The sequence below is a fragment of the Sturnus vulgaris genome, chromosome Z (genome assembly GCF_052056855.1).
Source record: "Sturnus vulgaris isolate bStuVul1 chromosome Z, bStuVul1.hap1, whole genome shotgun sequence".
NCBI lineage: Eukaryota > Metazoa > Chordata > Aves > Passeriformes > Sturnidae > Sturnus > Sturnus vulgaris.
In genome coordinates, this window is record NC_142283.1 from 57,656,220 (window position 1) to 57,728,308 (window position 72,089).

Here is a 72,089-nt window from a genome sequence, read left to right on the forward strand (position 1 = left end):
TTAATTTCAAAATAATAATAATTTAGAGGGAAGGGGCTTACATTCTCCATTTTTAAAAAGGCTGCAGACTCCTGTCTTTCAAAGCAAAACAGCAACCTAAACCACTCATGACATACACTCCCCTTCCACCAATTATGTGTACACAAGGTTAAGACCCTCCAGGTCTTTCTTTTCTCCAGGAAGAACAATTGCAGCTCCAGCTCTTCTATCACAGATGCTTCTCCAGTCATGTTTCAGATCTGGAACTCTGGTAGGAAGTCAAGTTAGCTGCTTTTGTACAATCTTTATAACTTCTTTTATACCATAATACAGAGGCAGTAACTGTACCCATAATCTATTACAAATATTTCATTAGTTTAACACAGTGCCCTGGTCTGGACTTAGTAACTTAAGAGTTTTAGTTTGTGTTAGTGACAAGTCATTTGAAAGTAAGAGAGGGTCACAAAACCTTAAGTTACCTGCTTGGAGAAAGAGCATTTTGTCAGAATTGATAAACCTCAATTTATTCTTATAAAGCAAGTTCTTGATGCTTTAGTATTTGCTGGACATCAACAACATGAAGAGAATGATTTTATTTTCCTACATCTGTCTTGAAAAACTACTACATTTAGTGCTATAAATACATAACATTTTGGCTGAATAACACAATTGCACTTCAGACATTTTAATGTACCACACTGTAGGGGAATGTGTTACAGCACTTCTAGTTGGCTTGTCTAAAGCAAACTACATTCATAACTCCAAAGTTTATGTCAACTTACAGAACTGAGATAAACAGCAGAATGCATGCCATAGTATTTAGAAGAGCCTATTCTGCTGCTTCTTTAAAATAAAATCTGATGCATAAGCTAAAGAAAATTATTTTAATTGATACAAGATGTTTTAATTAATAATTTTTGATTTTTTTAAAAAGTCCCTTCTCTCAGACAGGTCATAAAATGATAGTTCCAGTGAATTGAACCACTTTAAAATGTGCTTCCTATATAGCAGAAAGGACTCAAATATTAAAAAACAAACAAAAATAATCACAAAATAAACGTTTATTACTACTTCAAAACATTTCAAAAGCAGCCAAGACAGTACTGAAAAAAGGAAAAATTAACACAGTAACAAGACTAAGGTACAATACTATGCAATAGCAATACATCTTTCATAAGATTTATAAACAGGGTATCACTAGTTTAGAAAACATCTAACACATTTGCAGAAATTAATTTAAAGTGTATCCCCATAGTAATATTTTAGAACAGTCACTTAGAAGAAGGAAGGTGAAACTTAGGTCAATTTGTTGCTAATAGTGTCAATGACATTGTAAATTATCAATTCAATTACTGACATTTACAAATGAAATGGTACAAATAAGCAGTAAGGTTGGACTTGAAAATAAGTTAAAGCGCTTTTGAAATGAGATGTATACATTTTCATGCTATGAAACAGGAGAACAGCAAACAAGAATTTTGCATTAAATTAAAATTGACCTAGAGAGAATATGGGAGAAGCAGTACAAGACAGACATTTGAACAAATACTAGATTCAAGTACAAAACCATTTACCATTTAAGTGCAAGGCTGAAGTCACAAATTAATGTTCTTTAAACTCTATTCCTAGACTCAATAAAGCTCAAAAATAATACTGCCTGCTTTCACTGTACACACATAGTTCCACAGCATGTTGTAATAACATTTGGTACAAACTTTTATAAAGTTGATGTTTTAATAATTTGTTGCTGGTGCAATAGGATCTTTAAAATCATTTAAGAGTTAGATGTTAATAAGATCATTAATAGTCCCCAAGATAAAACACTCCAGTCAATATAGTTGTCAAACATGTTCCCTTACATAAATGTCACAGAATTAATAAGGTATTAAACTACTGTTCCTACTGTGGGACAATCAGTACAGTAATACAAATTATTACTTAAAGTCAGTATTTTGATTTTGCTACTTTGAAAAAGCAGCTGGAGAAAGATTGATGCCAAGGAAGTTGTAGAAATAAAACGCATCCTTTGGTTCAAAGTACTGCTGCGATCACTGTCAGGACAGTGTCCATTTTTCAAGACTGTACTGGTTATTGGAATTGCTAATTGCACCACAATTGCCCACATGCTGTTTGTAAAAGTCTGTTCATCAGCTAATATCCCAGGCACCCCAGATTTATAGAGATACCTCTGTACTTTTAACAAGTGAATTTATGTTCAGTACTTAAAATTCACTCACTGAAATGAGATCAGAAATTTTATTGTTCTCAGTAGAAACCAAAACCATCCTAATATCACAATCTCGTACTATTTATGTATTTACCCTGCAAATGTCTCAAAAGAAAGATACTAATTGAAATAATTCCAACTTAGCCATGAAAAGTAAAAGCCAGGTGAGTGAAAATACCTACTCATGAATGTCTTCCAACCTCACCAGGAATATAAGTGATAAATATGTGTATCAAACAGCCACCTAGAAGTAATTGAAATTACTGGGGCTCATAAGTAAAATAATTCTTAACTTTTTCACAGTGGATATATTTGTATCAATTTAAGAGCTCAGAAGATTAGTTTTCAATAAATCTTGCCCTAAAAACAAAAGATGAATTGCAGTATACTGTATACACCAGTGTATTTTAGGCCACCAGTCCTCAAAAATCCCCAATTCTTGGCAATGCAATATATGTGTTTTCTAGTCACTTATTTTGTTTAAAAAAAAAAACAATCTCAGCAGTAAAAGAGAAGCCATACAGAAAATAACAAAAGGTTTTTCTTATAGGCTTCATAGAAAAAGCTTTATGAGTTTTAAAAATGCTTAAGGTTCACTTGAATATGTTTACACACAATCAGGAAAGATCTTGAATATTTATCAGTCATATTTATCAGTCAACATTTATCACTCATAATGAGTATCTGTATATACATTGATAAGATATTATAGCTACATGCAATAGTTCAAGAAACCCAGATTTAACTCAGTAATCTCATATCCCCTGAATCTGAAATTCAGGTAACACAGATTTTTTTTTCAATTGCCCTTTTTTTTCCTGTGAGTTCCTCTTAGCAGACAAAAAAGAAGCATGGTACTTCACCACCTGAAAAAAATAGTATGAATGTATCTTACATAGTTAAAATATCTTATAAATAGAGTTAAGCTGTATAAGCATAAAAATCCAAAATCCAGATTCTTACATTACCTCCATAAAGGGATAAAAGTTAAGACAGCATTGCAACTATTCAAGTGAACCTTGTACCTCTGTTTTTGAGACACTGGGAAAGACTAGTTCACACATCACACATCTTGGAAAAGGCATATGCAGGACAAAAAGTGGTGTAAATTCCTGTTCTCAGAATCATTGTTCTTCTATTTCTTTTTTACAAAAGGCGCTGCATTTATTGGAAAGAAACACACAGCAAACTAAGGCTAATTTAGGTACATGTGACAAGTTAAATACATGGTTTACCAAGAGAACCTCAGAAGGGAAACAAGCATAGGAAGTCTGGGTTTATTATTCCTGTCTGCATACAGTAAAGTTTGGTTGCTGCTTTTAAGAAAAGTCATCAGCTGGGAAGATATCATCCCAGGAATTACACTCAAGTTAGAAAACAAAAGTGGGAATCAGTAGTATTTGCAAGGTATCACCCACTAACTTCTAAAGGCATAGAAGTTTGGCAAAAAAGCATTTGCTGAAATACCTACTAATACTCACACTAATGAATATCACAACCACTGAAATGTCAGTGCTCACAGGAGTCATACCTGGAAGACACAACATTTTAATAGTTACCCCACAGCACCAGCCAAGTATTTGGAAAACACAAAGAACCACTTCCATTCAGACCAAAACAAGATCAAGAGTAGCCATATCCTTTTCCTGTAATGCAACAAGTAATCAGCTATCCACTCAACACATGCAAGAAGCTAGGAAGGAAGCTCAAACGATTCCACATGGAGGCTTCATTTCCTACACTCTGGAAAAACTTGGGCTTACCAAAATGCTTGCTTTGGAAGCTACAAATAGTTTACTGTGTAGGCATCTCTTAAATCTTTGCTCAAGAAATCTATTATCAGGAAGTGCTGTGGCAGACGCTGCACTGCATTCTGACTCAGCTGTTTCAAGTGATTCTCATGAAAGACAAGTGCTGCTCACATTGCATTGATCTACTGAGCTACACCTTCTTGTACATTTTGAGACCTAGAATGAGGAATCTTACATTCTTTTAATCTCTTAAGCCTGTGGGAAGGGAACAAGAAACAATGAGGGATTCTTCTTGTTCTGCTTTTCTCCACAGTAGAGAACACAAAGTTATTTAAAAAGAAATTATCTGACTTGATGTCCACTGACATAGAAGTGTAGAACAATTTAAGCGACCTTGACAGAGCCAGGATTTCACACTGCATTTTTCTTCCATGACTACCACCTCAAATATACAAACCATTCCCTTTGATAGCACAACTGTATTTATTCAACACGTGTCCTTTATGAAGGGAGGGGAATGACTATTTACTTTCATACTATGAATAAGTTAAATTTCTAGTGGTTAAATTTAAAATGCAAACAAACCAAAACTTGAGGAAAGGTGATGAACCCAAGAGGAAATCCAATCCAGAATTTTAAACGTGTGCTCTGTGCCAGATATGGTGCAGTTACACCCAAATGTTTTACACAAAATAGCCTTGTTATAAATAGATAAACTATCACTATTTGATTTTTAAGCAGGTTTTCCTTTTTTCTTGGGTGGACCTTTGTAGCCTTTAGCCTTTCTTCGCAAGTTTCTCCGATCTACAATGGGCACCTCAATTTCTGCTTCCTCAGAGCTGCTGTCAGCAGCCCGCTCTGCCACTGTCTGCGTGTAGTGATCCGCCTGCTCTGTAGACTCTTCTGAGGGCTCTTCCAATTGGTTCTTCTGTGCTTCCTGTCCAGAAGGCTGCTGAAAAGAAACACCCTCAAGTTCAGTCATTACCAAAGAGCTCTGACTCAAGGCAGCAGGGGCCTCCTGCAAATTGTGCCCTGCTTCCTCATTTTGATCTTCTAATGAGGAAGGTAAGTTTTCAGAAACAGGTTCTTCTGCTGCTTCAGTTACCACAGAGTTAGGCAGGCCATTGTCAGAAGGCTCTTCCTTCGACGCCAAAGCAGTTGTGTTTTCACTGGTGGTCTTTTCGGATTCTTGCTGTTCTTCAGTGACCTCCTTCTCTACTGATGTAACTTCTTCAGTCAGCATTTCTGAATCATTTTCATTTAAAACCTATGGGTGGAGGTGCCAAATCAAACGGACAATTAGTTAAAGGTAAAAGACACCAAAAAAATGCTGCCCCCAGCTAGCAACCTCAGACGATAGTTCAGCATTCAGGAGTTTTTTAATTCTATGCACATAACTTGACAGAACAGTCCTCCTTTTTGCACAAGACTATTTTGTGACCTGCATTTCATATTCAGAGTTGCTCTCTGATTTTCAAATTGCTCAAAAGAGTTGAATAATTTGAGGTATAAAAAAGCACTCTGATATTAATCTCAGGGGAAAATATTGTAAACAAATACAATTATTGTTTTGCTAGCATATAATAATCTGCTTTTGCACTATAAACAAAACACCAGTAAAACCTGTGTTCTGAAAGCAAAGGCATTTTGGCAGTAGCTAATTATTTGTACACCTCATCAGGCAAGAATTGCTACATAAAATAAGTATGTGGTTTTTCACTCTTACCAACCAGTATTTTAGTGAGAAACAGCAGTTTCATGACTGTCAAGGCAAACTGCTGCAAACATACCTTTCTTTTGGGTATCACACGCATATAGGTCCTACTTCTGCACATTGAAAAGAAACTGCACAATGAAACTATGTATTCTTATGGATTTACATCATCTGGCCTAATAATTGCTTCTCCCAATAATCTCATGCAATGTAAGGGGTCACTTTCTGTTACTTAACAAAAGAAAAAAGTCCCAGCAAGATACATATACTTTGAAGTAAAAGGTACTTCACATTTTGTTTTGGTTCTCTCACCTTTTCTGATTCAGTGTCTTCTGGAAGTTTTGCTGGAGCATCAGGGGTTAGTGGAACAAACAGTGTTACAGGTTCTTTTCCTTGATTCTCAGACAGCAATTTTAATTCGCCACTTGGAACTTCATTTACTGTCTCCCCTTCAGACATGAGTGAGGTCTTACCAGTTTCTTCTGCTACCTCACCATTAAGAGGTTCTGATGGCATTTCCTAAAAAAAAAAATCACATTTGTAAATCAAGATTATGCCTAGCTATTGTTCCCCAGCACTAATGGGAGTACATGTGATCTAAATTTGCAGCTCGATATGAGAAGCAGATAGCTCAGATATCTAGAATTGTGTACTAAGAAGGCAGAATTTAATGCAGATTTGCTAACTTAGCCAGAGTATTAATCTGTTGTTGCCACCTGCACTAAATATATAACCATAGCTTACAGTTAGGAGCTAAGACAAGACTTTTTAATGCATCTCTCATGCCTGCTGCAGTCATTCTTTGAACCTAACATGTGTAAGGTCCACTATCTCATCCATCAGTAAGAACATAAAACCCTGAGGGCACTGCTAAACACAAAGAATATTCAGAAATTTAAATTCAAATTGTTAACAAGGTGAAGAAAAAAGCTGGATTTAAAGTTGATGTTTAAATACAACAGGCAAGTTTTAAGTGGAGAACTAAAAAGAGCCAATAAAAGTCACTGAAACATTCCAGCAACAGACTTCTTAAAAAAAACTTTTTTTTTTTTTTTTTTTTTTTTTAATTAGTGCTACTGGGTCAGATCTTGACCTTATCCCAGTTCTCCAAAATTTCTTATTAGAAGAAATCAGTGAAGAAAATTAGGACAGTAACAAGCTAGAAATTCACCTTACTGAAGATTCTATAAGCTCTACTGTTCAAAATATGTACACTGAAATATTCCCCGAAACTAATTCTGTATTAGCCTTAACTTCTCAGATACACTTCTTAATGAAGCACTGGTGCAAAAAATTCAAAGAGCTGGGAGTCACGTGGAGCAAGGTAGCAAGGACCATATTTAACAGAAACTGTAGCTGTATTCTGAACTTATCTGCTTTTGTCCATCCAGCTCACCTCCATCTCACTTTGCTTCTCAGAGGGTGATACATGCATTTCTGCTTCCAGTACAGGCTGCCCCTCATTTTCAACAATTATTTCTTCATCCTTCTCAACAGTATCCAACTTAGGCACTTCTACTAAGTCTTCAGGGCTTTCAGATGCGTGGGCAAGAAGTTCTGGCCTGTAGCAGGTATTAAGAGATATCTTTTAGATTAATACATAATTTTGGTGACCTCAGCAGGGAAATTCTTTTATGAGCAATTATGCAGTGCATGCTTGCCATAGGAAATATGAATCAAGAAAACAAAATGCATCTAGAAATGGCTAACTCCTCATTAGGAAAAAAAATAGTATCAACTAGGAAAATTGCTTTGGCAATTGTAAAATTATATCTGTCTCACTTCCCTTTTATGGGAAAGAAATCTGGAATTTCGATAAGTTTGTTATTTTAAATTTAGGAAGTAGTGATGCATTTCATATTTGAAAGCTACAAAGGGTTAAGAAAAGCAGCACTCCTTTCCCCCCCCCCCCACGCCTACTGTAGAAATTATGGAATTATGAAAGCAACTATATTTGTATAATCATTGAAAATACAGATATTACAAAGACCATGACTGGAAAATAATTCAAGGCAATAAAGACATAATGGGTGAAGAAGTTGCCATCAGCTAGAGATTACATTAGCAAATAGCTAAAGATGAAGTGCTAATGCACTGCCCCACTACCGCAGGGTGGTAATGAATCATGGTTTTAAAAAGTTAGAATTTTTGCTAAGAGTAGAAGTAGTTTCCATGACCAAGATGTAAGTTAGATAGGTAAATGGTAGGTTAATAATTACTAGATGCTTAGGCTAGAGCTAATTGGTATAATTATCTGCTATTATAAATTTGCGTACAGAAGAACGTAAAATAAGTAAACTGCTAACCATGAAACACGGGGCCTTGGATCGTGCCAGAGGGTCACTGAGACCTGATGAAGACTCTCTTGACTTCATCCTTCGAGACCACTGACACATTTCGAGACCACCGACCCAAATTTAAGAGAAGAACTGCACACGCGTGAAGGACTAATGGGCTCATTTTAATATGGGATGGGGATGGGAGGTGCTGGGGTTATGCATATGTATTGTATGTAAGATCTTGGGGAATAAATAGAGGTCAAAGAACCTTGTTCGGGGCGGTCACGCCTTTTGGAGGTGACTCCCGTGCCACCCGCTGGTGAATAAACATACCACTTTGTAACTTTAATTAGTTAGAGGGTCTTTGTCCGTGATTATACCGGCTTTTTCTAATGATTCAGTAACAGTAACTCAAATATTCAGTTCTCATTTTTTAGATAAAATTTAGATGAAGTGAAACTATTACATACAAGCAAAGAAAAAAGTGCATGCAATAGATTTAGACGAGTGTACTTTGTGATCTCATAATAAAGGCAGAACAGGAGGGTTTTATCCTACATGCTAGTCTTGAGATTATGATACTCCATAGGAAAGTGCACAACAGAAGACCCGGTTTCATTTGTTGGTGTGCACAGGAAAGTACCAAGCTGATATCCTATTCTGTTGCCTTCATTTAGCTTTCTGCTTAGCTCTAGTGTAAAACACCATGTAACACATCTTCTGTAACAACAACACCTCATTGGCTTTATTTTGCAAGGCCTAAAATTTGACATTCAGATTAGTACTTTCACATACAACTAGCCAATTATTAGTAGTAGCAGCGTTTCTTAAGCTGTGGTAGCATCAAACTGTGCTGTTTAACCTGTTTGAACCAGCTTAGGGCGGTACACTGGCAGTGCTGCACAGCATCACAATACCTGTAATGCCACAGAGCAATTTAAATACAAAAAAATAGGCAGTATCTAGTTGAAGGCTTCAATTGCACAAAGATAACCCCCACAACTAATACTGTCTAAAGAAACCTCATAGAAAAAGCTTGAGTGAATTCCTCGAAAATAATCAAGTTATCTTCAGTTTGTCAAAAGAGGCTTTGGGAGTTGAAGTGAGTTTCTTTGGAAGAGAATGAGAGGGAGACATACATATGGAGCAGGGTGGGGTGGGCACAATGTGTCTATATCTACTTATAGTAGATATTCTGAATGGAAAGCCACTGCAAATTATTACTCCAAGTCCTGTCCTGTAAGAACTGTATTGGCGCACAAGTCATACTACTCTTCAATCCACATATGATGATTGCTACACAAGTTAACATAATTTAAACTGGAAATGGTTTTGGGTTCTTTTCAGGATGTTAGATCAGATATGATGCTTTAAAATATTGTCTGAGCAAAGAGCTTTCCTTTGAAGGCATGGCTGCCTATAACACTTGTTGCTAGCTGACATGCACTTTCCAGCTGAACAGTCAGATCATATTTTACTGCAATATATCAACCACAGCAAGAAGTTGGGAAGGGATACCTCCTCAAAGACCACACAGAGTATTATGGAGAGAAGTCCAGATATATTATCTCAAGGAACTGTGAATACAAGTATTTTTACCATTGTACAGATTCAGCTACAACAGGACAGTCTCAGCCTTCCTTCTTTTTCTATTATTTCTAGTATCTGCTGAGCTTTCACAGGTAATACATTTTGGTGCAATCACCCTTTAAATGATGTCTCACTTTTCTTTCTTCCTTTTTTGCATTAGGCTTTACTTTCAGTATTTTTAAAATCAAGCAAGTAAAGTAGGGAGAAAGGAAAAGAAATACCAGTTGCACACTCTGAGACACTAATGTAGTTTGTGACTGCCCAAGCAACAAAATAAGAAATCAGTAAAAATGGGCTCCTAGTACCTGCTTTTGGACACTTGAAGAACATTTTCCTCATCTCGTTGAGAAGTTTCAAGTCCAGGTTTCTGTCTATATTTATTTAGCTTCTGACGTTTTAACTGACCACTCCGTGTCCAGATGGGAACATGTGTTACATTAGGGTCTTAGGAGAATAACACCAAAAAAAAAAAAAAAAAAAAAAAAATCAAGTGAACAAATTCAGTCTGAGATCTATATATAACCTCCCCACCAAAAAAGAAAGTTTATTAAATAGAGTGCCACTAAAACAGCATTTCATTGTGGTACTGTTTTTCTGAATAGTATCTTTACCAAGACTCATAACAATTTTATCTGAATTCCTCTGAAAAGCGAGTTGAGTTTCAGTACCTTAGAGGAAAGCATGTTTTTATATCCATTTTTACAGATGAATGAAGTAAAATGAAAAGCTGTAAAATAGCCTGCACAACTATTGATCTAGAGTAATTGCAATACTGATAATCAATGTTATTTTTACCTTCAGATGTGCTTGCATGGACATCTGTTGATTCTTTATCTTTCTGAGAGTCAGCCTGTGGAGCAAAAGCAAAGCTAATGTTATTCTAAAATTTTCTGAATTAACTAAAATATCTTCTAGTCCTACCTGTGGTTGCATCTTTCTAAAGCACTATTTCACAGTAATGATCCTAAAAAAAAGCAGCTACAATAATTATTAAATTTATATCTAAGTCTTCTGTCTCAACAAATTTAATATTTTTAGAAGCTACCTTTATGTCATGGATGACTAATTTTCCTGTTTTTTACTTCTGGCCTCAAAGTAGAGGATAATACTTGAAAATTACCTGTGACTATAAAAAATATTACCCAGATTTTTTTCCTAACAGTTCTGCTTATAACAAGTGTCCACAGAATTAAATTATAGGAGCCTCTTTCTGTTTGTTTCCTGTTTCTGTATAAACCCAAAGGATTACACTGCCGTGGTTGGCAAAATTTAATTGTGAAGTCTTATTTTTATACTTGTCTACTACTCTATAGTTTTATTTTTATCATGACATCCAACAGAATATGGCAACCCATGTAAAAAATATGAAAAAACAGAACTTGGTGATTCATCAGTAATGCAGCTTACATGCACAGTCAGCACAAGAGACTGCTTAAGTCCTTGTCCCTAGAACTTTTTGTGTTACCTGTTTCTCCACACCATCCCAATACCCTAATTTTTTTCTGTAAGTTAGCTGAGGATTCAGCACTTGATACAGTAAAGTGAGTAAAAACTGTACACATTAAAGTAAAATAATACACATTGTTTTTCTTAGTTGCTAGTAATAATCTGGAACAGCAATTATCAGCATCCTGGTCCATTCTTCCAGTCTCACTTCCAATAAGGCAGAAGAAGGCTGGCAAAAAGTGTCCATGTCTATATTCTGCTATTTGAAGTAGTTTCAAGTGAGTCTTAAATACACAAAAATTTGTAAAGTAGCAACAAATCATTCTAGAAGCAAAATGCACAAACTAGGGAGCAAAATAAGTGAAAGGTGAAAATTAAAGTTGGGGAATGTTTTTTCACGGTTTGGGGGAGGGTGGGGTATTTTATTTTCTTAGGTGGTCCAACAATTTACAAGCCATCTGCACAACTGCAGATACCAATTTTAGAGCTGCCAGCACTTTTACCAAGCTATGAGGAGTGGGAACACTTAGGTATTTACTGTCTTTTCCTCTGAAATAGGCAAGAAGCAGGACTTAAGAAACAAACAAAAAAAAAGATCAAAAGAACTACTATCACTCTGCTATTTTCTCCAAGTGTATCCATACAGCTCTATAACCAAAACGTGTAAGTTTTTAGATCATTTTGCTGATATGATCATTACTGGAATCTATCTAAAACCCAGACATGAGGCTAGAGACACTGTTACAAATGAAAGACAACTAAGAGTTATTACTTCCAGTCATTGAGAGATTAAAAACATCACTACTTTCCTGCCAATTTTGCTTTGGGAAATACTGATTTTCTCAATTGGGAAAACTTGTCTTAAATTCCAAATTAAAGTTTAAACATTAATCTGAGAATATTGATTTAGCTATTATTTCCCATTTTTAATTAAAGCACTGACTTCCACAAAAGCATGGTCATTTCTGTAACAGACAGTCCTTAAAGCATGCAAATCCATGCTTATGGTACTTTGAGCTATAAATGATTGTCAAGCACATTCTGTATGGCTTCAGAATACAAATGAAATAAAGGAAGAGCTTCATAATATTTAATGACCCAAATATATTCATGACCTCATGTCCATGAGCAATTGTAATCTGGTTGCTATATCAAATACATCCAAAGAAAGCTGCAGTCTTTTTGTGTGGACAATGCATAACACTCCATGCAAGCTCAACATTAACAATTGTATTGAATTGTGACATGGATAGGTACCTGTAAAAATAGCTGGTCTAAACAGTTTAATCTCAGAGACAGCTGAAATATTCTCCTTTATGTAATCTGCTAGTAAATGGCTCAAATTGCAGACCCTGACAGCTGCAGTACAGACTCTATACAGCATTGGGAAACCCCACTTACACACAAAAATAATTAAAAAAAAAAACAAAACAAAAAAGCCAAAACCAAAAATCAAACCAAAACAAAAAAACACTAATCCATCTTAGTCATTAGCACTACATCACAGAAAAGCATTACATCCACACAGAAAGTAACATAACCATTTATCTTTTATATACATTATGGCAAATTCAGTTGTAATGATATGGGCAAGAAAAATTTCTCATAACTGTCTTTTTGTGTAACAACACAATTAACAAAAGAGGTAAGACTGTGCACCTACATTTAGCTGTGTTTCTACCTCAGTCCCTGGTCCACTTGCTTCAGGCACTGCAGACTGACGAAAATTATCCTCTGCTTGCAAACTCTTATTTTCCTTCTTTGAGGCCTCTGCTGTGAAGATTTAAAAGAGGCAACAGAGAAAGAGAAAATTATAGTACCTTTATATAACAACTGTTTGTCTTACTTTCAGCTGGGATAGAGTTACTTTTCTTCCTAGTAGTTCATACAGTGCTCTGTCTCAAATTTAGTGTGAGATAACACATTGATGACTTAGTTGTGCCAAATAGGGGTTACCCTAATTCAAGGACTTTTCACTTCCTTATCCTGAGTGAGCAGGTGCACAAGAAGCTGAGGAGCAGCCAGGACAACTGACCAAAGGAATATTCCATACCACATTGTTAAGCCTCGTATATAAACCGGGAGGGGCTAATCACTGCAACTTGCATTGTGTATCAGTTCTCTCTCGGGTTTTATTTTTCTGGTTTTGTTGTCTCCCTTCTCATTATGATTATTATGTTATGCTTCTGTTTAATGTGATTTCAATTATTAAACTGTTCCTGTCTCGATCCAGAGGTTTTACATTTTTTTCAGACTCTCCTCCCCACCCCATTAAGGGGGAAATCAAGCAGATGTGTGGCACTTATTTGCTTGTCAAGTGTGAAGGAAAGGTCTTCAAGGAAGAGATTCCATGTCATCCAGGCAAGTGGACCACCATTGAGAGAAAAGTGTCTGAGGGAGCTACTGTGCTAGACATGATTTGTTATGACCCAAAGAATGTGTAGTCACATAAAGATCTAGAAAAAGTCCAATGCACATAACCCACATGGTAGATATTTGTATATGTAGCACACCATCATCATGTGCCAGCTCATTGGCATAAATGACCTGGAGAGATGAAGAAGTACCCGCGGTGGATGAAAATCTCACTTCCTATCTGACTTGCCTTTCAATTGTGAAAAAATCTGTTCAAAAATTATGAAAGATAGCTCCAGGAGTTCCAGCAACAAAAAGAAGACAGCTTCTACTCCCCACCTGTACAAACAAGTATCAGCTAATAAGAGTATTCTTTTCCTCAAGAAAGAGGATAAAGACTACACACCATGGTTTTTAAAATCCTGTGGGACCACAGAAAGGATATGAAAAAATGAGTTGGAAAATCTACCTTCACCCTAGAGGCACAGGCATGTGAACTGCAGGAAAAACAATCACAAATGCGGATTCTTGGAAAATTGCTGCTCCAGTCTCCAGTAGGCAATTCCCCAGACAGAGTGAAATGGCTAATCTTGCTCCTGATTCTATGGTAAAGAATTATAGTCCTTTTTCACAAGAAGTGGGTGGAGATTTTTATATCCATTACTATTGGGCCCTGCCTCCCATCAATGGGAGAAGAGGATTGGTTAAGCTCACTAGAATGTGAGGATCCAGTGGCCTAGAATGTCAAACCCACAAGAGTATAAGGCTCTAACAGACATTATTGCACAGTCTGCCATAATGCCATCATGCTCTAGAGGGTAAGAACTGATTTGTTGTTCTGGAGTGGCAGAGTGATCCCAACAGCTGATTATATTGCAGACTGAGACTAGCCTGACTGGGAATGAGTGGCAAAAGCATGCCACTGTGACTGACCCAAAGACTCTGTGCATCTTTGGCACAGACTTTCAGAAGAGGATATTTCAAGGACCCAAAAGAGTATCATTGGGTTTTCACTACAGCTGCCTTGGAGACAGGGGAAATTAGGCATCTGTCTGCCCAGCATTTTCTCTCAGAGGACCCTTCTGTTGTGGGGCTGTTGAGTGACAGATAGTGCCAGTCACTACCATAATCATGCACCAGCAGAAAAGCTGCACAAACTTGATTGTCCAGGAATCTTGAAAGTGATCAAGGACTGGCCTGAAAAGATTTTGGAATATCACTAGAGGAGAAGGTGACCCATTCTGAAGACGGCTCACTGCGTAATAAATTATCAGAAAATGAGAAGAAGTATGCCTTATTTACTGATCGTTCTGCCACATTGTAGGAAAGGATCAGAGATCGAGTCTCTTACAAGTCACTGAAGGTGAATATAGTGAGATTGCAGAAGTGAAAGCCATCCAGCTGGCTTTAGACATTGCTGAATGAGAAAAATGGCTGATACTTTAGTTCTATAGTGACTCTTGTAGTGGCAAATGCCCTGTGGGGTGGTTGAAGCAATGGAAGAAGAGCAACTAGCAGCAAAAAGGTAAGGCCATCTGTGACAAGATACTGCTATCTAGGTGGAGAACCTGGCTGTCAAAGTATCTTACATGGAGTGATGCACCCAAGGAATGGGCCATAGAGGAACACCAAAACAACCTGAAAGTACGTCAGGCTGCTACGATCAAAGTGACTCAGATGGATCAATATAAGAAAAAATTATTTCTAGCTTGGTGCACCCATGACACCTCAGATAATCAAGGATGAGATGCAAACTATAGGTGGACACATGATCCAGGGATTCATCGAAGGACACAACTGCAGATTGTCCATGAATGTGAAACATGCTCTGCAATTAAACAAGCCAAGTGGTTAAAGCCTCTCCAGTGTGGAGAATGACAACTGAAATAGAAATACGGGGAGAATGGGCAGATAGACTATATCACACTCCCCCAAAACTCCATGGAAAATGTCATGTGCTTATAATGGTGAAAGCAACCACTGGAGTGGAGAGAACATAGGCTGAACCCCATGCCATCACCAGGAACAGTGGGTCTTAAGAAGGAAACTTAAAGAAAATAACAGAAATTCCAGAATGAGATAGTGGGACTAATTTCCTAAACAACATCATAGACAACTGGGCCAAAGACCACGGCATTGAGGGAATATCACACTCGCTGTCATGCACTCAGCCTCCAGAAAAATGAAATTATAACAGACTGCTACCCATTTATCCTGGAGCAGAGGGTGGCTGGACCTTTAAACATTGGCACACACATTTAGCAGAAGTCACATGTTAAGTAAACACTAGGGAATCTGACAGTCTGGCACGTCACAGTCCAAACTTATATACACGGTAGAAAGGGATAAATTTCCTGTAGTGTACATAAATATGCAGGGGGAAACAGTCTGGGTTATTCCTGCTTCGAGGAAAGGTAAAGTAATTTGTGGAACTGGGTTTGCTCAAGTACCTAGGTCCACTTATCAGGTAATGCAGGATGATGAGGAAGTCCATTGCATTCCTTATGGAGATACGATTTTGGCTGAGAATAGCCAATAAATTAAATTGCATGATGTTAATTGCCACATAAAACTTTATACTGTCTCTTTCATGGTTATATGCCTATTACTGAACTGAGTACCTCACAGCACCCATTTTCACCATTCTGAATTTAGGGATCTGAACCCAATTACCATTCAATTTCCATATCAAGGGTATTACAATAAAAATTACCCAGACCAATGAAGAATTAACTTTGTGAAACCAAACAAGTGCAGTGGTGACAGAAGGAGAACTGGCTCCAGCATGCAACAATCCAACTTCCACACCACAGAACATCATGTTTAGTATATAAACTGAGGACAGTTGGCTAGAAGGGGCTGCTTGGGAATTGGCTTAGCATCTGTCAGCAGGTAGTGAGCAACTGCACTGTGCACCACTTCTCTCTCTTGGGTTTTATTTCTGTTTTTGTCTCCCTTTTCATTATATTTATTACATTTTATCTTATTTTACTTATTAAACTGTTCTTATCTCAACCCACATATTTTACTTTTTTTTACTCTCCTTCCCATCCCACTGAGGGAGGAGAGGGTGAACAAGCAGCTGTATGGTAACTTAGTTGCCAGCTGGGGTTAAAATATGACACCATTCAAAACATGATCTCACAGGTCTCAGGACAAATAGAAATCTTTCTGCTAGTTTCTACACTGTTCACAAAAGTCACTCTTGTAGAGTATTTGTTCAACTTTGTAGTAAAGTGTCAGAAACAAAGCATCCATACCTGCAATTCTGAGATTTTCTTTTTGCACTATGGACATAATAGACTTTCTCTGGAACCAATCTCCGCCTCCCTCCACTTGCCACAAAAGGTTTTTATCCCCAGGGTACTTCTCAAGGTACTGTTTACAAGCTGAGCAAACACAAGAAAAAAACACTATATTATAGATACTATATACTCAGCTATATCTCATTTTTTAAAGTTTATCTGAAATAAAATCATTTTGCAATCTACCATCATACACAATCAACAAGAAAAAGAACAGTTTAACAAAATAAACAGTTTTGAAATATACTGAAACAATTGAAATAAACATTATTGCTTTACTCTACACATCCTTAATGAATCCTTTCTTAATATAACTTTAAATACTTTCCATTATTATCTTAAAATGCAAACAAAGATGAATGGATTTTCTTCTTTTCCCGGTACCCACTTGAGATTTTTGTGACTTCACTAGTCACTGTTCCTGACAACTATAAGACCCAAATCAGGAGGGAAGAGTTCTTAAGCAGAGGATGTAATCAAATGCTTTTTGTCATCTCATGCTGTAGTAGGCACCTGTGACAAGCACTCTCTGGGAGTGTTAACATGTTACCATTGAATGGTTAATCACTGTTCACTTCCAGAATATTTTCTGTGCTGCTGTCCTTCCATCTCTTTTTTCTCTATACCTGTATCAAACATACAGGTGAAGAGATATGCATGCTTTGACATTATTCTCTGTTAATTGCTAGAAAAACTACCATTTTTCACCTGGTTCACTACTGATGCAGTTTCAGAGTACACGATCCCCACTGTGTCATTTCTTGACTACAGAAATGAATAAATCATTGCATTCCGCTCAAGTAATTTTCCTAGTTGAAGCCTAACAAATCAGGTCTTATCAGATCTAGTGACCAACTGTGGTGCTTGGAAAAGCAGAAAATTTCTACTGGTTAAGAAGGCCAGATAAAAATGTTCATAGAAGGAACTCTGGCAAATGGCCTAAAAAGGAACATGCCTTGAGAAACAGGGCAAAATAAACGTTCTTGTCTGAACACAGTCACAAGAACATAGTTCCCAAAATCCATGTAGTTTCCTACATTACATAGTCCTCTTAGGCAGCTAATGGAAGAACCATGTGTGTTTTCCTTGTATTTTAGAACTGTGCCTTCTGATACGCAAGTTAAAGCAGAGCCTAGTATATCCTGTTGATCAGAAGTTCAGAGAAAACATGAATTAAACGACCTCGTGAGATTTAGGTGTGAGCAAGAAAAAGGTGCTACAAGGCAGATACACATTAGATCCTACACACAAACACCCCAGCCATTCTACAGGCTTGGTGGGGAAAACAGGACAGTGGTAAAACTTCACAGCAGCAGAAAGCCAACAGAGTTCAAACAATCTAGTTTTACATAGAGGATTAAAAATTGAATCAAAAACTACTTCATCTAAAACAAATCAGGATTTTTAGCCTTCATGAAAGTGCAGAAAATTTAATGAAGAACCTGAGGATGAGGCCACAAACATGGACAATACTCATTTGGACAAGTAAAGAAACCCCAAAGAAGATCAGAAGAAAAAATTAAAGAGCTTGCCTGTATACAGGAAGGATGACAGTGGATATCGTAGGCCAAGAGGCTCCTCAGTAAAGGAATCCACAAAGTCTTCCAACATGATTAGACCAGAGTCTTTCCCACGATGTTTCTTTCTAACAAACATTGTGTCTAGCACTGGCAACTTATACTTCTGATAAAGAGGATAGCTACAAACACTTCCTGAAATAATCAGAGGGAAAAAATATCATCAGTATGGATGACATAACTGACATGCTGCAGCATGTATTTTAGCATATTTAAATAAAGACTTTTATAAGTTATAAAAATTCCAAACTATATAATATTAAGTAACAGCACGTAAAATTATTAAAAAAAATTATAACTTTATGAAAAATAAATAATTTCTATTAGTCATTGATTAACTTTTCTGAGCAAGCTTCATAAGGTTGACAAGATACACCAGTAGAATAATGTAATAGGAAAAGTCTGTAGTACCAGAAAAGAATAGACAAGACAAAGAGGACAGGCTCACTTTGAAATCTCACTATACAGTTCCATATGAAAATTATAGTAAAAATGAAGCTGAAAGATGGAAGAGGAATTAGGAGAAAACAAAACTATTTAAGTACATTTTATGCTGATTATATGACTTCTCAGGACAAATATGAAGACTAATTGAGTTCTTGCTTAAAGACTGAAATGATTCCAATGTTTTAAATGAAGACAAAAAAATGCTAGGGTATTTTACGCTGAAATTCTCCCATAAACAATTTATTATTCAAAATTAAACAAGCATGGAACAGATGGTCACAACATATAGGTACTTCAGTATCAGAGGATTATCCAAAGGTAGCTATGAACTCAGTGGTGAGAAAAAGATGGCATATAATGGCTTTAAGACAGTCCATTAATAGCCAATTCATTTTCAGGGCCTTCAATGAATCTGTGAACTATGCCAAAGAATTGCCCTTTTCTCTAACAAGACCAATGAGACACAAAGATGGCTATATAACCCAGTTAGTCTTTGCAACCTTGTATTTTTTAGGACCCATGAACATACTTATTTTAGGGCCACGAAAACAATCAGAAGGCTGAAGCACCTCTTGCACGAGGAGAGGTGAAGAAAGCTGGTGTTGTTCAGCCTGGAAAAGAGAAGGATTTGGGGTGACCTAATTGTGGCCTTTCAGCACCTGAAAGGAGCCTACAAGAGCTGGAGAGGTCATGTAGTGACAGGATAGATATGGGACAGTGGCCTTAAGCCACAGTGGGGTAGATTTAGGTTGGATATTAGGAAGAAATTCTTTACTGTGAGAATGGTGAGGCTCTGGGACAGGTTGCTTAAAGAAGGTGTGAATGTCTCATCCCTGAAATGGAATGTTCAAACTGTGTTCAAACTGTGAAGCTGTGAATGCCCCATCCCACATTCATGCCAGGCTGGATGGGGTCCTGGTCTAGTGGAAGGTGTCCCTGCCCATGGCAGGGAGTTGAAACTAGATAGTCTTTAATGGTCCACTCCCACCAAAATCATATTATTTTCATTTTGCAAGCAAGGGAATCTTGAGCAGAGAGGTTGCATTACTTGGTGTGTTGGTTTGAAAGTAAAACCAGTGCGAGACTCCAAGTCAGTAATACAATTTAATAGGAGAAAAGAGAAAAATTAAAATACATGCAATAATATATAAGAAACAACCACCGACACAGTCAGAAATACAACCTGACACCCTGTCAGTCAGGGTGTTGTCAGCAGTCCCATTAAATGGTGGCTGCAGTCCTCCTGGATGACAGATGTGGTTTAGTTGAAGCAGTGCTCCTGTAGAAGGTGCAGTTTTCCTCCGAAGATCCAGCGATGATGTGGAAAAGGTCCGACTTTCCTCTGGGATCCAGTGGAAAAGTCTGCCCTCGGGTCCCAAACCCCAGTTTTTTATCTAGGTAGGAAAGGCTTGGCTCCTGCCCCTGGCTGGGGCATCTCCCAATGGGATGATGTAATCTTATCAGTCACACAATAGGACTTAATGGCCCATTAACGGAATATATCTTCTGGAGGAAGGATGGGTTGTGAAAAGATAACGATGATCATCCCCCTGATCTTATGAGATGGCACATCAGCAGAGGATATCTCCCACAGAGATAAGGATCACCACCCCTCCCACATTTCAACAGATGGTGATAGAATACACATTTTTGCATTGTACCCCAGGACATAATCCACCCCTTATTCTATTACCATCTACATCATACCCAAACCAATACCCTCTTACAGATATATAATACAAAATGAAACCTTACATACAGTTCTCACTAAAAATTAGGTCTCCTTGCAGTACACAACGGGTTTCCCCATCTTTCTGCATTACCCACCAAGTGCAACCAGGTCCTTGAGCAAAAACAATCCCACGGATTGGTTTGCCTTTGCCTGTGGTGGGATTAATCCAAACAGTCTTTCCTAAAATACCTTTCATGTGTACCACAGGGACCTTGTCCCCATCCACTGTGTGCAGGGGTTCAGAGTGGGCAGGACCAGCTCGATTGATGGACCCTCGGGTGTTAACCATCCAGGTGGCTTTGGCCAAGTTAATTTCCCAACTTCTGAAGGTTCCACCACCAAGTGCTTTCAAAGTAGTCTTAAGGAGTCCATTACACCGTTCAACTTTCCCGGCAGCTGGCGCATGGTAAAGAATATGATATATCCATTCAATGCCATGTTCTTTGGCCCACGTGTTGATAAGGCCATTCTTGAAATGGGTTCCGTTGTCTGATTCAATTCTCTCAGGGGTACCATGCCTCCAAAGGACTTGTTTTTCTAGGCCCAAGATGGTGTTCCGGGCAGTGGCATGAGGCACAGGGTAGGTCTCTAACCATCCTGTAGTTGCTTCCACCATGGTCAGTACGTAGCGTTTGCCCTGGCGGGTTTGGGGAAGGGTGATGTAGTCAATTTTCCAGGCTTCCCCATACCTGTACTTCTACCATCGTCCACCATACCACAGAGGCTTCACCCACTTGGCCTGTTTGATTGCGGCACAGGTCTCGCAGTCGTGGATGACCTGTGAGATACTGTCCATGGTAAGGTCCACCCCTCGGTCACGGGCCCATCGGTACGTTGCATCTCTCCCCTGATGACCAGAGGCATCACGGGCCCAACGAGCTAGGAATGATTCTCCCTTGTGCTGCCACTCTAGATCCACCTGTGATACTTTCATTTTGGCAGCTCGGTCCACCTGCTCGTTGTTGTGATGTTCTTCATTAGCCCAGCTTTTGGGTACATGTGCATCCACGTGTCGAACCTTTATGGTCAATTTCTCTACTCGGGCAGCAATGTCCTGCCAAATCTCAGCTGCCCATATGGGTTTCCCTCTGCGTTGCCAGTTGGCCTTTTTCCAGCGATCCAGCCATCCCCACAGAGCATTAGCTACCATCCATGAGTCAGTGTAGAGATAGAGCCTTAGCCACTTCTCTCGTTCAGCAATATCCAAAGCCAACTGGACGGCTTTTAGCTCTGCGACCTGACTTGATCCACCTTGTCCCTCGGTAGCTTGTGCAACTTGTCGTGTGGGGCTCCATACTGCAGCTTTCCATTTCCGGTTAGTGCCTACAATTCTGCAGGAACCATCAGTGAAGAGGGCATATCGTCTTTCAGTCTCTGGTAGCTCATTATATGGTGGGGCTTCCTCAGCACGTGCCACTTGCTCCTCTTCTTCTTCAGAAGACAATCCAAAAGTCTCACCTTCAGGCCAGTTTGTAATTATTTCCAGAATCCCAGGGCGATTTGGATTCCCAATACGGGCGCGCTGAGTGATGAGAGCAATCCACTTGCTCCATGTGGTGTCAGTGGTGTGATGTGTGGAAGGCACCTTTCCCTTGAACATCCACCCCAGCACTGGTAGTCGGGGTGCCAGGAGGAGTTGTGTTTCTGTGCCAATCACCTCTGAGGCAGCTTGAACTCCTTCAAAGGCGGCCAAGATCTCCTTCTCTGTGGGAGTGTAGTTGGCTTCAGATCCTTTGTAGCTTCTGCTCCAGAATCCCAGTGGTCGACCCCGAGTCTCACCAGGCACCTTCTGCCACAGGCTCCAGGACAGACCATGGTTCCTGGCTGCAGAGTAGAGCACGTTCTTCACATCTGGTCCCGTCCTGACTGGGCCAAGGGCTACTGCATGAGCAATCTCTTGCTTGATCTGGGCGAAGGCTTGCTGCTGCTCAGGGCTCCAGTGGAAATCGTTTCTCTTGCAGGTAACCAGGTAGAGAGAGCTCACAATCTGACTGTACTCAGGAATGTGCATTCTCCAAAAGCCTATGGCACCTAGGAAAGCTTGTGTTTCCTTCTTGTTGGTAGGTGGAGACATAGCGGTGATCTTATTAATTATCTCTGTTGGGATCTGATGACATCCATCTTGCCACTTGACTCCTAGAAACTGAATTTCCTGAGCCGGTCCCTTAACTTTACTTAGTTTAATGGCAAAACCAGCTTTCTGCAGAATCTGGATAATCTTCTCTCCTTTCTCAAAGACTTCCCCTGCTGTGCTGCTCCATACAATGATGTCATCAATATACTGTAGATGTTCGGGGGCCTCACCCTTCTCCAGTGCAGCCTGGATCAGCCCATGACAGATGGTAGGACTGTGCTTCCACCCCTGGGGCAGATGATTCCAGGTGTACTGCACGCCCCTCCAGGTGAAAGCAAACTGAGGCCTGCATTCTGCTGCCAGAGGAATGGAGAAAAATGCATTGGCAATATCGATAGTGGCATACCACTTTGCTGCCTTGGACTCCAGCTCGTACTGCAGTTCCAGCATGTCTGGCACAGCAGCGCTCAGTGGTGGAGTCACTTCATTCAATGCACGATAGTCTACGGTCAATCTCCATTCTCCTTCAGATTTACGCACAGGCCAGATGGGGCTGTTGAAAGGTGAGTGGGTTTTGCTGTCCACCCCTTGACTCTCCAGTTTACAGATCATTTCATGGATGGGAATCACTGAGTCTCTGTCAGTACGGTATTGCCGGCGGTGTACTGTTGTTCTGGCAATTGGTACCTGTTGCTCTTCAACTCTCAGTAGTCCCACAGCAGAGGGGTCATCTGCAAGACCAGGCAAGGTGCTCAGTTTTCTAATGTCGTCTGTCTCTACAGCAGCTATCCCAAAAGCCCAGCGATATCCTTTTGGGTCTTTGAAGTATCCATTTCTAAGATAGTCTATGCCAAGGATGCATGGGGCCTCTGGGCCAGTCACGATGGGGTGTTTCTGCCACCTGTTCCCAGTTAAACTCACTTCGGCCTCCACTACAGTCAGCTGCTGGGATCCTCCTGTTATCCCAGAAATAGAGATGGATTCTTCTCCTACATACTTTGATGGCATCAGAGTACACTGGGCACCGGTGTCAACCAAAGCCTTATGTTTTTGTGGGTCGGATGTGCCAGGCCATCGGATCCACACAGTCCAATAGATCCGATTATCCCTCTCCTCTACCTGGCTAGAGGCAGGGCTCCTCTATTCCTGATCTTGGTACACATTGCTCTCTCCCTGTAAATAGGTTCTTGAGGTTCCTTCAAGAGGATCAGTCATATCATCATTCTGATACTGTCTGGAGTTCTGTACACAAGAGACTGGAGCAGCATTGACTCTAGATGAGCTTCTTGGGGTAGGTGTCCCTCTTTTCAGCTCACGTACCCGGGCTGCTAAGGAGGAGGTGGGTTTTCCATCCCACTTCCTCATGTCTTCTCCATGCTCCTGAAGGAAAAACCAGAGGTTACCTCGTGGACTGTGTTCTCTCTCCCTGCCTGAGGAACGCCGGCTCCTAATGGCAGAAACTCTTGTTGGTTCGGGAGAGATCTGGTATTTGTTTCCCTTAAGTTCTTTTTTCAGTTTCTGATGGCCCTCTTCAGTCAAGCTTTGGACTTGCTCCACCAGCCTTGTTTCCACGGATGAGACATGGGTACGAAATGGGGCTGTGACAGTGTCCTCATAAATTCTTAGTTTATTGGCCAAGACGCCTACCATGTCCTCACCTTCCCTCCACTGCAGCGTTGCCAGGTAACGGGAATACATCTCTGGTCCGAGCCGTGCAAATCTCAACCACATTTGTGACGTGCACCGGACACAGTCTGGGCTCTTAGGAAATCTCTCATCTTCTGAGAAAATTATCTCCAGCACGGCCAATTCCCTCAGGCATTGGATACCTTGTTCTATTGTGCTTCATTTTCCTTGGTGCACCTGGAGATCTTCTTTACAAAGGTATCTGTCCTTCACACTTGTCAGCAGTCGCCGCCAGAGGCTGAGAGTTTCTTGGGTTCTCCCAATCCCCTGGTCAATGACCACATCCTGGGACAGAGATCCCAGTTGCCTGGCCTCACTTCTATCCAGAATGGTGTCATTGGCTGCAGCGTCCCAGATGTGGAGCAGCCAGGTCAAGATGGACTCATTTGTCTGGCGGGGGAATTCCCTCCGCAGGTCACGCAGCTCACCCAGGGATAGAGAGCGAGTGATGATTTCTGGCTCTGTCACTTCTGCTGGGTGCAAAGGTCCTGCCACGTCCTTGTCAGTCACTATGCGAACTGATTTGCTCTTTGATTTCTTCTTCTGAACGGGGGCAACTGCTACTGGTCTAGGCTGTTCTGGTTCAGTGATGGTTTGTGTGGAGATGCTGATGGCACTTCTGGCTTTTTTACTCCTCTGTGGCAGTCTGCGTAGACACGGACACTGTTGCTTTGCTTTTGGCTTTTTCCTCCTCTGTGGCAGTCTGCGTAGACACGGACACTGTTGCTTTGTATTTCATTCTTCTCCTCTTTGTGACATTCTGTGCAGACGTGGACGGAGTTGATTTGTTTCTTTTTCCCTCTTCCTCAAGAATAGGCTGCAGTACACCATGTAGTGTTTTGTTTCTAAGCATGTTGTAGGCTGTGCAGAGGAGACAAAGCAGAACTAACAACAATATTATGCTGTCCTTAGTATCCAGCGGGAGCTCAACATTTCCAAAAACTACTGTATCAGGCCGGAAAGATTGGAAAAAATCATTCTTTACCTCTCCCCCCAAGGGCTGGGTGTGATTGTTAAAACCCCGGATGTAACAACCTAGACTAGGACAAGCAAACAAAGTCGAGTATATATTCCGGATTATGTTCATTGCCTCAGAGGTTATCATGAAGTAGACATAACAGGCCAATAAAGCAATTTTTATACCATATCCTGGTTTACACAGGAGCATTACAGCTGGCAGATAGTTCCCCATGTGTGGAAAAATATAGAGAGCAAGATATAAAAGCCATGTAAGCATGTTGAGAATCATGGTGAAAACAAAATTGTAACACTGACTTTTCTCAGCACCCTTCGGGCCCCACATTGGGTGCCAATTAATGTGTTGGTTTGAAAGTAAAACCAGTGCGAGACTCCAAGTCAGTAATACAATTTAATAGGAGAAAAGAGAAAAATTAAAATACATGCAATAATATATAAGAAACAACCACCGACACAGTCAGAAATACAACCTGACACCCTGTCAGTCAGGGTGTTGTCAGCAGTCCCATTAAATGGTGGCTGCAGTCCTCCTGGATGACAGATGTGGTTTAGTTGAAGCAGTGCTCCTGTAGAAGGTGCAGTTTTCCTCCGAAGATCCAGCGATGATGTGGAAATGGTCTGGTTTTCCTCTGGGATCCAGTGGAAAAGTCTGCCCTTGGGTCCCAAACCCCAGTTTTTTATCTAGGTAGGAAAGGCTTGGCTCCTGCCCCTGGCTGGGGCATCTCCCAATGGGATGATGTAATCTTATCAGTCACACAATAGGACTTAATGGCCCATTAACAGAATATATCTTCTGGAGGAAGGATGGGTTGTGAATAGATAACGATGATCATCCCCCGATCTTATGAGATGGCACATCAGCAGAGGATATCTCCCACAGAGATAAGGATCACCACCCCTCCCACATTTTAACAGATGGTGATAGAATACACATTTTTGCATTGTACCCCAGGACACTTGGGTACCCTTTGGGATGTTTGAAGAGTTCCACCACTCTTCAAAACATCTGTTTGTGGAGTGGTCTTTGCCACATAGGCTACTCATTTGGAGAATACAACACACACTCAAACATGGATGAAATTTTGAAAATGTTTTGAAAGAAAACCTTTGGTTTTGCTAACTCAAGACAAGCACAGTCCAATCCAACTGTAAACAATTGTTCTAGAGAAGAACAACAAAATAGCTGTAGGGTATATAAAATTTCTTACAGTTTTAAATACATTTCATAAATGTGAAGAAATCTAAGAACTTACATTGCTAAAGCATGTAAGTATTTCAGCTAGAGATTTTAAAAGCCACTCAATTGCTTATGACTGCAGGAAAACATTAACTCAATTAGGCCTGAAAGACTTATAAAGCCTACTGATACAATATTCTTCAAACAAGCTACCTCCTCCCCTTTACCGCCCAAATCCCACAATCCTCAAATGTTCAACCTGTAGGTTTAACGGAATAGAACCCAATAGCCTCTCCTTTTTTCCACATGATCTTAGCGTAGTGGCTGCTACCATGGCAGAGAAATGGGATCTCATTTCTTTCCATTTCTTGTGTTCGATAGATAATTCTATTCAGAACATAGAGAACAACTCTCTCTCCAACAGACTTCACCTGAGGGAACACAGAAAAAACATACCAGAAGATTGGTCAGATTAGTTAATATCCATACATGAGAGACCTCGTTTACCACAGCTGCAGACAGATTTCAAGAGAAGGCTGCAAGTGCTAAAGCAGAGTGACTCTCTGAGGTTTGTTAAGGTGCTCAGAAGCCATTGCAATAGGTTAAGTACAAATCACAACCACAGAGGATATTCCATGTCTTCAGTGTCACCCTAATCCAATGCATAAAATCCGGGAGAAGGGCAATGTTATGATCTAACTCAAAACTATTTTTGTACTTAAGAAACATTCACCAAACACAATAGCAGTACGTCAGCCTCAGAATTCCCAGGCTAGCAGGTAACTGGAGCCTTAAAAAGGAGAAGTGATGAGCCTCAGGGTGGCAGGACTTGGCACACTCAATCACTTCTGATAGAGTGGCAGGCAACAGGACACGATGCAGTGAAAAAACTTGTTACAACAGTTTCTGTGGCATGAAATAAGGAGCTCAGTATCCTTTTCTCTATCCTACAGGGATCCTTTTATATGTGAAATTTGAGTTCACTACTATTCTACTTATTGTGAAGGAAGTAAGAGCCATAATATCTTCCAATGCTTAGTCTCAGCTACCTCCCTTGTAAAAGATTCAGCCTTCGTGATTTTCCTAACATTAAGAAGTATGTGGAAAGCCAAGCTACATGCCAAACTCTCTACAGAAAATATTAAAAATTGCTGAAATCAAAGACAAATGTCCATGGAACAGATTCGATGAGCAGATATAAACTATACCCCTGGAAAAAACATAGATTTCCAGTTTTGGAAAATTCATTGCTACACAGGGTTAAATAATGGTAACAAAGGTCAGTGATGAGCAATAAAGCAGATACTAGACAACTTACTTTTCCAAACCTCATGTATTGCCACTGCAAGCCACCAGCTCCAACTTGCTTCTGTCAAACACATTCCTGACAGTACTTGTTTACTGGTCTCCTGATAAGATCAATAGGTACTGCTATGGTACAATGCACTATTCTACCAAGATGTTTCAACACAACCAGATCACAATATTCTAAAGAACGAAGAAAAAAATGGTAACATGGCTAACATCTAAGTTGCCTACATATTAAGCTGCTGTACGAAGGTCATTCTTCCTCTAAACACTATTTTCACATTGAGGTTCCTTTTCCCCTTGTACCTATTCCTCTATTCTCTTGCAATAGTCCTTTCATTTCTAAATGAAATTAAAACATGTAATATCTTGCACACTATCTATTTGCCATTATCTTGAAGTATAGAATTAATTGCTAGTTAAGGTTGGAGTGCTTTACCTGATGAAGCCCCTGTCTAGCAGGGACAGATGTTTTCACAATGTCATCAATTGACCACCACTGGTCAGCAAGATACAGGGCTACAGCTTGAAAGAAACAAGGGAAATACAAAGTTAGTGATTCTTACCATTCCAAAAAAACCATATTCATTAAAGTTGCTACATACTCAGGAATAAAAATGTGGTAATCACATTAGAAATCTTCTAGACTGCACTATATTAATGTAGCTCCTACTACCCTACAACCAATGGGGCACTGTACACTCCATCCATATGAAATGCTCTCTAGTCCAAAACCATTTTTTGATAACTAAGACTAATAAACACTAGGAGGTTTTTGTTTGTTTGGGTTTAGGGTTTTTGTTTGGTTTTTTTTTTCCAGTATGGTATAAAGGAACTATTTTTCAGACATAAGCTCTGTCCTTCTAACATCTGTGTTAGATGTGCTCTAACATCTCCTTCCACTAAAAACTGTCTGTCAAGGTAAGTCTCACTCATACATGTATTTTACTATTGGGTGGATAACGGATATTGATATTGAAACTGTGCAAGTTTTAGGGAGTTAAATGAATGCAAATAGGTTAATAGCCATGTGAGCAGCAGTTAGGAAGAGTGTGATCTATAGGCATTTATGGCATACTTGGCAATCATATACATGACGTTAAATGGCAGAAGGAAATGAGGAGAACTGGAAGGGAAGGAAGAAGGAAGGAAGAAAGGGAAGAGAAAACCTACAAAAACTGTCATATCAGCCAGAGCTATGCTAGGACTTCAAGGTAAAGACAAATTTACACATGACACTAATCAATCACTGTTAATAAAGAGCATTTAAATCCATATGCAAATTAATGGATTCTAAGAATGTTTAATAAATACCTTTTTGAGAGGTGAAGCATACATAAGGAGATCAAGAGATACATGTTGTACTATGGTCCAGACAAGCACCACATTATTTTGCTACATATCTTTTTAATTCAATGGGTCCAGATGCGATCTAATTCATGTGCAAAGTTCTAGCACTTGTGTATATAAATCCACAATAAAAAATAATAGTATGTGAACAAAAAGACAGAACAACAAATGCACAGTGGAAAAATTGTGGGCTACAGTAGCACGAAATGAGCAAGGGCCTAGTTATATGTGTTTTTCACAAACAAAAAAGCAGTACAAAGATAAAAAACTTAAAATTAAACCTGTGAGCGAGTCCCATGGTGCAAACAGTGCAAGAACTTTGTGTGTCTGCTCTTCACCATAAAGAGGAACAAAGCCCACAGATGTCAAGCTAATAGGAACCTGAAACAAGAATGTACAATAATTCAATAGATTCTTGCTACAACAACAGTAGGAAAATACACAGAGAATGTTTATCAAGGTGAACAAGAAGAATATTGAAAATCAAGTCCTTTACAGCTAACTGTAAAAGACAAGCATCAGACCTCAGTCCTTTCTTTAGACACATCTTCCTGGAGACAAACTACATCTAAAGAGCTCAGACTCTCATGCTCTGGCAGATTTAGCTACACTAATTTGTACATCCCTCTCCTGCCAACAGTTCACATTTGTGTGCGCAAGTGAAGTAAGGTGTGCAAGGAGCCAGCATTGCATTCACTTCAACAGTCCCCACTGTGCAAGCTGTCAAAGCCAATAGAAGAATGAGGCAGTCAGTCAAGCACTAAAACAAACTGGCAAAACAAAACTGTGTTTGTTAACAAGTTCTGATGTGCTACAGTGGGAAGGCAAATTCAAAAGGATTTTGTTCCCTGAAGTTACACACGTTAGAAATTCTGAAGTTATCTACTTGATTTTCCTCCTCAGAAAAACATGGAAAGGGTCAAATAATCTTTTAAGAAATCAAGTACCTCCGTGGAAATGCATTTTCATATTTAAATTCACATGATCCCATTATTATATTAACATACAAAAAACTTGACAGACATGAATGGTGTGGTAGACAGACTTGCTTAACAAATTTAAGATGCTATTGCCACAAATGAGAACGTCAATACAAGCAAACATTTAGGCAAACAGCACTTGCATAAATGCAGGAAAGTAGTCAAGACTCTGCTTCTGCCAAAGAATCCATGGCACCAACCTTTAGACCCCACAGAAAATCCTCTCAACTCACTTACTTTTCATTAAAGCTATAAACTGCTGGTTTTATTGGTACTAGTTCTAATACAAGCTTTCATCTGGACAGAACCAACACTGACCAACTCATTACATAAGGGATAAGTGTTTAAAACATAAATGTCACAGCTATTCTCTAATAGAGCTCAATAAGAGCACAGAATATCTCAGATAAAGAAAAAAGAGTCACTTTTGAAATTAGTGAACTTTATTAATCAAAACTTGAGCCCAAACATGAAGAACACTGAAGGACTGAGGCACAAAAAGAGCCAGTTAGTGTAAGTAAATCATGAACCCCTTAGTGATGATAGGTTTGTGAGAATGCATGAGGTTTGATTCATCAGTGGAAAATCTAAGGTTATAGTCAGAAAGGGTTTTTTTGGGGTTTTTAAAAATTGCTTAATATATACAGATCCATTGCCTAGAAGCAAACAGTAACTGAAACTCAGATTTAAACCCAGTTAGAGAGTGAAAAAAGTAGAGTTTAACACACGAACTCTGAATTTGGAAAATATAAAAGCTTTGATAAAATAATTCTGAAATTCAATAGCATTGGATATCTTGAATCTTAGATCTACAAGGACATTAAGAAAACCAGTACTACTGCATTTGCTGGTTTTTACCTTACGGTGGTCTGGCAGAGAAAAGAATTCAGGAAAGTTTGGATTCCTCCACCGAAGCTGAAAGAGGTAGACCTCTGCTGAGTTCTCCAAGTCTTCATGACTGTAACTGCTCAATATATCCACAGGGAATGGCATGCTCTTGAGAAATAAAGCAACATTATTAACGTAGGTAGTTTGAGACATATAGTGCACACATAAGCAAGACTGTTGAACACCCACACTCTGCTGTTCACTACAGTCCTCTATATCCATGACAGAAAAGATAAATGCTCCAGCATCTAGGATTAATTAGGATGGTGACCAATAACACCCAGTCCGTAAAAGAATCAAATCTGTGCTCATAAGCAGAAAAGAATGAGATTAGCCTATAGATGCCCCTAGACCTAGTTGTGGCAGATTTCCAGCATACAAGCCCTATGTTTGCTGCATAAGTACATGCTGCTTTGAGGTGGCACACTTAGTTCTATCTCCCTCCCAGATCATGTTTTTTATGTCATTGGTCAAGCCATAACTGGGTGATAAACAAAAAGTAAACTACCCAGATGATAACAGGATGGAGTTAACTTGAGACTTTGCATTTACATCCACCTCTGAAGAAACCAAAACATTGTTCAGGATTTTTCTCAACAAATGGCCAGGTAGTGCGCTTAACAAATGGCTGTTTCCAAAAGCATTTCAGCTGCGAACAGAAACTTACACAAGCTTATTAAAAAGAAGAGCCCACAAAGATTACAGAGAGACACTTCAACGAGGTGACAAGACAAGACTAGAACACTGAACCCAAACCATTGAGGCAATAACTCCTTAAAAGCTCTTAGATTCAAATTTTTGTTGTCAAATCAGTGTCAAATCAAAATGAGCAAGAGCTCCCGGAATCCACTGTGTGGTCTTCAAGTAAGGCTCTTCCAGCTCTATAAAAATAGACCCCTCAGCTGCTTTCAAGCTGTAATTCAAACGCTCAGAAGCATGAATAAACACAAGTTCATGAAAACTTGTGAACTACGCTGGCTCTCTAGAGGAACACAGGGATCTTATTCTGTCTTGCTCAGCTCCCAAGAACCCATTACACAAGTTTCTGAACACAAAACTTTTCATATACATTTTATGATTCCTTATTTTCACTATGGAGTCTCATTTTTCAGTTTTATTTTAAATGTTAGTGTGCAAGGATTTTTCCCCCTCTATTTAATCTAGTGTTCCTTACTCTACTGGCACAGGTAAATTGAGCACAAAACAGCATTTTATTCTGATTCAATCTGTAGAAATTAAAAGTCTGCATTTTGAAAGCTTTTAAACAGTAATAATATGCTGCTACTAAGTTGATTGGAGAGAAGAGGCTGCGCCTTCTACAGAAGAGATTTTTCTTCTCCTGTTAAATTGAACTTGGACATGACTTACATTGACATCTACAACTGCTGCCTTTAACAATGCTGCTGATGAAAACACTAATGTTTTCCATGACTGCTATTGTTCAGATATACACATGCCTTCCCTAGAGCCATTTCTTTTCAAATTCAGGTAATTCCTTCCCTTCAGCTGTTATTTGCATTTTCTCCTGCCTTCCCCTCCAGTCTTCCACATTCCTCTCACTATTGCTCACTGACCCTATGAGATACTTAGATTCCTCTCTTAATTCTCCACCTGTTTCTTCCCAGTTTTCAGGGCTGCCCTTTGCCCTTGCTAACATCAACTCCTTTGGCTCCTCCTGTTTGCAGGCAAACTGATTTCCAGAGCCAAAGGTGAGATGTGTGTGCTTTTGAATGCAGCAGCAATGCACAGCAGACAGAGGAGCTGCTGTCAAGGGTGAAATTCATCCACCACCAGCCTCCTTATCTCTAGCAGATACGGCACATACTACAGTTCTCACACACACCAGCAATACTGCACAGACTATGCTGACATAAGCATGTTGCAAGACTAAGCAAGAAGATCACATGACACTGCTTCTACCAGAGGATGAGGCTTTGCCACCTGGTTAACTGCAATAGGCAAGGTAAATTCTACTATAAGGAATTGAAAGGGAAATGTATGTGAAAACGACAAAATTTAATTTTCCGTATGCTGTCAGAAAGGGTAACCCCTCTCTATTATTAAAGAAATACCTAAGTGCTTAGATAACTCTGCTATTAACGAAGAATTGAGCTGAGGTTTCATTATTACATGACAAACAGACAAACAAGCCACAAACTATAACTTTAAGCCTCTAGGTAACAATTCCTGACATTTTTTTGGAATAAAATAATGAAGGACCAAAGCAAAAAACATGCAATAAGAAATCCAGTAGATTATCTGAGTTCCAACTACTACATCACTATGAAAATAAAAGCAACAACCATATCTCTGCTCAAAGGCAAAAAAGGGCTAATTAATGCATTTATTAAATTACGCTCAAAATCACTCACAGACCTCTTTTCTATTTGCTATTGGGGCTACCTAATTTCCCGTAGTCACTTTTGACTTTTTCTTTCACAGAAAGAGAACATGTTATGCAAAAGAAAACATTACAGAGAAATTTTCAAGACGAAACCAAGGAAAACCTACTTAGCACCCCTTCTAAATAACCTTTTTTCTTTTTTACTATGTAGCAGATTAGACATGTAAAGTTACAAGCTCTCTTACACTTGTGTGATGTATTTTGTCTCAATGCTGAAGAGGTCAGAAATAGTTCACATTTAAGTTCACTACATCCCTGAAGAAATCAGTAACTGTTCACAAGTTATCAAGTTCTAATAAAAGCATTAAACAAATGATGAAAGAAGAATGTTCCATGCCAATCTACAGCAGAGCATAAGGAAGCAGTTCACTATGCAAAATGCAAGAATCTCAAATTTGGAATGCAAAATAAACTACCAATGACAAATGAAATTACATCCAACAGTAATAAATTAATATATGTCCCTCATTAAAACACAGTTTAAACAAAGTAAAAATACAGATAGCTCCACATCTAGCCAATCTCAAGTAAAACAGGAGAAAGAAAAAGGGCTGGAAAAAACAGTGTTTCAGGTTTTCTTGACATTAACACAATTTTACTGCAGAGGCAGTAGGAACAGCGCAGGTCTCTGCCATGCAGTCTCTCATGCCCCTTTTTGCTGCTCTAAACCTCCATGTACTCCACAACTGTAAAACTGTCAGGTCAAATCTTTGTCATACATTGCACAACCATGCTCTGCTCATGGGTAACCATTCCAATTGCTTAGCACACAACACAGTCAGGCTGACTGAGCACATGCAATGTAGCCCTAAGCAACCAAACTCATCACGACCATTTGTACATAAAAGCATATTAGAAGAGTGTTTGGAGGAGAGGGAAGAAAACTAATTTTATTTTTCAAATGAGGCAACCTAAGCATTTCATTTTTCAAGTGAAAAAAAAATCTTACACTCTTCAAAAACATATCATTAGACAAAATAATATTAATGGGTTTGTGTAATAAAATCACATGAACAATATTTGCTTTAACGTGAGATTGTATGACTTTCTCCCTTGTCAGCATTATGCAAGCTATTACGTGAGAAATGGCATGTCCTTCTTTAGGAACAGCTGCAGCACCAGAGGGTAACAGATCAATTCATGGAATGCCAACGAAAACCACATTTAACAGGATGAGTGAACATATTCCTGTGCAACACAGGCACTTCCTTATTCACAAAATCTTTATTACTATTTAGCATTAAGGTTAAGAAAAACCAAGGAATAAGTGAGCAACATTCAAAATTGGTTTAATTATAAATTATATCTACAACTCCTATTTCATCTCAGTGTATGAGAGATGCACAGTACACGCAGCTTCCAGATCACATGTGGATTTGAGCAGGAATCAAGAGGCCTGTTCATCCCCTTGCAGTTCCTCAATAATGAATGACACAGAATTGCAGGATGAAAATAACCCAAAAGCTATGTTATTTCTTACAGTATGTCAGAGAGCTTAAATACAGCTTAAAACTGGCTTTGGGTGCCTTTATCTCAGGGGAAGTGAAGTCTAAGTGGTTAGGCTGACACACAAGGATTTAGAGGAATTTCCAGCTGTAGCACAGACTTCATGTGAACACAGACATGTTACTTGATCTGCCTGAACCCCTCTACAAAATACAAATAATCATTACCTCAGAGGGATCAGTGTGAGAAATACTTTACTGAGATCATGAGATACTTGATCAAACACTGTATCAAAACCTGACAAGCACTGGAAATATAAAATTACTTACACAGTACAGCAACTAATTTTTCTTCAAATAATAAAATAGTAAAAATAATAAAATCACAAAAAATCATCCAAGGGCTTTTCAACATAAGATAGTAACTGGGACAAATAATCATGCAGGTGAAAAATCTTCAGATTTAAATTTCTTTTTAATAATAAATAATTATAATTTATTTAGTTATTTTGGGTTTTTTTTTTAGATTGTGATTTGCAGTTTAGAGAAAGGTGCCAGGGTGCTCAAGCCATGGCCTGCAAAACTTTCCTGCTAAACCAGGAAAATCAACTTGCAGGATATAAATACAAGTCCAGTCCTGTGATGAAGCACAGGCCTACTCAGACCTGTGAAAAAATTAACTGCAGGGATGTCTGACCCAAGCTTTGATCTATTTCAATGAGTGCAATATTGGATGACCAAACCCCTCAAGGACTGCCATGCATTTCCTACAAATCATCACACACCTTAAAACAGGTTCTGTTTTATAAATATAATCCATGATCCTACCATGATCTCCCAGACTAGCTGTGAGCTACACCTAGGCTCATATAATGAGACATAAATAACAAACTAAACATGTATGTCCACACATACACCAGCTCCAGGGAAAGCCAAGCCAGGACTGCAGCAGTCCCAGGCAATGCTCCAGGGCCAGACTGATGATGCACCAAGGCAGCAACGACCTTGATGGGAGCAGCAGGAGCATCATTTCCATTTTGCTGTGTTTCTTTCCCACCTTGCAGCATCAGTTGCTGGTCTACTGAAAGTTGTGAAACTACATGAAAGTTGCAAGAAAATTTAAAATTTTTTGAAAGTAGTCTTTTCAGTCTCCTGGATTCCACCACAAAACAAAATTATCACATCTGCCACTTCTAGAACTGTTAAGCTCTCTTACCAGTTATTCTATTAACAGACAAATTACATTAAAGTTTCTTTGCTTTTAATACCAGCTGTTACATACACACAGCATTTTCATTTTGTTTCTTCTTTATTCAACATCAAAAACTTTAAACTGTGAGGTGTTTCTAAAGTATTTTTCTTATTTCTATAGAGTCTTAAATACTTAAGTTAAAAAGTTCATAATTTTCTATTATAAAAACAAGTAAATTTTAAACCTATGCTAAGATAATTAGACATTTAAATATGTTTAAGAGAGTACATGCTCGGTTTATCATGAGTCAACATAACTGAAATACATAGAGAAAACGTGTCCCTATTTAGACCATTATTGTAACAAAGCTTTCGAGTTTTAGAAACATTCCCATCTCTTAAAACGCTATTAATTTTAATCTCTAATGTTATGTACATTGACTATAGAAAGAGGAAGACATTTTTAAAATTTTAAACAATGGGTTTATTAGAATTTCTTGAAAACTTGATACTGCAACACTAATACCTGACCTGCCACATTGAATAGACAACTCAAGTCCTTCTCACTCAAATAACTGCTTCTTCAGAGTTAGGTTTTCTTGGGGCTTAAGCCACAAATTTGGGGGTTGAACAACAGGTCTTCGAACCATGATTGACACGTTAGCACTAAGGCATATTTCCCCGCAGTATAGCTTTTGTTCACGTATTTTGAGAATGTAGGCTAATAAATACAAGATCTTGACAGCTCATATAGATTTGTTCCAGTTCCTTTTTTTTTTTCTTAAAAGGAAAAATAAGGTTTGCTGTTTGGTTTCTTCTTTTAGAAGTAACATAAATTCCAAACAACACGTTTTCATACTCTGCCAATTCACAAACTGAAAGTTAAGGAAACACACCGCAGTGTCTAGAAATTGCTGTCAACATCAACTAAAATCTCTGGATTAATATGCCAGCCACATTACCCGTAATCTGCTTGAAGCAGCTTATGCAACTCTGGTTTTTTATCAGACACACAAATCAAAGCTGTTGATTTGAATGCAAATAAACAAACAAAAACAACAAATTCTTTCCATTAATCAATTGGCCGCACAATGTACCTTACATGTATAGCATAGAATTATGAAATCTACATAGAGGATTCTATTCCCCCACAAGGATTATGGTCAGAAGTTCTAAATGCTGGGTTTGAACACTCTTATCAAATGAAACACAAACAAGGACAGAAATAGGAATAGCCCCCCACATTAAAAAAAACCAGTACTTGCATCTGACTTCTTCCATTAAAGGTGACAAGGTAGTATTAGGAGAAGACATAAAACTTCTCTCTCAAACCCACCTTAGGTAGGTAAGATTCTTATTCATATGCCCAATTAGCCACCTGTTGTATTGCATTATTTTGTTATTTGATGGTTTGTTCTATTGCTTGTAAACCCCCCCCCCCCCTGTTATAATTCAGTTGCCCTAATTCCCACCTTCCCTTGATCAATCAACCCAAGTCCCAACCCACCTTCCAGTACCTTCCCTGTCCCTCACTCTAGTCCCTGCCCCGGAGATTGTCAATCCCTCCTAGCCCCTCCTATCCTTCTAGTATCTTCTGTGTCAGTCATCCCCTTCTTAGTATATGATTTGATGTTACATGTATTTCCCCACCTATGTTTCCCCCTATTCGTTGTATGTATAATCAGCCCCGCCTTATGTTACACCCCCAAACTGTAGCAATTGGTTCTGTATTGTACCCTCCCTTGGGGGAGGGCCCCTATTTAAGTTGCTGCACGCCTGTGTTCCCTGCCTTCTGTGGTTCCCTTCCCTCGATCCCAGTTGTCCTTCGTCCCTCAATAATTCCTGCTTCCCTGGAACCTCAGAAGGACTCTCTCTCGATGCTTTGCTCCTCCCCGGACGCGTGTACGGCCGTTAGGGTTCAGAGCCCTACCCACATTCCGGGTTCCCCTGAATCCTGGCAGTGGGCCACTCTCGGCGCTGGTCTTGCCTTCAGGAGCTAGCTGGGCGAGTCAGTGCAGGGTGGAGAAGGCGGGCCGCGTCAGTTGGCGCCCAACGTGGGGCCACTTCGCCAGTGACCCCACGAAGAACTTCCAAGGATCCGAGGATCTGGAAGTGTTGGCTCTTAGCTACCCCGGTGATGGCAGGCTGATTCCGGCAGCATTCCCAGGGGTGAGGACAACAACCTTCCAGCACCAGGAGGGCTGTCCTCGGGGAAGGAGACCTTGTCTGCAGCACCACGCTCGGGACCACGGGAGGGTAAGTATCCCCCAGGGACCCTAGGGGTGAAAGGGACTTACCGGGGCTGGCCACCCCATGGTGAGGGCAGGGAGCCCCCAGGAGGGGGCAACGGGCTCTAGCCCTAGGTGGTTCTCCGAGCCCTTATTTTTATTTTTTTAAGTTGTCCTTTGCTGCAGGCAGGGGTGGATTTTGCTGTGCAGACCAGTAAGATCAGAGTATGGGTGCTAAATTGTTGGCACAGCAGAGAGATTTACAACCAAGTTGTGGGTACCCTGGTGGGAGGGAAGAAATATTTTTCTAAGGCAAGTTTAAAAAAGTTCGTTAGATGGCTTACTTTCCATTTTCCTGAAGTGTCCCCTCAAAGTGTAAAAACTGTCCCCTTTTGGGACGCAGTGGGCTTGAGGTTATCAGAGTTAGGGGCCCAGGGGGACTATTCAGTTGGAAAATTCATTGTGTTGCTTTTTACAATTCGGTCTGTTCTAAAAGAGAATAAGGGAGTGGACAGTAAGCCAAAGCGAACCTCCCCAGTTTATCTTGTCTCTCCCTTTTCCCGACTCCTCAATCCCTATACCGGGGGATCTGCGCGGGGCAGCCCGGCAACGATCGCAGGCAAGCCTGGCCAGGGAAACCAGCCACTGCTCGCCTGGCCCCCCGCAGTCTCCCCAGTTCCCTAGCCCTGGCGGCAAGGGCCCTGCTGTCAGGGATCCTTTCCTAAATCTCTCTGCCCTGAAACCTTTTTCCCCAGTTTCCCCAGTTATTACCCCAGTTCCATCTGCGGTTGTCACCCCTATCCTCACACCTGCTCCTACCCCAGGACCCACCCTTGCATCTTACCCTGAGCCACAAAATGGCGCCGACCACATGGCGTGGTCGTCCCCTTGTGCTCCTCCTCCTGGCCTGTCCCTTTCTTCTCCCTCGGCTCCTCCCCTTGATCCTTATCCCAACCCCTTCCCTTCCCCAGTTACCACCCTCTGTCCTTTCCCCATGTCAGAGTCCTCCCAATTATGTCATTCAGCTCCGCCCCCAGCAGGCCCCTCATGTTGTGATCCTGAAGGAGAGTCATCTCAGGAGGCAAAAGAAGAGCAGAGCGCAGTGCTGCCTCGTGTGAGGAGAAAAATAAGGCAGGCTGCCAGGGGGACTCAGGGGAGGACGTTTACCAGAGGCGACGGAGGATCCAAGAATGGGATCCACATCCTCCCTTGGGCTTGGCTCTGACTGACAGCATACACAGGTCTCAGCCAGGGCCAATCCTAAAGGACTTAAAGGTCGCCTCCTTGCGTCGTCAAAGAGGCTCCTCCATTTGACATCAACAGTCCTCGGGTGGCTCAGACACCCCCTTCAGAATCCTTTACTAAACCCTTTTTCCTTTCCCCAATTCCCTAAAGTGTTATATGAATTATGTTGCCTCTTTTCTTTTAGAAGGATAACCTCCCCTTTCCTTCAAAATACCCTAAGCGCCCCTGGGGTTCCCCCTGCAAACCCTTCCCCATCCCCATGACCTCCTTGGGATGCTCCCTGTACTTCAAGCACCCCGTGGAGGACGCAACCCTGTCTCCGGTGGACCCTAAGGATATCTGTGGGCAGCGCAAAAGTCATCTTCACCATCACCGACATCAAGACACTCAGGCGAAGTCACCAGAAGCAAATCTAAAACACTAAAGGACTTTATCGGGATGGTTGACTTCTACGTTTTGAACAGTTCTGTTAATTGTCAGTTTTGTTTCCTATTTCCCCTAACATTTCCGTTTTTAAGATGACTTTCAAAGGTGTCTCCCCCACACTGGTACCATCAACTTAATCTTCTTAAAAAGAAAAGGGGGAGATGTTGTATTGGGTTATTTTATTGTTATTTGATGGTTTGTTCTATTGTTTGTAAACGCCCCCCCCCCCCCCCCCTTATAATTCAGTTGCCCTAATTCCCACCTTCCCTTGATCAATCAACCCAAGTCCCAACCCACCTTCCAGTACCTTCCCTGTCCCTCACTCTAGTCCCTGCCCCGGAGATTGTCAATCCCTCCTAGCCCCTCCTATCCTTCTAGTATCTTCTGTGTCAGTCATCCCCTTCTTAGTATATGATTTGATGTTACATGTATTTCCCCACCTATGTTTCCCCCTATTCGTTGTATGTATAATCAGCCCCGCCTTATGTTACACCCCCAAACTGTAGCAATTGGTTCTGTATTGTACCCTCCCTTGGGGGAGGGCCCCTATTTAAGTTGCTGCACGCCTGTGTTCCCTGCCTTCTGTGGTTCCCTTCCCTCGATCCCAGTTGTCCTTCGTCCCTCAATAATTCCTGCTTCCCTGGAACCTCAGAAGGACTCTCTCTCGATGCTTTGCTCCTCCCCGGACGCGTGTACGGCCGTTAGGGTTCAGAGCCCTACCCACATTCCGGGTTCCCCTGAATCCTGGCAGTGGGCCACTCTCGGCGCTGGTCTTGCCTTCAGGAGCTAGCTGGGCGAGTCAGTGCAGGGTGGAGAAGGCGGGCCGCGTCAGCCACCTGTGTAACACCACTAGCATTTTACTCAAATGATTTAAATTAGATATTATATTCGACAGCTTATTTAACCAACAACTAAATTCTTAGGTATACAAATTACTAACCTGCTATTTACATTTTTCTACTGTCACACTTTTAATGAAACTACTGTCTGTTTTTTTGAAGAGCTCTTCCTTCAGTAGGGAGTTTTGGAAACTAATAAGCTCAAGTGTTTCCTACAATGAAAATGTGCCAGAGATACACTAAATTTAAATTCTGTCTTTGAGACTGATCAAAATAAACACAATTAATAAATTTGGAAAATTGTTTTTTCTTAAAAAAAATCTGTTGGAGTGGGAAAAACAGGCCTCTCTGACTTCCTCAGAGAGATCAAAATGCAGGGTTTGAATTAAAGCCTTTAGAGAAATTAAAATATATTAAGCCACACAGACATGAAATAGAGGTGTAAGTTTTAGTTTTAAGTAAGTAGAAATATTATTAAGTTGCATAGATATGAAGTAGAAGTATAGTAGAACTATAAATCTTAGTTTTAACTAAGTAGAAGTGTTTTAAGTGCTTTAAAGAGCAAAAGCCTTAGAATTTAGTGTAAAAAACAAGCTTCAGTGAGAGCTCAAATACAAAAACAGGCTTCAAAAACAAGTTTCAGTGAGAACTCAGAAACTTAGTTCTAGGCATAATAAAAACATAGTAAGAATATTGCTTATGTTCTTGAGATAGAACAGATAGGCTATGTGTGCAAGTTATGTGTAAACTTTTGTATTATAAACTAGAATTCTAATAGGTTTAGAATAAATGCTTCAGGTTTGTGTTTTTAGCTCATTGGGTAATTTGTAAATAAAAATCCATGTATTGAAGTGAGAGCTCTTGCTTTCCGTTCCTCCATCATCATCATCATCACTACCACCACATGAGAGAAGAAGAGGAATAACTAGAAGAAAAGAACAGAAGAAGAAAGACCAGGAAATTTCTGCCTCTGTTCAGGACTCTGTACCAGAAAGTTTCCAGCATGGACTTGAACATTTTGGACTCTTTGTCTTTTGAGTCTAATGTGACTTTATGATAAACAACTTTACAGCAACCAACACCACCTCTTTTGAAGATATAAACCTATAACAACCCCGACAAAAATCTTTCATGCCCTTCCTATTCTGATTCAAGGTGACTGTTTCTATATATAAAACGAAAACCATTCTAGTTGTGTTTTAAAATAATTAACATGTGTAAGATAGAAAGATACAGTCAGCTGGGATTATTACTTTATGAATCTGCCTCTCTCTGATGTATATCTAGTCTTTCCACTGCTCAGCACTCACTCTTCTTTCTAATTTTCCACTTTCCTCGAACTTCCCTTCACTGCATGACAAACCTGTTTAGGGGCTAGGAAAATAACACCAAACCCCACACAGATACCTCTAATGACTCACCTTTCCTCTCTGGAAAGTACTCTTTCTCCCTTCCATGCCTTAGCAGTTTGAAGCAGTTGGTGTGCAGTTCCCCAGCTCCATCAGTACCCTCCAGTTTTGCTCCTGTAGTTTAGGCCTTACATCATCTGCTCCTAAAGACCCTAATGACATTCCTATAGCTCAGCACTTGGAGCCCCCACACAGCCTCTCTTCACAGGTGGCTGATGGGTCACCTGGAACAAACACAGTCACACTACTCTTACCCCTGCTGGTCTTCTATAGTCTCCTATAGGTTTACCTCCTGCTTCTCCAGGCATCTAACAAGGCAATACTCTGAAGCTTAATTTGCATTTTGATTTCAGATGATCATCTCTTACTCCCACTTGGCACCCACATTTCTTAGCAACTTCTTCCATTTTCAAACCTTCATATCCTCCTCTAACATTATCCCACTGGTTTGCAAGGGCCATCTCAAATGCATCTAGTGGTTTCAGAGATAAGAACAAAAAAAAGCACTCTATTTTACCATACTTAGAGAAAAAATAAAAGGGACAACAAACACCACCAAATCTGGGTAGACAACTGGTGGACTATCAAGCCTCACACTACTAATCTAACACCACAATGAGACTGGAGTTGCAGTTACCCTATGCATGCATTTGCATCTATTTTTAAAGTGCTTGACTGCACTGTCCTATCCCCTATCCCCATAACTGCGATGGACGTCAAAGCTGGCTAATCTAATCTGTGCAATCACAGATTTGTGCTAGCATAGTCTAATGAGTTACTTCTCATTAGTGAAAGAACAGCAACTCTCTCTCTGTGGCTGCTTGGAGAATATTCCACATGGAAATTCAAGTGATGGTGTCTATGGCTACTAACAATGAGGAGCAGGTGATTAATCTTTGCAATCACAGTCTCCATACCCGAAGAGTTACTAAAACAGTTGTCTGAACTACAAAAATGCCATATGAAGTCTGGCTTTCAGCAGATGAACTGTAGGAAAATTCAACAGTTAAGCAGTATGCAAACCCTTTTTTTCTTGTTTAAATTATCTGTAGGTGGTTTTGCTGGTTTTGCCTGCTTTTTAATGTCTTTTGCAGCAGGAAACCTACAGCTAGGAAAACAGCATATAAATAAGAAAGCAGCAACTGCCTTGGTTTTGTGGGTGATTCAAATAAAAATGTAGAAAGGGGAATAGGAATTAACATGAGATGTTCCTGGACATAGGACTGCAGATAAACCAGGCTGCAACAAGAGATCCCTGCCAGCCAGTCATAAAGCTTCCTTGCAAACCAACAAGTACACCAGAATTGAGATGTTTCAGACTCTCACTGTATGGCCCTATGGCACATTTACAACAGCTTGAGGATCAGAATTCTGAAAGCAGTAAGACAGTAAATACAACACATCCAGAGCAGTTTGAATTTAAACCTCATCGCAGATTAAAAAATTTCTATTTTTCCTAGAAAAAGAATGGGCAGCTATCTCCAAATTCTCTATCCAACTCCAGTACAATTATCTTCAGAAGATGACAGATGGCTGAAAATACAGTGTTTAATATGAGCAAATTCTGAATTTTGCCTGCTGCTTGCAGTCAACGTCCAACTGTAGCAAGTTCTTTCAGCTGCTTTGCACAAGAAATTATGAACTACAACAAGATTATGAACTTCACAGGCATATTCACAAAACAATATGCAAACCTAGTATCAATACAATTACAAAGCTAGGAAAGAGTCAGGCATTTTGTAAGCTGCTCCAGCTAGTAGGAAAAATAAAAGTCAGGAAAGTTTGGTATTTATTTGCATAGAAATCCTGTTCCCATAACAAAGGGAGAAAAAACATCAAAAAGAATATTTCATTGCCCAGAATCAGAATCAAGAATCTGTTCAGACTGACAGAATCAACTAACATATGTGTCTCTTCCCCAAAAATGAATCTCTTCTCCTCAGTGTTCATACTTCCTTGTCATCCAAATCAGTATTTAACAAAATTCTTAGCAGATTGACTTCTGAGCAGCTCTGTAATTGCTTTTTATTTCAGTAGTCTCCTGATTGCTACAGTCTACCTGTGGATGGTTAATTTTTGTTTCCCACAATTGTCTGGGTATAGCCACTGCTGGTTGTGTTCAACCCAGGAAAGCCACATTATAAAAACCCATCCATTAATGTGCATCTACAAAGTATCCACTAAACATGTTAGTACAGGACTCAAGATCTATGTCTGCAAATTTTAGCAAGAATGTCTCTAATAGCAGAAAGGAATTCAAACACAACCTTCTCCCTAGTGTCATATGTCCTCATCTCCATCAGCAATCATCCTGACATTTCAAGAACAAACAAGCTTCTGTCAGCATACTGCATTTCCCCTGCTTCTCACTGTGATATATGTTTCTAAGAGTCAAACTTTTAAGCTGTATCTTCTAGTACCTAAGATATCCTGTTACAGGTGTACTTGAATTTTTGAAAAAACAAGCAAACAGACTGCTTCAAAAGCTTCAATAACTTGTATTATCTGGAAATGCAGACATTGCTTGATTGTTAATGGTGGGTTTGGACAAGGCAAGTAAACTACTTATACTTCTAACATACCACCTTACTTTGTTAAAAAGCACACAAACGAACGAAAACCTCAAACCAACAAACAAAAAACCCCCAACAACAAAAAGAACTAGTTTTAGTAGAACAAAGTATTAGCACTGCTGACTCATTATACTAACATTAAATCAGTGCTCAGTTTAAGACTGAGTTGCCAGGAATCAGTTTATTATCTCCTGCTCCTTCAAAAAACTCCTTTCTTCCGCTTCAGACTAAACTGTGACAACATAGACTCCCAATGTAGAAACATCAAAAGAAATAAGTTATTCCAACATTTTAAAATCCTATGACGTTGTCGGTGCTGCACTGTAGTAGCATTTATATTGCTATTCTTAAAATTCCCCGCAAATCTATCATCATCAACTCACAATTATTCACATTCCCCAGTTATGGTTATTGGTAGCTAACCCTATAACAGCTGTGACAAGTATTATTCAACCTAAGAAACATTTCTATTTGCAGAATTTGCTGCCTGCAAAAGAGCTAGATAAAAGACTGGTTTTCCAGCAACGCACTTGCTAACTTAAGCACATGTCACATTTTTACACTGGTGTTTTAGAAGCATGAAGCCAGTTAGGGTGAAGACAGCATTTCATACCATTCGAAGGTCACCAATTCTCCGTGCTGGGGAAAGGCTGGTGCAGCTGCAGGCTCACAGCCACCGCCACACCAGAACTTCTGAACTGGGTGTATTCTTCTAGCACTACCTCAAGGGCCACTGATTCGACAGAGACCACACCTTTACTGATTATTCTTTCTCTTCAGTAATCCACAGAATTAAAGAAACCTATTTAAAAACCTTCATTTTGAAGGTTTGATGAAGCCTAGGAGAAAGGGTAACAGTGAATTCAATTCGTCTTGGTCCATAAACAATTTCTAATCATAAGCAGCAGTGAGAGATACTGGCCCTGTGAATATGGAGGTCCCCTATCCTACAGTATTCTGAAATAAAATGTTAATGTACACAAACCAAGTACAAGACAAACAGAGAGACAACTCAGATTTGAAATCAGATCAAAAATTAGAACTATTATTTTGAATAGCTGCACAACACAGTTCAATACACAATCCAGAGAAATGGATTTTCCTAGATTTTCAATTCAAGAAATCATTTAGAACTTATAAACTTGTCCTTTAAAACAGTAGTAGGCTTTCCAGTTTATTTTGAAAACAAAGAAATATATATGTTATTCCTGTCAATTCTCACTAGTTTTATTGGGATTTTAGGAAAGATTTGAAAGCTCATTACTCTTTTGGGACAGGATTCTTTTACATATTTTAGTAAGCTATTTAAAAGCTTCTCCAAAATCTCAGACTCACAGGAGAACACCAACTAAATTTATCATGATTGAATAAATGTATGCTGTCACATCCCATTGTTCAGGAAAATAAAATTCAGCAATAGCAGACAAAACTGCAAGAGTATGAGAGAATAGCTACAAAGACACCGCTTATGCCATTTTGGTTATGTTTAAAACAATGCAGTAGAGGAAATACATTAGAGCAGGCTTTTCCACTCAGATTTGTTTAATCCACACTGCAATGCCTGGAAGCGCAAGTCTGAGAGGAGGGTTAAATTCTGATTGAATTACTTTTTTTTTTTTTTAATAATTTTAAAATCCCTTTCTATTGTGAGAAAAAGGTTTTTTTTGTTTTTCAACAGGTTACAAAATGATTATCCAAGAGACATTCATCGACAAAGCAGTTCAAAAGGAAGCGCACACCTCTACCACTGCTGCTCAAAATGTTCACAGACAAAAGGATGACCGAGACTTCCAGGAGTGTACACTTGGTACAATGTAGTGAACAAGTTACAACCTTGAGAGTCAACAGTAAAATATTTATCTGTGAGGAAACAAGAAGCTAGTATCTTGCATGGAAAAATATTTAAGGAATGCCAATGTGAAAATAAGTCTAAGTAAACGTCACTTCAGTTCTAATGCTACATTTGTACTTGCAGTTTAGAAACATAATTGGTAGGACCTTTAAATGATCACTACTACTTGATATTCATTGATGGTAGAAAATAAAGATTGATACCAAGTCTTATCATATTTAAGAAAGTAAAGCAATTGAAGGGCTCCTCTATTCTGATTAATTCCTCCAGCATTATCAAATCCCATGTTAATCTTTTAGAGATTTGTGTATCAAACATGGGAAGGAAAAAAAGTGCATTAGTAAGTGTCAGCCTTAACACAGCAGTGAACTTCCTCTGTCTTTCACTGGCGAAGACTCTGCACTGGACTAAATATGCAAGTACAACTATTCAAAACAAATTGTGCTTATACAACGTGTGAATAAGAAGAGCTTTAAGATAACTTTGAGCGGTATTATCTTTACAACACTAACAGCCATTAAAAAAGAAAAAAACCCACCCATACGCATAAATCTCTACCCTTTTGATTATTAAATCAACAAGGTATTATCTACCTTGATGTGCACACTGAAGAAATTAAGAGTATTTTCCAATTCATTTTGCAGAGAAACGCCTCTTTGTAAAGTGTCTACTTATGCAGACACTCCAAAAAGAATTCTGGATCATGCATTGCTAGAGAGATATTGTAAAAGTACAGTATATCATCTTGCCAACAGGAAAGAAAGAAACTGTAAAACACTTGATTCCATACAAAGAAAATGATAGCGAACATCAGACTTGAGAAAGAGAAACAAGGAAAGGACTTAAAAACCTGCCTATACCAGCAGCTAAAAAAAGTCTTGAAATTGAGATGCTCGCCAACATTAATAATACCTGAATTTGAACATTAATCGTATAAACCACTCTCGGCACTATGAAAAAGGCAATAATTTTTTTTTTCAGTAGCCAGCATTAAGACAAAAAGCAAGAAGTTCTTCAGTACCTAAATAAAGCAGAAGTTAAGCACTAAGTCCCTGTAGAGTTTGATGGAGGAGGAAGACCGTGATCACTCTAATCTGCAGCAATCTTTTATAGGTCCTCCAGTGAGGCAGCACTGATTTTATTATAATGATCACTCTGACACAATACTTACTCCCCATACAAACTGGGGAGCTCTATTCTAGCCTGTGACCAATCGTGCAGCCCAATGCATAAAATGAGTAAGTGCAGTTATGTAGAACAAGCAAAGAGTTCCCTCCTTCTGCATGTATGTACACAAAAAAGCAAGTATCAGCTGAATGGTGTCTCCACACCAAAGGCTAGTTTTCTAAATTTCTGATTATTAGCCACTGAAAACTCCACAGCTCAGGAGAGCTTAAAGACAATTCTTTGATCATTTCCTCCAAATAGAGCATTAATACACGTATTAAATTGGTGAGTTAATATATTTTGTTTTTCATTAATGCCAGTAAAGCTTTATGCTCTAGTTCTCAGTGCAATCCACTTTCTCAGGCTGCATTTAACACTCATAAGCAGGATAGCAGTGCTACGTCAATGGATATCTTAGGCAAGATGCTTCCCTATGTTTTAAGAGGAATGAATCAACCCTACCTCAAAATAAAATTCCAAAAGACTTACACGTCGCATGTAGGAAAACAGAAGATTGTGTGTGCGTGTGCAACTGCGTGTGTCCACATGTATTTGCACACATACATACAGAGCCATCTTTGCGGGAGATAGCAACTGCAGTATTGCAATTACTGTTTCCATACGTAGGTAGAGATATATGGATGTATAACGGCTCTTACACGTGTACGTGGCTATAACACGTAAATTTCAACACTACAATAGAAGACTCCACAAAAGATGGTTGGTCGTGGCCAACACGGGGTGGCTTGGGCCAGAACTCACACCGAACTCGGCGTGCAGCAAGCTCCGCGAAGACCGGGGGAAGCGCGGAGGGGTCGAGCTCGGGCGGGCCACCCCGGCCGCGGGGGAGCCTGGCCGGTCCCATCGCCCGGCCGAGCCGCCCCCGCCCACCGCCCATCAGCTCGGCCGGCCCCGCCGCACCGCGATGGCAGCGGAGGCTGGCGGGCCCGGGCACCGCCGCGGGGCGGGAGCTGCGGCGCGGGCGGACACCTGGCGCCCGGGGCGGGCGAGGGGCCGGGGGCAGCGGCCAGCCCGGCCCGCCCACCCTCCGGATCCCGATGGGCCGCGCGCCCCGGGCGACCACCGAGCGCTGCCCGCGTCCTGCCCGGCCGGGTCCGGCTAGGCTGCAAAGATGCGGGACGCCTCGGCAGGTTACCCGCGACACCCCACCGCGCCGCCCCTCACCTCAGCCTGCCGCGGCGGCACGGGGATAAATGGAGAAGGAGGCGGAGGTGGAGGCGGCCGGGCTCCCTGACAGCGCTCACGGCACACGCCCGCTCACCTCCGGCTTCGCCTGGTCCTGCTGCCCGGCGCCTGATATCATCTCCCCCGGCGGCCTCCCCGCCCCTCGCCGCTGACGCACTCCCGCTGATAGGCCTCGAGCCGCCGCCGCTCGCCCCGCGCCGCCCGCCATGACGGTGCGGGGACCCCGCATCGCCCCCCCGGCGGCGCCGGGGTGTGGTAGCGCGCCGCCAGCACGGCCCGCAGCGCGGGGACTGTGCTGTCTGTGCCGTCTGTGCCGTGGTCAGCCTCATGGGCAGACGTGGTACCCACGCCATCGCTCACCACTGCTGGGCTGGTGGCACCTGTCCTGTGGCCCTGGCACAGAGAGGGAGTTTGGAGCTGCCTCAGAGATCTGCGGTACTTGCAAGAAGGATGAAGCAAGGCCGTGCATCGTCTCCTAGTGCTAGGTGGCTCACCACAAAGTTGGGGGTGAAGTATCCCCTTTGCAAGAAAGGTGGCCTCACGGCCCCGGGCAGTAAGGATTGCTTCCCATTTCCAACAGCTGTCACTATGGACCGGCCCAAGGCTTCACCGCTGATGCTGTTACCAAATTGGGGTGCTGACTGAGCTCAGTTACTGGCAGAAACTTGTTTGCCAAACAGAAACATTAATCCCGGTACCCCACAACTGGCCACAGAACCCAAGTATCCACCCTTAAGAAGGCCTGTATTCCAGGAGGCTGAAGAACTGAATGTCAAATGAAGGTGTTTGTGAGAGGACAGCACTTGCCCTTGACTATGTACCCTTGTTCTATAGCTATGATGCTTTGTTCTGAGAAGGGGAAGTAGTAGGGGCACATCTGTGATAACATCCATGGGACAAAGGAGGCTGGGCACAAATTGGAGTCACTGCCCAATATGGGGGACAGCAGTAATTTCAAGGGCTTCTTGGTGTTACTTGCAAAGACAGCTCTGTTACTCCAGGGACCAGAGGAGCAGGTATTCAGTGTATTTATTATTATTATGTGCATGTCCAAATGTATTGAGTTTGTGTGCAAACTTTTGGTCATAGGGAGACTACAAGAGTGAGTTCTCTGAGAAGCTGCCAGGAATTTCCCCTGTGTCTGACAGAGCCTATGATGACTCCAAGAAGGACCTGCCACTGGCCAATGCTGAGCCCATCAGTGATTATGGTAGCACTTCTGGGGTCATATATTTGAGAAAGGAGAAAACAACCTGCACACCTCCAGCCCCAGAGAGGAGAGAAAACGTGGGAGAAGACATAAAGCTATTAGCATCCAAAGGAGGGCAACTAATGAAGGGCCTTTAGGGGAAGCCTTATGAGGAGCACCTGATGTCACATGGTCTGTTCAGCCTGGAAAACAGTGAAGTGAGATCTCATTGTGAATACAACTTCCTCACAAGGCAAAGAGGAGGGGCAGGCACGGCTGTCTTCTCTGTTGTGAAGAGTGGCAGGACCCGAGGGAATGGCCTGGAGTTGTGTCAGGGGGTGTTTAGGTTGGATATTAGAAACAGGTTCTTCAGGGTTGGTTGGCATTGGAAGAGGCTCTCCAGGGCAGTGGTCATAGCACAAAACTGATGGTGTTCAGGCAGTGTTTGGACGATGCTCTCAGGCACATGGTGTGATTCTTGGGCATGGTGCTGTGCAGAGCCAGGAGTTGGACCTGATGGCCCTTGTGGGTCCTTTCCAACTCGGCATATTCTGTGATTCTGTGAGAAACAGCTCTGCAGACACTGAGGACAGTGAAGAAGGAGGTGGAGGAAGTGCTGCAGGCACCAGAGCAGATGTTCCTCTGCCACCCGTGGTGAAGAGCTATAGGGGCTCTGCCCCTGCAGCCCATGGTGGAACATGAGATCCACTTGAAGTCTGTCGTGGATCTCATTCCCACTGGTGCAAGTGGATGCCCAAAGGAGGCCTGTGACCCCATGGAAAATCCATGCTGGAGCCTCTGTCATGACCTTTTAGACTTCTGTCAAGATCTGTGAACCTGTGGAGAGACTAGCCCACGCTGGGGCAAGTTTTCTGCCAGGACTTGTGATCCCAGGGATAACTCAGCCTGGGGCAGTCTGGTTCTGAAGGACTGTGCTCCGTGGGAAGAATTCAGAGCAGAGTGGTTCACTTTGTGAAGAATAGCAACCCTTGGGAAGGGCTTACATTGGAGAATAGGGAGGAGTGTTTTCCTTAAGAGGGACCCCTATGCTGGAGCAGGAGAAAAGTGTGAGGAGTCCTTCCCCTGAGGAAGCAGAGACAGCATACGATGAACTGACCACAATCCTCATTGCCTATCACCCTGTGCTTGGGTGGAGGAGGTAGAGAAAATCCGAAGTTGAGCCTGGGAAGAAGAAATGAGTTGTGGCCAAAGTGCTTCTAAGATTTGGGATTATTTCTCATCATTATCCTGCTATGACTGGGTTGGTAAGAAATTAAATTAATTTTCCCCAATTGGAATCTGTTTGCCCATAGCAGTAATAGATGAGTGATCTCTCCCTGCCCTTAGGTCAACTCAAAAGCCTTTTGTTGTACTTTTTCTTACCTGTCCAGCTGAGAAGGGGAAAGGCAGAACAGCTTTGGTGGGCACCTGGCACTCAGGCATAGTCAACCCATCACACTAAAATAATATTTGCTGAAGCAAAGTTATATATTATATATTAGTTATATTATACGTTGCTGAAACCTGTTAGGGCTAGAAGGAAGCAGCAACAGGTTTGTTTTGAATGAGAGGTCATCTTAAAACTCCATTTTTGTCAAGCTTTGGCAAAGTTCTCTAGTTGACTAGAGAAAAAGGGTCAATGTTTATGCTCTCTTAATTCTTTCTCCTAATTAGAGTAATACTAATTATATTTTTACACTTTCATTTCAAAGGAGAACTTTTTTTTACTGCAGTGTTATGTACTGAAAATTGTTCTGCAATATATAGTATGCAAAAAATTATATCTTAAAGGAGTAAGATTATAAACTAAACCTGGCAGGAAATTTCTAAAATAAGTACCTCTGCTTCCTGTATTTTTTGCTTTCACAACAAATGAAGGAAAGAACCTAGAAATTGGCAGTAGTTTTCTACCTCATTGTTGCTAACAGTTTCATGGAAGAACCAAGAATCTTTGGCCTTTTTTGGTGAAAAACTTTTTGGCCGTGGTTAACTACTAGACCTTTTAAAGGAGATAAGAAGACTTGGACATGCACAGCATAATTTAATAAAGGTATTTACCTTCTTAGTTGCTTGGGATATGGACATACTATTAAAATCCTCTCATAAAATATTTTAGGAGAGGAAATAAAAAGCAGAATAATAAATTCATGCAGAAATCCTCCAATAAATTACAGCATTTGCAGGTCACTTCCACCATTGCTTAGAAACAGATTTGCATGTAAATTTGTTTTTAAACTATTATTATTTCTTTCATTCCAGCTCTTATATCTCGAAGAATCTCCATGCAAACCCCACAAATAAATATGTATCTTCTACTGTTGTGTTATAGAGATCTTGACAAAAGATTAATGGTTAAGACTAGTATTTTTTCTGGTAATCATTAATCTCACAGTGAGTTTGTATGTCCACTTCTCTTCTTTATCATGCTTATGTTGTAAATTTTTAGAAGCATGTTCAACCTTACTACTATAAGTACCCACACCAATAACATTAAGTGCAGTGGGAGATCTTACAGATTACAGTACATGGTGCTAGGATGATCCTCTGAATATATGTGCAATAGGTCTCACACACACACACACACACACACACACACATACACATTCCCATCTGCCACAAGGAGACTAGATCTCTTTTAAAATTTTGGATTGCCATGATAATTTTTACCTGAAAGACCATACACCAAGACATTTGTGGTAGTACATAGAAGAAGGTGATGCTCCAACAGCTAAATACCTTTGCATTAAGTAGTGAAGGTACACGTGGAAGGTCTGACATCTTACCCTGTATTTTCACATCTTCTGTCTCTGATATCTTAGCACAATTAATACTTTCCAAGAAATGTCAGATGGAAGAAACCCCAGTAAATTGTCTGGCACATCTCTCTGTCAGATGTTTTTCTAGGCTGATTATTCTTAAACCTCTAGTGAGGAAGATGACTGCAGCTAGGCCTAGGGAGACTTCCAGATTTAAATTTTTTCCAGTAAAAGCAACTAAAAGGAAAGATAGCATGTTCTAATTGTGCCATAGTCATGAATAGCGTATGGCAAGCATACTGCTCAATACAAGCATGACAGTGTAGCTACAAGACATGCATCTGAACATGCATTCAGCATAATTTCTGTGACTTGTACTCCAAACATTCATTCAAGTGAAACAGGGTACTTGGAAACTTGGAAAAGAATCATAGAATTGTTTGGGTTGGAAAGGAGCTTTAAAGATCATGTGGTTCAACTGCCTCTGCTTTGAGCAGGGATGTCTTCCACTAGAACAGATTGACCAGACCTCTATCTACCTTGATCTTGAGCATTTTGGAGATGGAGCATCCATAACTCCATAACTTCACTGGGCAACCTGGTCCAGTGTCTCACTAACCTCATTAAAAAAACCCAGATATTACAGCTAACAATCATGAGACTTTTTAGTAGAGAAAATAGAGAATTTAACATGCAAAATACTGGGGCAGGCAAGAATTGTTGGCAGATATTGCTGAGTGGCTCTGATGTCTATACTCCTGCTGAAGGGCACAGGTAGGGTAGCAGGATTTGGCAGCCAAGGAGTTAATTCTTTATTGCTAATGACTCAGGAGTGCCTAACCCATGTAGAAAAAGGGACAACACTGGTCTTGGCAAGATTTATGTAACAGATCAAAGCATAACAAATCAAGCATACAAAGCATGCAAAATCACAGCTACTGACCACTTTACTGTATTTCTTTCGTTTCATCCTCAGAAAATGGCAATCTTTGTGATATTATCAAATGTTGTGTAAAGAAAGAAAGGTTTAAAGAAAGAAACATGCATCTGGAACTTCCTTTTACTGACAAGTTCTTTGAAAGCACATCAAGCAGCTATGTCCGGTGCAACTACACCCCTTTCTCTTCTTTAATCTCACCCACCACCCTCCGTAGCAAGAACAAATGCAGCCTTGGCATCCTTTGCACAGACATGTTTACTCCAGAAGGAGTAATGTTACCTCCTCATATTTATTGGCGATGTATTTCCATCCATGTGATTTATAAGCAAAAGCCTGTATGTTCCACTGTAGTGGGTTGATCTTGGCTGCTGTCACATTCTCAACAAGCCACTCTACCACTCCTCCTTCTCATATGTATATGGAAAAGAGAATATAATGTAAGACTCGTAGGTTGAGATAAGGACAGGGAGGGATCACTCACCAATCACTGTCAAAGGACAAACAGGCTCAACTCAGGTTATTTAATTTAGTTTATTGCAAAACAAATCAGATTTGAATAATGAGAAATAAGAAAAAATCTTGAAAACACCTTTCTCCTTCTCCTCCCTTCTTCCCAAGCTCAACTTCACTCCAAATTTCTCTAGCCTCTCTCCTAGAGTCTCGCAGGGGAACATGGAATGGAAGTTGCAATCAGGCTATCATGCATTGTATCTGCTGCTCCTTCCTTCTCCCACTCTTCCTCTGCTCCAACACGGAGTCCCACACTTGGGAGAACAGTCCTCTACAAATTTCTGTACTGTCAGTCCTTCCCATGATCCGTGGTTCTTCACGAACTGCTTCAGCATGTTCTATTCTAGGGTTTTCCAGAGGCTACTAGTCTATATGTGCTCTGCCTGGGACCTCCATGGGCTGCAGGGAGACAGCCTAACTCACCATTGTCTTCATCACAAGTTGCAGGGGCATCTCAGCTCCAGCATGTGAAGCATCTCCTCCCCCTGCTTCTTCACTGTCCTCAGTGTCTGCAAAGCCTCTGACATTTTCTCACTTCTCTCTCATAGATGCTGTTACTCTTTCTTAAATACATGATCACAGAGGTGTTGTGATAACAGCTAAACACTACTGATGTTTACCTCAGCTTTGGCCATTGGTGGGTGCATCTTGGAGACAACTAGAACTGCCTCAGCTGGACATGAGGGAAGAGTTTGTTAGCTTCTCAAAGAAGCACAACCTCCTGCTACCAAATCCTTGCCACACAAACCCAATACAATCACTATCACATTACAAAGTCTCTTCTTGCATTCCTGTAGTAAGGCTAGAAACATCTCCCTTTCTGGTCAGCTTATTTCATACATGAAGGGATTTTTATGTTTCTTTAGAAGCTGCATTATCCAATGCATGCAATAAAAATAACAGTACCTCAGTTAGCACCTCTTTTCAACTCCCAGTTTCGTAGTCTGAAATCTCCGTTTTCCCTCCGAGTACTGCAGGAGTTTTGCTTTCCCAGTCTGACCTTATTTTGCCTAGCCCATATTCTCTCAAAGGCTCTACATTCTGCCTTCTGGTAAAGTAAAATTTTTGAATGATTATAACAAGTTTTACCAGGAGGTGAAATTTTTTGAGCATTTTTGAATTGTCTCATCTTCCATTTCTTGACAAAAGTTTCTTATCCCCCAGGTACATAATGGGCATTTATAGATAAACCAAAAGTTCTCTAAATGAGCCAAATAGAAAATTTTCTCCTGTAAAAAAACTGTGAAGGTGAGAATAAAATCTGGATAGCTCTTCCTTTCCTTGTGTTGGGGAGTCACTTCATACATATGGAGATCTTCTGACCTCACACAAGTGGAACTGCATTGTAAATCACCAACAGAGACTCCCTCTTGCACCATGTTGATGTTGCAGTCAGATGTGGGGGTGACACACAGGCAAACACATCAATGTGCATGCAGTGTGCAGGCCTCTAACCAGGTCAGCTCTTTTATTCATAGCAAGAGGGCATTAATAATGCAAAGACCTGTGACTGCTTTGAAAGATGCCACATGGAATTATCAGTGTAGAAAGTTTTCTAGGGGAGCTCCATCATAGTGCGATCCAAGAAAAGACATTTCACAAAGTCTTTAAAATATCTTTACCATTCTAAGACTGGTCATTTTTTTTTACTCAAATTTGTAGGTTCCTTATTTTTTCTTCACCCTCCATATCTTCCAATTGAGACTGCCTGCAATCAGCAGCCTGACTTCTGCAGGATGTATATGCCCTACTCCCCCACTCTCCTAGTACAAAGGTCTTATTATGCATCTAATTTGAAACTTAGCCTTGTGGCCCCTGCCCTCTTTTTGGCCCCATGACTTACTGCTCCTTCTGGCTGCAAGACTTACGGCCCCTCACAGCTTTCCTAGTGTGAAATGAAATACGGCAGCAGCCCCATCTGCTCTGAGCAGGAGAAAGTCAACAAGTCATTCAGATGCAGTCCTTGGGAGTTAGAGAGGCCCTCAGCAGGGTACACATGGGAAGAATGAGGAAAAAGACACAAAATGAAAAAATTACAATTAAAGTAGGATGAAAAACTTGGATCTAATTTGCAGTACATTATCTAAATGGTGACGAGCAGAAAGCATTAAAATAAGTAAGGTCAGCCTATCTCAATATGTAGTGATAAATTCAGATTAGCTCGGAGGGTTAGAGCAGGGTGTTAATAACACCATGGTTCAATCCCTGTATGGGCCATTCATTTAAGACCTGGACTCAATGATGCTTGTGGGCACCTTCCAATTCAGAATATTCTGTGACTCTGTGACAGGAGCAAGTTCGTCTGAAACAATTCTTCATGTGGGTTTAAATAATCTATAGTAACTACCTATGAAAATACCTTTACCCAGGTTTGAATAAGGTGACTGTAAGGGGGTTACCTTTTTAATAAAAAAACCCCAAAATCCAAACTACTGTGCTGCTTGCACTTAAATGATTTTTTCGTAAATACCAAGGCAGTTCTCCATGGCTCCCTTCAAATCTTTCTTAATGCATCTTCTGTTTGTGGTAGCTGCAAACACCTAATAGAAGATGGATAGAGACAGACAACTCATAGGCTTGGCCACTCCTTGTCAGACTGGTCACTGTTGTGTCCCTGTTGCCTCATGGTTCTTCTGTCAGCCCATAACCCCCCATATTTCCTTCCCTACCATGAGACTGTCAATTCTTTAAAAATTAATAGTCTTATCTTCTGGTCATAGATAAGATTCACTTATGACGTGATTAACATTTTATGGTAGAGAAGAAAAATAAAGGATGGCCTTTGCCCTAAAATACCACATACAGATTACCACAGACAAATGGTAACCCTCAAGCGAGGATTTATCCCATAGCTTCAATAGAACCAGAAGAACCGTAGGTTGTTGTGCATATGACAGGAATGTGGCTTACATTGTGTTTTTGAAGATAAAATTGTTTCACTACCTCATCTTTTCACTTATCTAATATGGTGATTTTTAACATGGATAAGTATGTGTGTGGGTATGTGAAAATGTTTAAAATAATATTGAAGAATAACTAAATAAAAGGAAAGTTGATGTTGTTATACTTAATTTTACCATACCTACCTACGAAGTAGGCATTGCAATGTAGAAGTCTGAAACGTGGGAAAGAATGAAAACTACTGCTCTAAGCGAGCATACTTTTAATATTAAAGAGCTGGAAAACAGCAAACTCTTTGTTTCACCTCCAGGTTATCTATGTATATTTATCACTACAAAACACGAATTTGTTTACTTCTTAGCACTTCAGTGACCTTACCTACTTTCTCAGGAAAAAAATTCTAGTATTTTACTCTCCAAATTCACAGCAAAAATTGCTTTTAAAATTTGCTTGCAGGTCTCCCTCTGCACCATGTTTCTATACACTGATTCCCCCGTTGCTGCAGAGGGTGTGTCTGTTTATCCTGATGCACAGGTCAGTGGTGACATGGCTCTCACTGCTGTGTGGCTGTGCCTATGCTCTCATACTCCAGAAGGAATGTCCATGTGAGAAGACACAGCTTCTGCTGTGTGTTTCTGAAGTGAATGAATGCAAATTTCAAGTCTTAGTTCTTTCAGTCACTCTCAACTAGCATTCTGTGTGAGGAAGAGGGATACTTCAGCCTCAGGTGTCTCGTGGAGTTTCCTGAGAAGCAGTCTTCCCAGATAGGTAGGACCTGTGGGCTCAATGATCTAGTCTTGAAGGTGACACTTGAACTCCAGTCTCAAATGTACTTTGATGTTCCATTCTCTTTAAATTACACACATCCTTCAACATTTCCAAACACAAGTCTGAGATTTTCATCCTGCAAAATCAAGAGGATGAGCAAATGTAAATGTAGAATAAAATGAAACTGTTGGCTAAGTGATTGTGATTGTGTCTTACCTTAAAATGCTACAATACCTGTACCCTTAATTCAGGTTTCCATTTTTAAAGGATAAACAGTTAAGAAAGTTTGAATAGAGCCTCCTCACCTGGGAAAAGGCAGATCTCAACACCTGCTGAAGAAAACATTTCAGGTTTCTGAGAGCAGTGATCTGCAAGAACTGTTCTTTGAAGCAATTTGGATCAGGAGCCCTTAACCTCAACTTGTCTACAAACAAAGGAATTGAAGATTTTCCTTTAAGAAAATATAACCTTTAGTGATATCTGTTCTGTAGGCAACCTTCATCAAAACAAAATGAAACAAAACAAAACACCAAATTCAAACCAAAACAAAAACCAAAAAAACCTAACTTCTTTCTTGATTACTATAAGCAAGTATAGATTTACTACCTGTATTTACCATTCTATTCTGTTTAGCTTGTTCAGAATGAATGCTATTAAGAAATTGAGTACTTGTGCATGTTCCTGCAGGACTAGGAACTATATTTGTTTTCATTTTTGATGTTATACTCTTTATATAAATGACAGAATGACAGCTACATTATCCAGGTGGAAAAGTAATGATTTATTGTTTTACTTTGTTTGTACATACAGCTCCTGCTTTGCAGACTAAACTGTCTTTACTTACATCTGCAAGTTTTCTCACTCGTACCTTTCTGATTCTCTTGCATCAGAAGGAGTGGAGGAAGAGGGTGGCATGTGAGTGAGTGGCGGTGTCGGGCTCATCTGCCTGCTGTAGATAAACCATAAACCATGACACTGGGAAGAGAATTTGGGGATTATTTAAGACTTAATTAGGGTTGGTTAGGGGAGAAAGCAAGAGATCAAGATGTTTTGGGGAGGAACAAGTATGGGAAATAGAAGGACAAGAGGATAAAAGGGATAGTGACATTTAAACATGCTCATTGCTGTTCCACTTGCTTCTCTGGCCATACCATGTGCCTGGTCACCAGGTGGTGTTGTCTTCTTGTTAAAATCCATTCCTAAGCAATTTCCTGGGTGAAGGACTGTCTATTCTGAATGCACATGGGTGTCTGAGTGCCATCTGCACCGATGGCCTTGCATCTTGTTCCCTCCTCTGGCTCATCAGGATGGAGCAGGGACCATGTGTCACAGGAGTCCATCCATCCATGGTGCCAGGAACGGGCATGGGTGCCAGTGTGCAAGCTGGTTACTGCAGGCACTGGGAGTACAGGCCAGAAAGTAAGGGTTGGGGTCAACTAAAAGGCCTGTTTCTGTCCGTATTTTTGTGTGTGTGTGTGTGTGTGTGTGCCTGTGTGAGACAGCTGGAGACAAGAGGATCCAGGTGACACTTACTTGGGGAGCCATAGTGTGCCTATGTCCATGAATAAAGCTGCAGGCACTGGGAGCATGCATGCAGAGGTGCCAGTAACCATGTAAACCAAGGATCCAGGACCATTTAGGGAGGGTTTCAGTTATTGGACCAAGCCATATTTTGTTTTAACACACATATATATATATATATATATATATATGTTTCCCACCAATTAGCCTTCTTCCTGATGAGCCAGAGAAGGCAACAGTACAAGGCCATTGGTGCAATTTGTGTGAGTCTGATGTATGAGTTTGGTGTATTTTTGTGTCTGACTCCATCAATGTGGCCAGCTATGTGCCTATACATACATACATACATACATACATACATATATATATATATATATATATATATATACATATATATATATGGGGTGGGGGTGTGGGTGTGGGGGTGTGGGTGTGTCTGTGTGTATAGTATGAGTATCTGAGTGTGTAGTCCTGGATGGGCCTGGCAGTGTGGCCCTGCAATGACTCTCCCTCTGTAGGACTACCTGACATGCCCTCTCTATTACAAGGTTTTGATGTCATATGAACACAATCACATTGAAAAGAGTTTTTATTTTGTTTATAATAATAAAATCTCATCCCAGGCTCAAATTGGAGAGAGAAACTTTGGTTTTTGTTTCAAATTAAAAGAACAAGGATCCTTAATACAGAATATTTAATGGAGAAAAATAATTCCTCGTCACTTGCATTTCTGAGAGTCTCTGGCAATTCCAGAAAGAGTAAACAAATTACTAGAAATTTTGCATTAGTATATACTTGTTAGGCTGTATTTGAAGTAAAGAAAGAATTGCCAGCAATTGAACTGAGCAAACAATTCCATGGCACAGTTATGAAGTACTGGTATCTACATAGACAATAATTTCAAAAGGCCCAGGATGACCTGAGGAGAATACCCTCATTTTACCTCAATCAGTTATGCTGCAATTGAAAAGTTGTTGTCCTAGTTCTACTGCAATTAAAACTCTGCTCATTAGTCCCAGTGAAAGTATCTTCTCTTACAACACCCCTTGTGTACTATAATAAAGGAGGAGCAGACTGCTATGGTATTGTATTCCTGTTTAATGAGACTGATACACAGTGGGATGCCCATAATCCTCCTGGTGCTGCTGGAGTTGGAGGATTAAGCCACCGAGAACACAAGCAGCAGTTCAGGACAAGTGTCTCCTGTCCTATCCTGCTGAAATTGTGGGCCAGAATTTAAACAGGCAAAAGCAGCCATCCAGGCTGTTATTAGAGTGGTCTAGCACAAAAAAAAAATCCCAGCCTGTTCTTTTTTTTAATTGTTGTTTGGTTGGTTTTTTTTTATTTTGGGTTGTTTTTTTTTCTTCCCAGGGAAGATCCAGAGACATCTAAAAACTTTTCTAAAGGCTGTCAAAAAAAAAAAAAAGTTGAACTTTACATCTGCTTGTAGACTTTAGATTTTCTGGAGGACATTTTAGTTTTCTGAGATACTGCACAGAATTTACAACAAATTCAGGCATAAAACATAGTAGTTAACAATTTTACTTTAGCATTTAATTCTGAATTTGGAGCTCATCTTAAAGTCATGGTGGGTTGTCTAAAGAGACTTATTCAAGAAGATAATAAATTTTTTTCTTAATTAAAATATACTACAAATCAGACCTCTACAACCTGGTAAGTGATAAATTCTGTGATAAGCTTATATTTAACTTGGAAAGTTCAATGTAGACCCAAATTAATCCTAAAATTAAAAAAGTGAAAGGTAAGCATTAATACAAAATACTGCCCTTGCTAACTCCATGACCAAATATGATCTTTTTAAGTAGGTCCATATCATGTATATTGATACTTTATGATTCATATTTATTTATGATTGAATGTACTGTGTTTTCAACACTACAAATTAAGACCTTAACATAGGCTTTCAAATACATACTAATAAATCTGACATAATGCCAACATACAAATTTTGTTGATTTCTGTACTTTGCTAATCATTCCATATCCTCAGCTGTGGACCCAAGAAATCCCCAGAGCTTCAGGATACAGCAATGCCTGTAGTGTGATAATGTTATATGAAAGCAGGGGAAATTCCTGAGGCAGAGCTCGCTGGTCCCTCTCTTCGTAACAAGAGCAAACCTATCCAAATTTGTTCAACTTTATGCTGGAGCTCACACTGTGCCCACTAGCCAGAGTCTGAGTTCTTCATCTCCCAGCTGGCTTCTGCAATGACCTTCACTGAAGCAGTTTGGCTGGCAGAGGGGAAGGAGCATGAAATGTAAATCTGACTGGTTTGACAACTGAAATTGTTAATGTCTGGGAGAGGCAACAGTGGTCCATTATGGTCATTGGCACCAAAACCAAAATAAAACCACAATGAATTGTGAAAGCCCTCCAGGTTTGTATAGGTCACTTTACACTGCATATAGAGAATCGTGTAGGGAGGGAGAGAGAAATTAAAAGCAACACAGAAAGGAGGAAATTACTTTTTCACATTTCTTCTGCTCATTGCTCCTCCCTATCCCCAGCAGAAGCTCTGGGTACAGGTCTGTTCAACTCATGTTTCTCACTTGTAAGCCTTGTGGCTTCAGAGCCTGCAGATCAGCTACCACACAGAAAGCATTGTTCTCCATGTACACCAGCTTCACTGCTGTACCTGGATAGGTTTTATAGTGCTTTCCTCTGGGACTGCCTTTTACTACCCAAGAGACAAGCTAGGCTGTTTGCCATTTGACAGCAAGGGGATAATTTTTTTCACTGGTCTGAAAAGCAATCACCTTTCACCTCACTCAACAGTCTCAAGTCAGGAGGGAGCTCAGGGAGAGGTCTTATGTATGTCTTGCTCAGTTTCCTAAGATAAACTTGCTAAATGCATGCAAGAAAGAAGTAGCTGCAACCTTCATTCTGCTCTTCTAACAGCTTCTCCTATTTCAGAGCAAGCCAGTCATAAATATGTTGTAACAGAATCCAGAAACCTTAACAGAATTGCTAATCACACTCTTGTGCTTGCTAGTCTTCTAGGAATTTCTACTGTGCTGCACTGTACTCCATGCACCATCACTCACACTGAAAGACCCCTAACTGAAAAGAGACAGCCTGAGTGGTGGCTAATGGAAAAGAATGGAAGAAGTTACCAATAAAAGGCAACACATTATAGTTCTTGTAATCTCCTTGAACATCTTGATGTATATTGATGGGATTAGTGCCCCTATTTCAGGTTTCTCTAAACCTGGCATGGACACACTGCCATGAGGATGCTTGAGCAGGACAATGACAAATGCATCACAGGAAGACATGCAGAACTGAGACTGTCAGAGGGACCATTTTGTCATCTGAGTGTGGGCAGAAGTCACACAGGTCGCTTTCTGCTACTTAACGACTGTTCTGCTCTGCAGCCAGCCAGCCACTGCAATCACTCTCTTGCTTTTAATAAAAAATATTTATTTACTTAGTTACTATACATCTAGCCACCTAAGAAAGGGCAATTATTTCTAGAAAATCTTTGGGTTGGGTATAGCAATTAGATACGTTTCCTCTAAAACGTTTTGCTTCACCTACAGTAAAACTGAGCTCCATTCTCTTATCCTGTCTGAAGACCATGTTCAATCCACTATGTATTTTTATATTGGGAAATACAAGACTATATTCCATCACCAGTGGAACATGAATGGCATTGCTTTTTTAGGCAGTCTATTCTTAATTCTGTAAGCCATGGTTTATTAGCTGGAGCAAGCATAACACACAAGACTGACAGCAATGAAAGCATTAGTTGAAATCAGATTGATTCTGGGTTTACTTTTAACCAGATTTAACAAAGACATAGTTTAGACTGGAAATGGGGGAAAAAATAAAAGGTTGACACTGACTGGAGTGTTAAACCAAACTGCTTCCCCAGTCCCTGAATGGAAACAAAAGAAAGTTTTGTTGCAGGTCCCTTGTTTGTTTTCAGTAATGTACCATTTCGTGGAAGAGATGCAAGGGAATAGAATGCACATAAAAGTCTTCTGTGAAAGGTCAGGCTGAGTGTCACAGACTCAGAAGAAAAACAAGAAGAAAGATGCAGTATCAAAGAACAGACTTGAAATCTAGGTATGAGTATCAACTGAGATTCCAAATGAGTTGATAAACACTTACAAAAACTATGGTTTCCCATAGTGACTTATGGGGAAAAGAAGTTACATTGGAAATTACACCATCTCCTCTTGTCAAAGAAGTAAAGAGCTGACAGTATTTAGTGATAGACCTTAAGATACAGAAGGATTATCTGATTTTTTTTCAAGGTACTATTTTAAGGCGCAGCAAAGCCCACATGGAGATCTGTGGGACTTAATTCTTGAAACACAGCTTGGTTGATGAGTTAAAGCTAAGAAATCTGGGCATCTTGTCCTGTATCACTGCAGTCAGCTGCTTCATCTTCAGGCTAGGCTTCATCTGGAGAGAAAAAAATTCAGTCATGTCTCAAACATTAAAAAAATATAGTGGTTAGTATAAGGAGAGGTATTCAAATCAGAGCATGGGAAAAATTTTAAATTAAAAGATTAATGTAACTACAAAATAAAAGGCCATAGCAAATCTTTACTGCTAGGAAAATCACTCTAGAGTGAGCAAAGTGTGCATTTAGCTAGCCCTCAATTAATGTGGTATAAATACAAAAGGCAAAATGCACAGCTTGACAAGAACAATATAGGCAAATCTAGATTTCAATATTAAAATTCTACATAATGCCAAATACAAAATTTCTAATTTTGTTATTCAAATTATCTCCTCATGTTTAATAATTAACTGTTTTTCAGCTAATTTTCAAGAGGTTTGTATGTGCTTAATTGATAATTTATATGTGATAACTCAGTGGTGTGGCAAATTTTGTCAAAGGCTTAATCTAAATCATGTGACTATCTAGTTGCTATCTACTTGCATGTGTCCAAGTGAGATAACACTGCTGTTCTTAAGGAAAAACCTACTCTGATACAAGGTGGGTGTATTCATGGAACATATTCTCACTCCTCTCTTAGGCTGCAGCTGCTATTGTCTGGTTTCCCCCTTGACAAGTACATTACACCAGAGGTACTACCACCATTGATGATGGGCTCGACCTTGGACGGGGGAGATTCACCTTGGAGCTGTCTGAAACTGGCTCTGTCAGATGCAGGGGAAGCTTCTGGCAGCATCTCATGTAAGTCACCCTCACAGTCTCCTGTTATGAAGTCTTGCTTTGTAAAGACAATGCACTTTGATTTTTCTTTTCTTTTCTTTGTTACCTCTAAGAAAAAACAGGTCTCAGATGAAGGCTTCAGAGAAAATGTAAAATGTTAGTTTAGCTTGGGTTGCAGGCTACTATCCCAAGGGGCTTCAGGTGGCCTTCAGAGGGATGCTGACATGTCCCTGTGGTGACCATGGTGTACCCACAACTTCTACACTGACAAAACGTCCCTATGCTTATGTTATATTTGGCTCACAGTTAACATGAGATGCATGAAAAAAACATGCATAGATGGTATTCAGTTATTGCTGAAGCAACAATTTGGTAGCAGTAGGGAATACTTTCGCCACAGTACCAATTAAATTATAGTATAGTAGTTTCAGGGAAAAAGTGTTTTCAGACAACTTAGAAAAGCCAAGCCATATGAGGTGTTTCCAGGAGATGGTGCTATTCTCAAGCCTTTTGCTCGAGCCTTTACCTCTCAGGAAAAAGACTCAGAGGACGACCATCCTTCCCCTGCTAAGATCCAGATTTGTATCTTTTATAATTAAAATAACCACGAATTGATTTGGTTCCTGAATTGGATGTTGAAGAGTCCACACTGCAGAAATCCCCTCAAGAAATGCCCTGTACCATCAGCTAGGGGATGGAGAAGGCTTCCTGCACCCACATGGAGGGAATCACACATGGAGGAAAGGGAGATTTAAGGGAATGAGCCTCCGGGGTTTTTTAGCTTTTCTTTTCCAGAATCAAACCCTTGGGTCGTATTCTGAACAAGAAGTTTCAGCCCAGATCTGTAATGTGAGTCGGCCGCTCAGTCTCACACGTCAGCTCTGCAGAGAACTGCCTCCTCAGGTCCCTGTTCATTTCCCAAACAAATGCCAGTGAGAGTTAATGCCTTCAAACTAGAAACTAAAACAGACAGTGAAGAGAAGGGAGTTACTGATAATAGCCTGAAAAGATGATGCCAGTGCAAAAGAATGCCTCTCAAAACCTTGTCTACATTAAGCCTTCACCATCACACTGTGCTACAGGTCTTTCCTGTGCCTCCAACATAGCTCCTTGGGCCAGAATGCCCCCCACTTTCAATGCCAAATGGCTACTGCTCAGATAAGTTACAGGCTACAGAAGAGACAGCTCCTATTCCCACTTTTGCCTGACAATGCTAAACCTCGCATGTCTCCAGAAAATGTTCTAGACACCTAATAGTCTGTTTTTCAGGAGAAAAAGCTGGTTTTGTAAGCCAAGCAAAAGTTGTGAGAGAAACTAAAACTAAAGGTTAAGGAAATCAACTGAAAATTAGAGACTCAGTTATCAAAATTGCACAAGTAGGATTTGGAGCCTGGATGCCCATTCCCAAAGATCCCAAAACATTTGGCTGCAGTCCTACATCACTCTGTATCATGAGACCTAGGTAATTTTCCCCAGCTTGTCCTTCAAATCAATGAACCTGTGTCCTGATGGTTAGAACAAATCTGCCAGGTTCATGAGGGAAGTGAGGTCAAACCTCCTGACTCAAGCCATGAAGAGTACAAAGGTCTTGCCTCATCCATTGCTCTGGATGGAAGAACTTTCATTTTACATGAAGGCCAATGCAGCAGGTCTCCGGGCACACATGAGAAATGGTCCCTTTAAAAGGCTGAGTGAGGAATCAGCAGGTTTGTGAATTTTGACAAGCTTAGTCTTCAGCTGCAAGATGATCCATGCAGCAGCAGGAACAAAGAGCCTCTAATGTGCCTGGGAGAAGTCCTTCAGGCATCAAAGGAATTTCAATTTCAAAATATCAGACACTGGGAGGCTCAGATGGCAGACAAGGGGACAGATAGACTTTGGATAGTGCTGCCTAAATCTTCTGATCTCTCAGAGACTTTGTCTTTCAGCTGTAAAAAGGAAAGTAATGTTTATCTTAGGGTTGCAAGATATGCTTGAATAATGTTCCCATGCTAATAAAGTCAGTGAAATGCTCAGGTGAATGAGGTGGTAGAACTGGATCCAAATTCTGGGTTTGGTGGGGAACAGAGCCATAGGAGTTTCACTTGCCAGCAGCATTCAGGCTCTGAAGGGTGAATGGTATGTAGTCTGACCTAAAAATGAAAAGTAACAAGCATTAGTTTTGTTAACAGAAAACTACGAATTTTAAATCCACAGCTATCAAACACTAATACTAACTTTTCTTCTTTTTTAAATAAGTCTGAGACGTTTAATTCATGATTGTATTTTAAACAGGCTAAATTGTAATTTTTTGGCTGAGATTTCACAAGGCCCAAGCATTAGAACAAACTTCTGAAATATGCACATGGGCATTCATGGCTGAGCATTTCTGGGGGAAATAAACAAACAGATGGTCTGGTATTCTCATGGTCACTTTTTTCTTGTATTCACTACATTTTTTGCTACTGCTTCTTTTGAATGTGCAAGACAATTCTTGGCTTCTGTTCCCTAATTATAAAACTACACTGAAAACTTAAATATATTTTAGTTAAAGTGTGTAATTTTAATTTTCTTCTTTGGTTTCTGGTAGACATACCCTTCTGGTTTTGGTACAAGCTTAGAAAATCATCTTTGCTCTGGGAAGATATTTAAACATACACTCCAGTTTTAAAATATATTTGAGGCTTGTTGGAGTTGTGAACAAACACTTTCCTGATGATTTCAGTGAAAGAATTGGGGTATTTAGTTGGTTTGTGTTTTACTTACCAGGAAAATCTTCAACAAGAAGCTACAAACAATGAATTAGTGAATCAATATTTTAGACCATGAAGCTGCTCTGAATTATGTTTTCAGCTTTTGGAGTATTGCATTAAGCTCTGAAAATGAGTCACTGGGGACAAAGAGTGGATCATAATAATCCATTATGAATATATTAGCTATCTTGTATTTTAGTCTTGTAAAAGAATAGTTTCCCTGCTCAGCTGAAGGACTTACATAAAAAAAAGGATACAGAAGCATATGTTATGTTGCTCCATTACTCCTTACACCATTTGTGCATGTGCAAACAAACTAAGAGATTGTTTTGTGTCATTTTTTTCAACATTCATAAATCTATCCACGTAGTTGTTCCATTGACTTCAAAATAAGGACTGCATTTGGCTGTGTATAACAACGGAGAAGTAGGTAAATGAGCAGAGCTTTTGGGTTTTTTTTTTTCCATGTTTGTATGGAGAAATCAAAGAACAAATGAGTTTGTTGTTTATTATTGATGTAGTTAGCAGATGAAAACATTATAACCAGCCCACATTAAGTCCATTTATGGTACTAAGAAGTAGTTAAAAAAAAATAATTAATGTCTCTACAAAAGAACCTCTGCAAAAATGAGAATTGCATAAAACAATAAGATTTGCAGCAGACATCTGTTATATCTTATATATAACATTCACATTCAAGCATTACGGCTCCAGTGTTGTAAAGCGCAGGATTAAAGGGAACAGCTGCACCTGCACGAACTTCTGAGGTAACTCTGCACCTGGACAGTGTGGAGGTACAGGAAAGGCACAGTGCCTGCCTAGGTTGTGGCTCCTACCTCTTCCCTTCTGACTGGGAATTTTCTGCCAGTTAATACCAATTTATATATTGGTTTAATAACCAAATAGGACTTCTATTAAAATAAGGATACCTACTGATGTGGGAAATATCAAGACATCTCCCTTTATGCCAGGTACTATCTTTTAGGCTAGAATGTCTTCACAAAACTGGCCTTGTTTTCACTGAAGATTCACAGAGATTCAGGTTCATCTTCCACTGAACTTCAATATAATTAAGTTCCTTAATTATAAAAATTTCAGATTTTTCCACTGAATGTGAAGATAGTTTGATAAACTGCTGATTTGCATATACCAGAAAATAGATACAAAAAAAGCTCAATTCAAGAAATCCACTACTCCTGTAACACAAGGGTAAGCTGAATAATTTGGCACCTGAGTTAAATCAGAGCCAGCCAAGCTGTTAAAAAAAAACAAACTGTATTTTTATTAATCTTTATTGTGTCCTGACAGCATCCTATTTAACTCCTTAAGTCAGTTTTGCTCATAGAGACTCAAAACCAAACACAGACATTCTGGCTAGTGCTGTGTCTGAGCTAACAGTGTTTTCATGGTCTAGAAGGAAGTGTTCTCCCAAAGCACTCGAAGTCCCCTGAGTCTGCCTTGGCAGAAGTCAGTGCTTGTCCAGGTGGTGTCACCCCTTCCCCTAAACCCTTTATTCCATAGACGTGGATGCCAGCACTCTCCTGTGATGGGCAGCATTTGAATGTAACGTTATGCAAGGATGCGAAGGCTTCATGAAAAGCAATAGGTATTGTCAGCTTGCTGAAAAATGCTGAGGTTTGGCAACCCTGAATGCATTTGAAGCTTCTCAGAGCAGAGCTCCCATGAGACCTATACTACTGGCTCCAATCTCCATAAGCTTAATACAAAAAGTTGCCGTAAGATTATCCCTCATATCAGCTAAAGCTCCAGTTCGGCCGTCTTGGGGTGACTTTATGGTGCTTGTATCCCCAGTCTGTTCTGTTGGTGTGGAATATTGAGTTCTTCAGCTTTAGGGCTGGTTCCAGGAATGAAGGGGGAGAGAAGAGGTGCAGAGTTTGTTTCAGAGACTGCCCTGGCTCCCCCGCATCCTTCACACACACTGTGCTGTCTGCAGTGGACAGCAGCAGAGAGCTCTCCTTTGCTTTTGGTTGTTTTTTTCTGGCTAGCTGAGGCAGAGAAGTTCCCTGGACTGTGGGTTTTTTCCTTTTTCTTGGAATTATTTGAACCTGCTCTGGACTGAAAACCCAGAGGAGCAGCAGGAGCTCACACCTGTGTCCCACCACGCCTGGTCTGGGCTGTGGCATTTCCCAGCGCTGGAGGGACTGAGAACAGCCTGAGTGAGCCGGGCTGCGACCCACGGAAGGGACTCTGCTGAACCTGTCATCCCTTCAGAGCAGCAAAAGGTTTTGCTGTTTAGTATTCATTTTTGTGCTGGGGAGTGCTTTGCCTGTTAAATAAACAAGGTTTTTTTCCACTTCTCTCTGAGGAAGTACTTCCGTGAACCAGCTGGGGGAGGGACTGCTTGTATCTGTTTCCTAGAGGAACCCCATTCAGAGGTTTCCTCTCAAATTTGCCCTAAACCAGGACAACAGCTTATATCAAATTATGACAACAATTCCATGACTGGAGAAAGTGTAGCAGGGCATAATGGATGCTCTCTGGAGGCCACAATTCCTGATACATGTTTGAGTACTCTCAAACCATGCTCATATTGGTGGAGATAAGACACTCTGAGATAGAAGGATCACACAATGCTCTTCTTGGATTTGTTCATTCTGTAGAGTTTTATGCAAAGATTTGGCCATTCTACACAAGCAGTTTGAACTGAGTCTTAACACATGAACTACACTTCAACAACCATCTCTGCTCAGCAGTTTACTTTACAAACATCACACATTTTCCCCATCTCTAGCCCACTGAGGCTGAGCAGAACTTTGCTCTCATTAGGACCAGTAATATCATACAAGACTCACTCATAAAGCTCCTTTCAATCTCACCTCATGAAATTATTGCTGTATTCAGGCTGCTCCTCAGGCAATGCTGCCATCTGTTCAGCTGGGCTGCTGCAGAAATGGCTTTAAGCCAGCAGGTGGTGGGGTCTGAGTGCACCAGCTCAGCCTGATGTCAGGATGCAGGGGACAGGGAGTCTCAATGCCACTCCTGCCGTCTCAGAACATTGCCTTAACAAGTTGAGCAAATTCAGCGCTGTGTCAAAATATCAAGTATTTATTTCAATAAAAACTAAATCTGCTTTTCTAGCTGCTTCCATGTTTCACTGCTTTCATCTTTCACTGCAAGTTTATACCAAGGGGCACCACACAGTTTCTGGCACCTTCCAGGAAAGTTAGAGCTGAACAGCTAAAATTGCTCATAATTTCATAGGACTCCTATTACAGGGTCATGTTTTACAGTGGAAAATATTTTTGAGTTTGTTTTTGTGTGCACTCTCTGATGTAAATCAAACCACAAGCCAGTTTATAATTTCTGGTAGAATGACAGAAATGGCAATGAGTGTACCGAACTCAGAAAATGAAATAGCCACTAGGGGACAGGAGAAATCCTACTATTACAGCATACAATAAATAATATTTAGTATAACACAGCGAAGAGATGTCAAACCCAAATACATTGTTGTATATCTTTGGAAAAAGATACCTCTCATTTTGTCAGGGAGCTGCCCATCAGATTTAGTTATTTGGGTGGTATAACTAAAAATTGTTTCAGATACAGCAAAAATATGCAATAATGAATGCTACAAACCCTTACAAAAATAACTTGAAAAAGTAACTGCACTTAATTTTATCAGAGACAAAATCCTTTCTCACAAACCACCTCTACAGAAAGAGACAAATTAGTGTACATTAATAAGTGTAAATTAAATTAGCATATAAATTCTCAGACATGGGAGCTAGAGTTGGATTTGCTAAAAATAAATCAATGTTATCCAGAGAGAGTAAAAATTTTTAGTAGCTTTTAACAGAATAATCTGAAGATGTTTGTAGACAGAAGAGTTTTCAGAAGAGTCATTCCTCTAAACTATTCAGTTGTCTCATGTTGTTTTTATAGGAAAACACAAGAGGTCATAATCTCCTGATAAAAATTTTCAGCAGGTTACCTAATTCTATATTCAGAATTGAGATCCATCCAGAGCAGAAAAACTAAAAAGGACACAGGTTGGTAGATGCAGCTCCAAGAGACACGGCACAAGTGCAGTCAGAGGATAGTGTTACCCTCTGAAGTCTCATTTTCCAGCTAATGCAAATCTGTTTACCTGCTGCTGTCCAGGTCCCTTCCTCCAGAAAGGAGTTGATTTGGGGCTGTTCAAGGCTCTTTGCAAAGACATGTGTTGACCCAGGTTCACACAAATTGATGAAATGTTTCATTACCCTGTAATGAATGTTTAAACAGGGGGGGCTTTGCTAATGCATTTTGCAACTGCATACTAAGATCACTGCCAAGACAATACCACAAACATAGTCTGAAACCAACAGACGATAAATAATCTATTGCTGCTCCTGCTATCAGATATTGGCTTGCAATCTAATAGCTTTTACAGTTTTCCATTAGACTTGCTGGACATTCATTTAGTCCTCATGAAGAGGTACTGTGCAAAATGGAGGAAGAAGGATGGTCTGGTCTGGACAGTTTCTCTTTTATCAAGGAAATTTAACTGCCCAGTCTGAGCAGGGGGTCTTGATGAGCAGCACAGTGGAGGATGCCCACCAGGCATTATTCAAACATAACAGCAAAGAGAGTAAATAAATACAAGGAAGGCTCTTTTGCCTGCCACCAGGTTCAAGACTAAAAGTATACCTGGTTCCTCCTATTCACAAGAAGAATGGCGTAAATACATAGTGATACAAAACAACAAGAAAAGGAATATTTAGGCCTGCTTTCTGATTTGGGGGCCCTCGACCTTCGGTGTTTCAAGTCCTCCCACAAAAGCGAGGAAG

General features: G+C 40.3%; 1 protein-coding gene across 4 annotated transcripts; it reads right to left on the minus strand.

Moving 5' to 3' along the window:
* Positions 1-1,022: 1,022 nt before the first annotated feature.
* On the minus strand, positions 1,023-49,057 carry FAM169A (family with sequence similarity 169 member A). 4 transcript variants are annotated; one of them, XM_088156163.1, is made up of 13 exons: positions 48,905-49,057; positions 30,814-30,951; positions 29,257-29,356; positions 28,065-28,150; positions 26,577-26,748; positions 18,179-18,358; positions 16,602-16,730; positions 12,650-12,759; positions 10,336-10,390; positions 9,846-9,984; positions 7,068-7,233; positions 5,984-6,190; positions 1,023-5,224 (listed from the first exon to the last, which is right to left on the minus strand). In XM_088156163.1, exons 1-13 carry the CDS (start codon positions 49,055-49,057, stop codon positions 4,691-4,693), a joined length of 2,169 nt encoding a protein of 722 aa, XP_088012289.1. In that variant the 3' UTR covers positions 1,023-4,690. The 4 variants fall into 4 exon arrangements, with proteins under 4 accessions (XP_088012289.1, XP_088012290.1, XP_014741831.2 ...); XM_088156164.1 differs by having other exon boundaries at positions 26,649-26,748; positions 48,905-49,047; XM_014886345.2 differs by having other exon boundaries at positions 12,650-12,756; positions 48,905-49,047.
* Positions 49,058-72,089: the final 23,032 nt, after the last annotated feature.

What these genes read in the sequence shown, in the direction of transcription:
- FAM169A (XM_088156163.1), bottom strand. Translation starts at nt 49,057, where the DNA reads ATGCGGGGTCCCCGCACCGTCATGGCGGGCGGCGCGGGGCGAGCGGCG. An exon ending in CTAGACAGGGGCTTCATCAG is followed by an intron (nt 26,749 to 28,064) that starts GTAAAGCACTCC and finishes GTGTTCCCTCAG; the next exon opens with GTGAAGTCTGTTGGAGAGAG. An exon ending in CTATTCCGTTAAACCTACAG is followed by an intron (nt 18,359 to 26,576) that starts GTTGAACATTTG and finishes TGATTATTTCAG; the next exon opens with GAAGTGTTTGTAGCTATCCT.